This window comes from Myotis daubentonii, chromosome 11 (assembly GCF_963259705.1).
Source record: "Myotis daubentonii chromosome 11, mMyoDau2.1, whole genome shotgun sequence".
NCBI classification, from domain to species: Eukaryota; Metazoa; Chordata; class Mammalia; order Chiroptera; family Vespertilionidae; genus Myotis; species Myotis daubentonii.
Window position 1 is genome coordinate 38,841,785 of NC_081850.1, and position 72,089 is coordinate 38,913,873.

General features: G+C 45.5%; 1 protein-coding gene and 1 non-coding gene across 3 annotated transcripts; one reads left to right on the forward strand and one right to left on the reverse strand.

Moving 5' to 3' along the window:
• Positions 1-14,929: 14,929 nt before the first annotated feature.
• KLF9 (KLF transcription factor 9) lies at positions 14,930-43,963 on the reverse strand. Of its 2 annotated transcripts, none has more exons than XM_059656885.1 (2): positions 42,348-43,947; positions 14,930-18,330 (listed from the first exon to the last, which is right to left on the reverse strand). In XM_059656885.1, exons 1-2 carry the CDS (start codon positions 42,850-42,852, stop codon positions 18,101-18,103), a joined length of 735 nt encoding a protein of 244 aa, XP_059512868.1. In that variant the 5' UTR covers positions 42,853-43,947; the 3' UTR covers positions 14,930-18,100. The 2 variants fall into 2 exon arrangements, with proteins under 2 accessions (XP_059512868.1, XP_059512869.1); XM_059656886.1 differs by lacking the exon at positions 14,930-18,330 and adding an exon at positions 39,473-41,935 and having other exon boundaries at positions 42,348-43,963.
• On the forward strand, positions 20,562-20,665 carry LOC132212840 (U6 spliceosomal RNA). Its single transcript, XR_009447787.1, has one exon. It is a non-coding gene; the product is annotated as a U6 spliceosomal RNA (small nuclear RNA).
• Positions 43,964-72,089: the final 28,126 nt, after the last annotated feature.

The following is a 72,089-nucleotide window of genomic DNA, read 5'->3' on the forward strand; positions in this document are numbered from 1 at the left end:
CCGTGGAATGGAATACTACACCCATAAAACTCAATGCAATTATGCTGAGCAAGAGAAGCCAGACACCTTGCCTCCCCCCAAAATAGGACATGCCCTATGATTCCATTGATATAGAACTCTAGGAAAGGCAAGCCAATTTATAGAGACAGAAAACAGCTCAGTGGTCGCCTGAGTATGTGGCAGAAGAGGATGGGAAGGAATGTGAGGTGATTGTAAAGGGGCATGAGAAACTCCGAGGCTGATGCCTATATTCATTATTTTGATTGTGATGGTTTTATGAGTGTGTACATATGTCAAAACTTAAATTGTGCACTTTTTAAAATATGTTTTTATTGATTTCAGAGAGGAAGGGAGAGGGAGAGAGAGATAGAAACATCAATGATGAGAGAGAATCATTGATCGACTGCCTCCTGCATTCCCCACACTGGGGATCAAACCTGTAACCCAGACACATGCCCTGACCACAAATCGAACCCAGGACCCTTCAGTCTGCAGGCCAATGCTCTATCCACTGAGACAAACTGGCCAGGGCTAAATTGTGCACTCTGTATGTCAATTATAACACACCGAAGCTGTTAACATAATTAATTTGATAACATATTACTTGAGAACTTTACAAAAACAATCAATCTGATCATCCCTATGAACAGATGGCATGGCGGGGAGACTGATAATGGACTCTTATTCCAGAGCAAATCAAAGCATGAAGGCTGTTTCTTGCAAAGTTTTGCTTGCTTTTATAGCTGTTGGTTTTGCCTTCTCTTTTGTTGATAATAGTTCCTGGGAGTCCCCGTAAGACTGTTCTGATATAGAGTAAGCAAAGCCAATATCTAAAAAAAAACCTGTCCTGTCCTTTAAAATTCAAAATGAACAATTTGTCATCATCATAGAAGAGGAGGAGTTTCTCAGGTGACTGTAACCTCGAATTGTGAAGTGATAGCCAGTCTAGTTTTACAAGTCTAGCCATTTGATGAATTGGTTACTACTGTGTCTCCTACGGGACATTAGGCCTGGTTTTTTCTTCTGTCTTCTTTAATATGGAAATTTAGATCTACTCTGTATAAAACTGGATTCCTTTTTAGAAAAATAAGCAGAAAGTTTTCAAAACCCATCGAGCCCAGGTGGAGAGATTCTGTTCACTATCTGTCCTGCAGCCTCCGCGACCCCTTCCCAGTGGATGGGAAGCCTAGAGCAAGGCAGCACAGTATCCGGACTCTGGTCGGAGACCAGGGGGAGGGAGGAGGGAGACTGATGGCATCACAACAGGCAGAGGAGCCCCGTCGGAGGGCAGTTCGCCACGGGCTTGTTCTCACGGACTGCGCTAGGGATGTTCTTTCCATTTTTATGGTGCACAATGGCTGTTTTCATTGTGCGATACTCTCTTCATGCTCCTCAATTCCAATCAACTGCGCTCTTCAGAAACTAAATGTTGAGAAATTTCAAGTGAGATTACTGAAGCAACCTATGAGAGGCATGGACTTTTTATAAACTGTTGAAAACTGGGGTAGGGATTGGTGGCTATAGGCATGAGTTCTGTACAGAGTGAGGCAAATGGAGGTTTGCAGTTGGACGCACACAAAACAGTTTATTCTTGTACTGTAACTTATTAACTGGAGGCCCGGTGCACGAAATTCATGCATGGGTAGGGTCCCTAGGCCTGCCCGGCGATCAGGGCCAATCTGTGGGGCAACTGGTAGGGTGATGGTAGGGCCCCCGCTGGCACCCGCCTTGGCCAGCCTGGGGTCTGCTGGCTGGGGGCAGCTCCTGCATTGAGCGTCTGCCTCCTTGTGGTCAGTGCACATCATAGCAACGTGTCATTCTGCCATTTGGTTGATTGCATATTAGGCTTTTATTATATAGGATTATGGTATTATTCTCCATATAAGCAACTGTAAACCTACTTTTGCCCCACCTTGTATGTCTAACCCAAAGAATAATGATGTTCTTTGAGTCTGTCTTGGAACAATCATTTAGAGCAGTGGTTCTCAACCCTGGCTGCACATTAGAATCACCTGGGAACCTTTTTAAAATCCTGATTTCTGGGCCTCAGCCTCTGGAAATTCTGTTTCTTTGTTATGGGATGGGGCCACAACATTAGTAACGAAGAAACAGAATTTCTGGAGGATGAGGCCCAGAAATCAGGATTTTAAAAAGGTTCCCAGGTGATTCTAATGTGCAGCCAAGGTTGAGAACCACTGATGTAAAGAGAGGTTTAAAAAACAAATCAACAAAAAAGGGGAAATGAAGTGATTCTGTGAAGTGGGGGTATTTGGAGAAATGCATTCTTTCTATTTATTGACCACCTCTCTCTCCTTTAAAAAACTTGAAGAGATTACAGCCATAAAAACTGCCTTAGTTAAAACATTTTCAAAAACAGTTAAGGAATACCTCCTTTCTAATACTATCTTATTGGTAAAGTACTTTTTATTTTGCTGAAACAACTTATCTCCTTCTCACAGGTTTTAATTATAAAAGCCATCTTAACATTTTACACATGTACATACGATTTTCCCCATCACCTAGCCAAGAAATTTTCCACACACATTGCATATTTTTAACATGATATACATATGGCCATTATTCCCCCCCCCCCTTTTTTTTCTTTATTCTCAAATGTATTTCATATTCTGGCTCCATTCTTCTGACTCATACACATCTGTAGGCTTCCCCATATTTCCATCGTTTCTAACATCTACTGTGCTCCCTCCCTCGTCCCGCTTGAAAACGCCCATGAATGAGCAGCAAAAATACGCATCTTGGTGCAGGACAGCCCGGAGGCTCTGAAGCCGTGCAGACCTGTCCTTGGCTGCTGGCTCCAGTGCCTCCCTTGGACCAGTGACATATCACCTGTTTCTCTCAGCATCTGTCACGTGGGGACAGTAATGGTACCTGCCTTGCAGTGCTGTTGTGAGGATTGAATGAGACAGAAGATGCTCCAGAGTCTCTCCCACGCTTCCCTATTTTTGCCAGGTCGTCGAAACCTTTTTATAGGAGTATGTGAACGACAACATCGGCGGAAGTGGCAGGCCCCGTGTCCAATAGCTTAGATGCACTCTGGCACTCACCATCATCACCACCTGCCAGGCCCGGGCTCCCCAGCTTGCGGAGCAGGTACCGAAGGCTTACAGAAGCTCAGTGGCTCATGTGCTCAAAGTCACACAGTGAGGCCGTGGCCTGAAGCCCGAGCTCTGGCGTTCTGACTCCCTCTTGTGGAATTCCTGCACCTGACCTCCATTTCCTCCTTTTGGAGAGATAATGTTTTTCTTCTCGTTCTTTTTTAGATACATAGGGTGTCTCCCAAAAATGTGCACACACACACACTTTGAATAATTATAAAGGCAGCGTTTATTGAAATACATTGCATTTCCAAAATAGACGGATCAGCTGTTACATTGTGTATACATTTTTTAGAAGACATCCTATATTTTCTAACTTTGATTTTTTTAGTAATCTTATCACCTCAAATATTTTGTCAAGCAAGGTGGATATGAATAAAAACACTTTCATAGTGATATATTAAAAGCCCTTTTTTTTTGGTATAAAACCTTTCCCATGAGTTCCCACTTTTGTCTTAAAGTTAAAATCCTATAGCTACTTTCTGACATGGTAGCCACCTCGCTTGCAAATCCATTGACTCCTTAAATCACCTTTGAGATTGCCTGGCATTTTAAATTCATCCTGTCATCTTCCTCATGTCTTTTTCAGACATTTATCTTCGTCTGTTAGGCATCGTCTTCCCTCCAGAGCAGTACTCCCTCCTTACCTATCCGAAACATAGGGCCGCGGAAATTCACAATTCTGTTCATGTTTGACTTCTGGGGCTTCCACAAATGCCCCACATCCGGGCTCCTGTGAGCTTGAGCACTCCCTCCCTCCTCTGATGCAGCAGGAGGTTCAAACCTCACAAGCCCCTCCCCACCTGGCCTCGCCCCCAGCCCGCCTGGCCTCGCCCCCAGCCCGCCTGGCCTCGCCCCCAGCCCACAGTAAAACCCACAGCCACCTCCTCGCCTTGCTCTGTGAAACCACTTTGGATAAACTTGGGAGGCCTGCCTACTCCCCAGAAAGACTTATGAGTAATAAACCTCTTCATGCCTTTTGTTGGGGGAGGTGGGGGGAGGGAATCATTAGTGTTGACATCTGAACCAGATCTGGGGGGGAGGGTCCATCCTGTGTCTACAAGGCCCGGCAGGAGAGGAAGCCTTGCTCTCCTGCCTCTAATGAGTCCACTTCCCAAGTACGTTGTTTATTTTTCAATTGTGTTCTGTCTACATCATCATCATTAATATTTCATATAGTATTTTTTGGTGGGTGTGGGGGTAGGGCCAAAGCATCAGGGAAATAAAATAAATTCCAGTTTCAAAGGTAAACCTCAGGCAGCCTCATTCTGAACTGCCTTTTGGAGTCCATATAAAATCTCAGATATTTAAACTGGAGTACACTTAAAAAGCAAATATTTAAATGCCGAGACATTCCTTCATAGGATTCTGAAGAGGAAAAGTACGAATGATAAGCCCTGATAATAAAAATAAACATAACTGAAACATGCATAAAGGTTGACTCATTTAGGAAAACTCCAGTGAAGACAATTGGCATTTTCATGGGTGGCGATAACAGAAGTATTTTTGTAGGATGCCCAAAGCTGCTATCTTAAGACCAGCACAGAAATATACAGGTGATTGTAGGCTTTTAAAAAGTGACTTTGATTTCTATAGAAAAGCATTTTTTTAGCCATTGTCAGAGGTAGTTAAAAACAACAGATTGCACTTAATGCTGATCTGGACACAGAAAGATAAGTCGCTTAAAATGCATTTATCAGTGGCTCCCTTAAAAATGGGGGATGTTGGCTGGAATCTTGAAAAGCATGAACACTACATAATGAAATTACTAAACACATCCTAGAAAATAATAAAGGCTTGGAGAAGCTATAAACAACTTAGCACTTCCTCTATGGGAGACCCCTGCCTGTTATTTCTGCTTTGGTTCGGCAAGTGTGTATTTAGTGCACACAAGAGTAAGACTCTGGCCTGGAACAGCCCCCAGGGAGACAGGCATTGAGGCAGAAGGGACGGAAGGGGAGTTCCCTGCTGTTTAGGAAAATGGGAAAATTGGCAAATATTTGATGGTCCTCAGCTAGTTAAGGTGCAAAGAGGATAGAAGACCCCAAAGTTTTTCCTGGGTTAACTGAAAGCTAGCAGACTCTGCGACTGGGGAAATGTGGTTGTTTGGAGCTGGCGTCGATGTGGCATCTGCCTGAGAACATGAAGGTTCCTCTCAGACTAAGCAACACTGAGTTCACTTTGGCATGATTCTCATCATTCAAGCCAAGGGCCATGGCCCTTTCAATCCTGCTCATAGCTGTACCATTTTATTCATTATTCGTTGCATTCAAGAAAGATTTTTATGGTGTTGGGAAAATTGGACAGATACATGCAAAAAAATGAAACTAGACTACCAACTTACCTTACACAAAAACAAACTCAAAATGGATAAAGGACTTAAACGTAAAATGGGAAACCATAAAAATATTAGAGGAATCCACAGGCAGCAAAATCTCAGACATATGCCAAAGCAATATCGTCACTGATAGTGCTCCTAGGGCAATGGAAATTAAAGAGAAAATAAACAAATGGGACTATCAAAGTAAAAAGCTTTGTACAGCAAAAGAAACCAACAAAACAACAAGAAAGCCCACTGCATGGGAGAACATATTTGCCAATGTTATCACTGATAAGGGTTTAATCTCCAACATTTACAGGGAACTCATATAACCTAACAAAAGGAAGATTAACAATCCAATCAAAAAATGGGCAGCGGACCTAAATAGATACTTTTTGAAAGAGGAGATAAGGAAGGCCAAAAGACATATGAAAACATGCTCAAAGTCACTAATCATCCAAGAGATGCAAATCAAAACAACAATGTGGTACCATCTGACACCTGTTAGACTGGCTATCATCAACAAATCAACAAACGACAAGTGCTGGAGAGGATGCAGAGAAAAAGGAACCCTCGTGCACTGCTGGTGGGAATGCAGACTGGTGCAGCCACTGTGGAGAACAGTATGGAGCTTCCTCAAAAACTAAAAATGGAACTCCCATTTGACCCTTAATTCCACTTCTAGGACTATATCCCAAGAAACCAGAAACACCAATCAGAAAGGATATATGCACCCCTATGTTCATAGCAGCACAATTTACAATAGCTAAGATTTGGAAACAGCTAAGTGCCCATCAGCAGATGAGTAGATTAAAAAACTGTGATACATCTACACAATGGAATACTATGCTGCTGTAAAAAAAACCAGAATTTTTACCATTTGCAACAGCATGGATGGAACTGGAGAGTATTATGCTAAGCAAAATAAGTCAATCAGAGAAAGATGAATATCACATGATCTCACTCATTTGTGGAATATAATGAACAATATAAACTGATGAACAAAAACAGATCCAGAGACAGAGAAGCATCAATCAGACCGTCAAACCTCAGAGGGAAGGTAGGGGAGGGTAGGGGTAAGGGGGAGAGATCAACCAAAGGACTTACATGCATGTATATAAGCCTAACCAATGGACACAGAAACCAGGGGGGTGAGGACATGAGTGGGGAGCGGTGTGGGGGGAAGGGAGGATAAGGACACATACGTAATACCTTAATCAATAAGGAGGGGAAAAGTTTAAAAAAATTTACTTTTATAGGAAAAGTATAACAAAGTGAATGGTATGCAAAACTCACCCTCCAATTATTTGCTTTAAAAAATATATATTTTTATTGATTTCAGAGAGGAAGGGAGAGGGAGAGAGAAATAGAAACATCAATGAGAATCATTGACTGGCTGCCTCCTGCATGCCCCCTACTGGGGATCAAGCCCACAAGCTGGGCTTGTGCCCTTGAATGGAATTGAACCTGGGACCCTTCAGTCCACAGGCCAACGCTCTATCCACTGAGCCAAACCAGCCAGGGCTAATCCACTTTTTAAAATGTGATCCAATGAGCAATACCGCTCATTTAAAGCTTACCTTCAAGAAATACTTAGAGCCCTAACCGGTTTGGCTCAGTGGATAGAGCGTCGGCCTGCGGACTGAAGGGTCCCAGGTTCTATTCCAGTCAAGGGCATGTACCTTGGTTGCAGGCACATCCCCAGTAGGGGGTATTCAGGAGGCAGCTGATCAATGTTTTTCTCTCTCATCGATGTTTCTAACTATCCCTCTCCCTTCCTCTCTGTAAAAAATCAATAAAATATGTTATTAAAAAAAAAAAGAAATACTTAGATAAGAAACATTTTAGAACCGAGCTGGGTGCATGCTTTCTCTAAGGCAGGGGTGGGCAACCTCTTTGTGAGTGCATGCCAAAACCAGCAAAATCTCTGACTCAAAATTCTTCTGCGTGCCAACCCTAATTTTTTGAGAACATGTTATGCCTACTTTATATCTCTTAAGGTGTACGTATGTGAAGAACCTTGAAGAAATAATAAAATTCATTCGAGCAACAAAAACACGGTATATAATGATGAAAAATACATTTATTTTTTAATGTATACATGTACACTGATAGTCCAACAGAAAACTTTATGACTCCATTTGATATTATCAGTGGGACTTTTGCTGCTGCATCACTGATGACAGAGATTTTACATCGGGTTTATATTTTGTGACCTTCAGAGATATGCACAAGCTACTACTTTCATCGGTCAGGCTACTCCTATTATGAGACTTAACAAAATTCATCACTGAGAATAAAGATTCACAAGCGTATGTGGATGAAACCAAAACACTGGTCGGAATTAGGAAGGCAGGGAGAGTTAAGGCAGAGGCATAGAAATTGCTCTTCCCCTCTCTCGTCAATCCATGTCTATGATCTTTAAGATAACTTGTTATGTAAAATTATTTATTTATCTAAGATGCACCTACACTGAATTTATCTGAAAAATAAAAAAGTCGATATTAAGAAAAAAATTGTAAATGGAAGATTATAAGAGAGGGTTTCCCGTGCCAGCAAAAGTTACTGGCCTGCCATGTTTGGCACGCATGCCAGGGGTTGCCCACCCCTGCTCTAAGGGCAGGACAGAAATAAGTTAGGACTGCAGGCTGCACTCTTGGTCACAAGCCCTCAGGTCTGCCGTGTGCGACAGCCGCCACAGACAACAGGTAAATGAGCGAGCGGCTGTGTTCCAATAAAACTTCATTTGCAAATGTCAAAATCGGAATGTTATATAATTTTCATGTGTCTGGTATGTCATGCTTTTTGTTTTCTTCAACTGTTTAAAAAGGTAGAAGCCACTCTTCGCTTGTGGGCTCTACACAAACAGGCTGGGGGTATGTTTGACCAGGAGCCCCGTTGGTGCCATCAAGACACCAACATCTATGCCCCTCCACCCCGCCCCCCAACTTCAAGCTTTCCAACAAAGGCTGATGGAAGAAAACTGGACCATCCTCGAGGGAGTAGGGGGTTGTAACTCCTGTCATTAACTGAAGGTTATATTAACCCCTGGGGTGAGAGATGGCAAGAACAAATATTTGTTGAAAACCTAGTACCGTGCCAGGGACTAACCATGCTATAGTCTTACGACTTAATCCTCGGCAAACTATGGGATGGTTCACATACATACACACTTCATCCGTACACACTTTTCTTTTCATAGATAAGGAAACGGAGACAGAGAAATGGCTAAGTGCTGTGCCTAGACCTGGTTCCCCAGAAGGATTTGAACATGAGTCAGTCTTTTCAGAAAAGCTTCTAGGTGGTGTCTTGACCTGGAAAAGAACCGAGTGTGGTGGAGACGGGAGGAGCAGGACCAGCACTCGGAAGAGATGAAACTCAAGAGCAAGGGCCCCAATGCCAGGGTGCGCGGCCTCGGCTGAGCGAGGGCGCAGGGGAGAGGCACGAAACCGCCTTGCTCTGCTGGCGTGGCAGCCCCGGAGCCGCCCCAAGTCAACCCACACCGGCAGAGGGTGTGACCCTGGGTGGGCCTGTCCCGGTGAGCCGGTGAGACAGGCAGTCAAGAAGCGCATCGTTAACAAACCCATTTAACTAGAGCCAGACCAGAGAGCAAGTTAATCCTCACACAACAGCTAGAGGCTTAATGTTCTATTTTGAGATCAGGTATTTCGATTAACTTCCTGACATTTCCTTTTTTCTCCTTTGACAAATGAAATGCATATTCACTTTGTAGAAACATCAGAAAAAATATAGATAAGGACTATATTTTATTGATTCAGAGAGGAAGGGAGAGGGAGTGATAGAAACATCAATGAGAATCATTGACTGACTGCCTCCTGCACGCCCCCTACTGGGGTTAAAATTGTCAAGATAATCACGGCAAACATTTCTGTGTAATATCCTGTAAGTCCTTCCAGCCTTTTGGCACTGTGCTATTTGGACCACTTTTTGCACCAACTATATCATGAACATGTTTCTATGTCATTTTCCAAAGTGTGATTTGCCAAGTGTGCCCCCGAAACAAAGCCAAGCAATCAGAATCAAACAGGTTTATGCAATTCCGCACGGTCAGGTGTTAACAATGCCTGTTGCAAAGGCTAACAAGGGGCCCCAGGAGAGAAACCTGGCTCCCCTGGCTGGGAACCTCCATCAAACTTACCTAACCACAGGATCTCTCTAACATAATTGTTGAAAAATTAATGTCCTACAGGATATCCTTGGTGGAAAACTGCTCTTCATCGTTTGTCCTGGGTGCATAACATCCCCCTGTTATTTAAACAATCCGCCAGAACTGAAGACTGAGGTTGTTTTCAAATGTTCACTATCATAAACAAGGCCACCACGCAGATGTTTGCAACTAAATCTTTGCAGACATTCATGGTAATTCCTTGGACATGCAGCTGCTTTGTCAAAAATATGAGCATTTTTTAAGTTTTGTGGGGTTTTTTTAAAGAAATGGATATGAATTGGTACTTTGAAAACTGTTGGCAGCGCCTACCAAAGTGAATGCATGCAAACTCTGTGTGTTAGTTTTCCGTTGCTGTATAACAAATTACCACAAACTTCAAACAAAACCATTTTTACTCACAGTTCTGAAGTCCAACACGGTGCGACTGGGTTATCTGCTCCGGGTGTCACGAGGCTGAAAACAAGAAGCTGGGGGGACAGAGTCCTCATTTAGAGCTTCTGGGGAGAAACCCAGGTCCTACCTCAGTCAGGTTGTTGGCAAAATTCCGGTCCTTGGGGTCCTAGGGCGAGGGGCCCTGCTTGCTCCCTGTCAGCAGAGGCCACTCTCCAGTCCTCGCATGGGGACCCCTGTATCGTCAAGCCGGCAACGAGGCAGCAAGGAACGCTGATCTCAGACCTGGCTTCATCTTCTGCTCCCAGCCCCTTTCTCTTGCTTTTAAAGCAGTTGGTGTGATCAGAGTGGGCCCACCTGGACCTCTCCCCATCATGAAGCTCACCTGGAAAACCTCCTCTCATCAGGGTGTGGAATCTTGGAGGCAATTTCCAACATTCTGCCTATGACTGAGAGATTCCAGTCTTAGACATAAGACCAACAGAAATGTATACATATATGTTGACCAAAATAACATGCAAAAAGAATGCTAATAGAAACACTACTCATATAAGCCAAAACCTGGTGAAATTCTCAACAGTAACGGTGCTATATTCTTAGAATTGAATACAGAAACGAGAATGAACAAACTGCAAGGACTTACAACATGAATGGATCTCACACACTAATGTGGAGTAAGCAGGTAACTGTGTTTTCTGGGAGCCGATGGAGGTACCTGCCCCAGCCCAGAAAGTCGTAGAAAGCTCCTGGGGAAGGTACAGCTCTCACTACAAAGAATTATTGAATAAAACGGGAGGGAGGGAGGACAGGATTGAATTTTAAATCAAAGGATTAACGAGCAGAAGTAACATATCTGAAACAATTATAAGCAGATGGGTATTATGAATTGATGGCAAAATGGTGGGGGACAGTATGTCTAGAGAATTTGATAGGGGTCCAAACGTGGACCTTGCAAACCATGTTAAGATTGACCTTAGCCCTAGCCGGTTTGGCTCAGTGGATAGAGCGTCGGCCTATAGACTGAAGTTCTTGGTTTTGATTCAGGTCAAGGGCACATGCCCAGGTTACGGGCTCCATCCCCAGTGTGGGGCATGCAGGAGGCAACCGATCAATGACTCTCTCATCACTGATGTTTCTCTCTCTCTCTCTCCCTCTCCCTTCCTCTCTGAAATCAATAAAAATATATGCATACATATTTATATGTCGTTGTTTTTTAAAAAAAGATTGACCTTAAACCAATGGGGACATGGGAGATCCGTGCAAAATGAAGGGTATGGACATGTTTATATTTGGGTTCACTGACACTGCAACCTGGAAGATGAAATTAAACAAGGAAAATGAGGAAATGAGACTAGTGAGGAGGCTATTCAAGGAGTGCAGGTGAGAGGATGGGAGGCTGCATTAGCTGGAGTGAGGGGGAGGAGGGACAGTAGAAGCACAGGGGCCTTGTATCCACCCCCCTTCCAAAAATCTCTGAGCAAGGTCCTAAGAACATTTTCATTGTTTTTTAATCCTTATAGCCCAATTGTCTCCTAGAAAACATGTGCCAATCTAAATTCCCACTAATAATATGCCCATCTCACCCAATTCTTGACAAAATTCCATAGGCAAATATCTGTACCTCATTATTTTACATTGTGTTTCTGACAGAAAATCTGGTAAACATTTAAAAAAGTATTTTATTGACTATTTTTGTTCATTTTGTAAAGTGTGAATTCATATCATCTACCAGATTTCTCTAAATATGTGCACATTTTGACTTGTAAGAAGTTATTGTCCAGCTGGTGTAGCTCAGGGTTGAGCATCAACTAATGAACCAGGAGGTCATGGTTCAATTCCTGGTCAGGACACATGCCTGGGTTGCAGGCTCAATCCCCAGTGTGGGATGTGCTGACCAGTGATTCTCTCTCATTGTAGATATTTCTATCTCTCTCCTCTCTGAAATCAATAAAGAAATACATGCATTTTAAAAGAAGTTATTCATTAAAAATACCCTTCGAAGTACATTTTTTCCATAACTTTTAATTTTGTTTAGGCAAATTTTTCATTTATAATAGTTTCACATTATTAGTTAAATCTATTAAACTTTCTGTTTTTGGTTTCTATGTTAAATTTGTGCATTTGAGTTCTTCCCCAAGTCATGATTGATAAATCTTCACCTATATTTTAAGTGCTTTACTCATTTTAAATCTTTAATCCATATAAGATTTATGTGTATATGGTATGATGTACCTTAAATTTTTTCCAGATAATCAGTTGGCTAAATACAATGGACAATTTATGCCTTTCCCCATTGATTTGGAATGCCATTTATAAAATGTTTTGAATTTTTACAAATTCTCCTGTCCTCAAAATAGGTCTAATTCCTGATAGGGCAAATTCTCTTCCATTACTTTTCTTTTACAAAATGTTCTTGACTATGCTGGTAAGCCAGGGTTAAACTAGCTTCCCACAGTGAATTGAATTGTTTCCCATCATTTTGTACTCTCTATGTTCTAACAGTTGAAATTCTAAAGGAGATATTGGTGCCTTAAAGATTTGAAAGATTTTTGCCTTTAAAAATTATCTGGGTGCTGAAATTCTATGGTATTTTTCAACTTATTTTATAGTTTTATTTGTTTATAGATAATACAACCATATGGAGCTCTACATTTCTCTCTACATACAGCTTTTGAGTATATTTGGGACATATAGTTTTCTCTAATTTTTATTGTCTTAAACTCTGAATATAATTTATTTTCTCTCTGATCTATTAAAGACAATATTTTAATTTCTAGTATTGTATTAATTTAAAAATTATCTTTTTGTTATGAATTGTTCACCTTATTGCCTGTTGGTCAAAAAAAATGTAGTCTATAGTGTGTAACTTATAGTCTTATTATAGCCTACATTTTTGTATAGGTTTCATGGATAGTTGAAAAGCATATGCACGTTATTAAAATTCACTATCTTTTTAAGACTAGTTTTTATGAAATTCTCCTGCTGATTTTTGTATTTCTGCTTTATCTATTTTGGTGTGGTTGTAGGAGGATGTGAGTACGGCATTTACCTACACTACCTTCTTGACTGGAAGCCTCTGTCTTGTTATTTCTTGAGCTTTCTGTTTCTTCCTCCTGTTCCTTCTCTCACCTTCCCCTCTGCTCCCCCCTCCCCCTATATTCTACTTCAGCCGATATCTTCTTTGGCTTCACTTACTATCAGTTATGACTGGGACTTCCAAACCTCCAGTCCAGACCACTGTTTTGAGCTCTACACTAACATACACAATCTTGACATTTTTATGTGACACGTCCAAACTAGTCAATGACTTTTCCTTCACGTCAAGCCTCTCCTTTCTTCCACCTCACCAAACTGCATTAACAAAGACCATAACCTGAGGGTCATTGTCAGGCCTTTTCTTCTCTTATCCCTGACATCCTAACATCCCCAAATCCCAATGATTCTGCCTCCAACTTATTTTTGGAACTACTCACTTCTTTCCACCCCTACTGCTAACCACCTGGTCCGAATGACCACCGTCTCTTGCCTGGACAAATACAGCACCCTCCTCACTAGTGCCCCAGCTTCTACTCTTGCCCTTCTAAAATCTATTTTCCATGCAGCACCCAGAAAGAGCTTGCTGTCATATATATGTGATCGTCGCACTCTCTGCTTTAAACCTTCCAAAAGGTTCTTCCATCCTTTGGATCAAAAATCAAACACCACGTTATAACCTACGATACAAGGCCCTTGTGGCCTGTCCTGTACCAACCACCCAACTTCCCATCCTTTTTTGTCCTGTTTATATTCCAGCCACCAAACTCCTGCACTGGCTCTCCTCACTCCCTCCACATCTTTGCAGGCCTGACTCCTCCATGTCATCCAGGTCCCAGATCAGATGTTCAAGTCCCCTCAATCGAAAATCATCTTCCCCAACATGCAAGCCACCCGGCTCTGTGGTATTGTCATCATAATGCTTATCACTATCTAAAATTATATGGATAATGTGTTTACCTGTTTATGTGCTTCCATCCACTAACATATAAACTCGTCTGGTTCTTTTTTTCACCTTTGTGTCCTCAGAGATAACAATCCGTGGCACTAACAGGTACTCAATAAATGGGTCAAACGGAAATGATGCTCCGTTAGTCCATCGCTGCTCTGATGCAGGCATAAAGAGATGGAGGGTTGGAGTCAGCAGATCCAGATTTAATATAACACCTATTAAATGTGTCTTTTGGCAAGTTATGTGACCCTCAAATTTTTTTCATCTGAAATATGTGGATAACGGTGTCTACTGTATGACCTGTAGTGCTGTGCTGTAAGGATTAAATGACAGAAAAGACCTAACCACTTGGCATCATGATGAGACCACAATAAGACTTTAATGAGTAATAGGCAGCTGGTATATATCTATAGAAATTATACACACACACACTTTGGTGTTCACCTTCACTTGGCTTAATGGTTCCACTGCCCCAACTCCGAGACCTCAACCTGGGTGTTCTTACCGATATGTCTCAAAAGCACAGTCTGAGTCTCTCACATTCTCTGACCAGTTCCTACCACACCCCAGCCTCGTCTGAGCTTTATAACCTGTTAGTCATTTACACTGTCCTATATTACACTATAATATACATTATATTCCAGCCACCTCCTCTTCCCTTACCCCTGACGTCCTAACATCCCCTGAAAATACAAACATTCCCCTCCAGCATCATACAGTGGTTCCCAGCAGCTTCCATTCCACCCGCTGCCTCGGAGGTCTGTGAATAGCAAGTATGCACAGGCCTGTACAGATACCGCCCGTGCTGAGGCGCACAGGGCCACCGCCTCTTTGTGCTCATCATAACATCCTCTGAGCACAGGTGAAAGAAGTAACCGCTCTTGCAGCAAAATGAGCCGCCTTTAAAACACAGAAAGGCAGGAACAATGAAATCTTGATCATTTTTATTATTTTTATTTGGACAACATATATACATATGTACAAAATACCTACTGTCAGAATCCTCTATTATAATTTTGTTTGATTTACAAAAACAGGACAGCAAAATAACTTAGGTCACTAATACTGTACAAAAATAAAACTGATTAAACAGTTGTAAAGATCAGTATCTTACAGTGTTACAGATCATCTGTGTGAGAGAACATTGCAGGCTATCCAGAGTGATGAGTACTGTGCTAAATCTATCTGCAAACTTACAACTAATCAGTTTCTGTAATTATAACTACCAAATGTAATTCTCAAAAAAAGCATGATGTAGAGACAGACCTTAACGCCAGGGCATCGTTCCACAGTGGTGAAGGGCTTTCGTCTTCCCTAACCAAGGAGAGGAGTTATCTTAACTCTAAAACTATTAAATGTTTCCAGAATATGACAACTACTTACAGTATTAGGTAAAACAACTTTCCTTTCTGTTTAAACACCTGCAATAGACTTTCAAAAAATTCCGTTTGGTTAAAAAAGTAAACAAAAATTACTATCCTGCATTTGGATTTTTTAAAGTTAAATCCATGGTCTTTTTAATATAAAAAGTAATTGCTTCATATTTTAGTAAGTTCAATGAACTCTAGTAGTCCTAGTTGAACCAAATCTTCATATAGTAAATCTAATTAGAATGCTGGTTCCTGTTTTGTGACATTTTAAAACAGGATTTATCACAAAGAATAAAAAGCCTTGAGTTTATACGTTACGTTACTATAACATATAAGAGAATATCAAATGTGTGTTTGTCAACACCTTGAAAAGGCAAGGAGCAACTTTTTGGGGGAAGTAAATTGTGCATTTTTTTTTTTTTAAACAAGTTGCTGCATTTACATCCATCTAAGTGCTGGACAAAAGCCACATACAGAATTACTCCTGAAACTACAAAGATTGTCTTTCACTGACTTTGCCTGGTTTTTCTTCGTTTCTTTCTGTGAGGGAAAGATGAGTTTGTACAAGTTGGTGGGTTGCTAGGCAACCCCAAACTCCTCTCTCACCAAAAGGCCGCGTGCAGAGGGTCACAAGCAGAACCACTCCGTGAACTCTGTCAGAAGCAGGCGGCCTCCCCTATTTCGCATGGAAGAACAGATGTCCTTAAAACTTATTTTGGACACAGAAATTAAAATTTGGTTTAAAATAAGCGTTTCAAAAATCTGAAACAGAGGTAGAAAGTGTTCTTTTATTTTTCCTGACATGTTTTCCCGTGAGAAAACACTTTCCGTTTTATCCCATGGACTGCTCCCAGTCCCTAATGTTAAAAGCAGTTCTCTTTATAGAACTACTAATACAACTATGTTGGTTAAACAAAACAAAAAGGAAAAAAAAAAAGCAAAACCCACCATGCTAGTGATGGCTACTGTGTTGGAAGCAGGAGTCAGCCGTGACCCACGCCTGCGGCAGGAGCCACACGGGTTCTGAACTGGAAACGAGCATGTATCGGGGGAAATAACGCGTCCGCTGGCAGGGGGGCACCCTAGGTTTACACAACACATCTTCTAGCACATGTGTAAACGCCAGTGCACCAGGGCTCCCTGTTTGAAATACCAGATAAAATTGTCAGGAAGCGTTATTTCTGAAGAAAAAAAAAAATGTAAACATTTTCCCACCATCACTGCTGACTCCCCCATGTGAGGTTTCTTCTTCACTATGAAAACTCAGTTCGTGTTTTTGACCGTGGAAAGGCCAAAATGAAGTTTTCAGGTAAATGGCGTGTAATGGATGTAGTGGTTTAGGCCATTGTAGACACCTGGAGACAAGATACATAGTGGTGAGGCTTCGGATGTATCAGGTACAGTGATGTGTTGTCATCCGTGTGGATCCCGTGTGCCGGCGTTGCCGTCTCCTCTGATATCATCGTGGTATTTTCCCTTGGCACTCACTGCTTATGGGGTATAGTTTTCTTTTCACAGTTCAGCTCCCTTTTCGTTTTATATAACTCTTGCACCTGTTAGTGGGAGTTTTGTAGGAACATGGGAAGGAGACCAACACACCTTTCCCCCCCAAAAAACAAAGGTGTTTCCAGAACCAGCTACTGTTATGCATCCATTCAAATAAAACCCACCAGAGTCAAAGCCCTCTCCCTTCGTGGCATTATGGTACAATACGGTGGCGTGAACTAAAAGAATCGGAAAATTTGGGGAAGTTAATAGAGCCAAAATTCTGTTTGTTCTTTTTAAATGATTAAAAAACAAACAAACCTACCCTCCTTCTCCTTCCGCATCTATTGCATATATTCTGCCCTCGCATCTTCTGTGATTTCTTAGGAAAACGTGTATACTGTAAAATAAGCAGATTATAACGTGGTTCCAAAAAGAATGTCTGCTTCTATCCTTAAAGCATGAACGTAACTTATTCATCCTCTGCATTACAACTTAAAGTGCAGCTTATGTTCGGAAAGTACAATTCATACAAAGCAAGGTTTAAAAAGTTCTGTACTTAGTGTAACCTTTCCAAGGTTTGTCTTGATTAGTATAAGTTCAGACGGCTTACCCATTCATTGACTATAAGTAACGTGTTTGTTTCCAAGTCTTTAGATGACAGGTCATGCTGGAGGAGGTGTGCTCTTGCTTGCATAAAGACAGCTGTGCTATGGCGTTTTTGTCTCAAAAGTTAACGTGATTCAAGAGAGTGGTTTTGCTAAAGAAACCGAAGCACACTCGTCATTACATTAAAAGGTACGAAAACAATTCGGAGAGACAGCAAGCAGAAAGGGCCCGGAATCACTGTGATGCCACAGGTCAACTCACCCAGTCACACGTATGTACACCAGTGTTGAATCTTTAAAATTCTGCCCCAGTCTTGGCCGGACCCCCCTCTCCCCACCCACGATCACCCTCCCACTGCCCCCCACCCCCCCAAAAAAATAAAGGAGAAAAGAAAAAAACCACACACAAAAAATTTGCTTTTCCTCCCAAAGTCAGAGGCGGTTCAGAGTTCCCTTGGGCCACAATGTGCTTTTTAAAAACAATGCAGGGAGAGGGAAAATCAGAATATGGACCAAAGAACAGGGCTTCCGGTGCTGGCAGCGTGCCTCTCGGGGCCTGGTTTCTGCGTGTCCATCCGTGTGGGGGAGTAGCTGTGTCTCTCCGGCCGGGCCCTCCCTGGCTCCCGCGGGTCGCACCTCACAAAGGGCTGGCCAGGGCCTTTTTGGACCGCTTGATCATGCTGGGGTGGAACTCGGTGTGGCGCCGCGCGTGCTTGGTGAGGTGGTCGCTCCTCATGAAGCGCTTCTCGCAGAGCGGGCAGCGGAACTGCTTCTCCCCGGTGTGGGTCCGGTAGTGGCGGGTCAGCTCATCGGAGCGGGAGAACTTTTTAAGGCAGTCTGGCCACGTGCAGGGGAAGGGACGTTCACCTAAGAGGAGGGAAGCGAGACAAGAGACCGTTTCAAGAACACGTAACCGAAGTTCTGGAGGCTGGTGATGATCAACAGCCCCGATGGCCCAAAGGACAGCTCCCTTGTATGTAGGTGCGATGGAATGAATGATGTGCCCCCACACCCTCCCCCGATTCAGGGGTTGACGTCCGCACCCCCAGTTCCTGAGAAGGTGGCTGCATTTGGAGATAAGGTCTTGAAAGAAATAGTTAAGGTTGAATGAGGTCATGAGGCTGGGTCCTACGCCAATGACTGGTGTCCCTTGTAGGAAGAGAAGATGCCCTGGCCTGTGTGGCTCAGTGGGTGGGGCATCTGCCTATGCACCAAAAGGTCCCCGATTCCAGTCTGGTCAGAGTACATGCGGGCTGTCCCCAGTAGGGCGTGTGCAGGAGGCAGCTGACAAAGTTTCTCTCTCACATCAATGATTCTCTCTCTCCCTCTCCCTTCTGCTCTCAATAAAAACATTTCTTAAAAAGAAGAGGGGAAAAAAGAAGAAGAGATTAGGACACACACAGACACAGAGGAAAGACCATGCAAAGACACTGGGAGAAGACAGGCAGCTCCAAGCCAGGGAGAGAGAACCCTCGGAAGAAACCACCTCTGTCAAACACCGTCATCTTGGACGTCTAGCCCCCCAAACTGTGAGATATACAGATTTCTGTTGTTGAGGCTGCCCAGTCTGTGGTGCTGAGTTATGGCAGCCCTAGAAAACTGGTCCCAGGAAGAAATAGCTGAGAATCATCTCTAAGCAAATAAGCTTGCTGTTTTGTACCCAATGGGTCCCTAAGAGCCTTGGAAATTACTCGTTCTGGTTTATGGTACGCGGTTACTAGCTTCATGAGTTCTCCCAGAGGGGTCAAAACCTCAGGCCTTTGCTGAATTTCATGGCATCGCAGAGATGGAAGAGAACGGAGGCGTCTAGGACAACTGACCTCCCACCCGGAGCATCTCCCCGAGCTCCCGAGGGCAAGGCTGGTGACTGGGAGCCGTACGCAGAGCCAGCCTGCTGCTCCCCAGCATCTCCGTCACACACACCCGTCGATATAAAATCTGCCTCCCTGCGAAGGCCATATTTTAGTCATTTTTTCTTCAACCTAAAAATAAGTTGGTTCCCTCTGCCACATAATCATCCTTTAAATATCGAAAGGCAGCTCACATCTCTCTCTCTAATCTTCCTTGTCTAGACTAAACAATCTGAGTATCTTCCATATTTCTCATAAAAGAAGCACCAACATTACACCTAAAGGTGCAGGCACCGAGCTAAGAGAATCATCTCATTGAAACCCCACAGGACACCCCACGGAGGTGGCCCATTTTACAGATGAGGAAACAGAGGTGTAACACTCGACAGTGGCTCCAAATCCCTCCCCATCCTAGTTGCTTTCCTCAAATTCACATCACTGTCTGTGTCCCTTGAAAATGCAGCTAAACCCTGCCTTGTAGACATGGTCAGGTCCAGCATCAGGGGCCTCCTGACCCCCCAAGAATGGCAGGGGAGGGACTGTGTCCATGACTGGGGGACACACAGCAGAAAGGCAGAACGAGCTGTCTAAGAGAAGAGTCTTGCTGGCTCCTCTAGCTCCAAGCGCCAGCCTGCTCTTCACACCTTTCCCGGCGCAGCCCACAGCAGCTGTGTCATAGGCTCAGGCACACAGCTCCTGGTTTACACAGAACACTCCAAGGCACTCTCTGTAGGTGTGAGGAGTGACTCTTTTCTCACTCTGGTCCCCACCTTGCTGGAACCCAGAGACTCCAAAGGCTGGGAGCTGTCCAGCGCGGTGTGACTGAATCGCCCCAACATTGTCCTTCTTTTCCCCAGCTCCTCCTAACCTGTGCCAGAGATGCAGAAATAACGGTAATAACAACAAAGCAAAACCCCCCATCACCTCGTGACTCCTCTACATGACTAAGGTTTTATCTGCTGTCCTCTGAGCAGAGCAATGGTGATCACAACCTCTCCAACCTACCTGCTCTTGTGGGAAACCCCAAGTGGGCAAAACCAATCTGTATTCAATAGCCCCCCCCCCTCTTATCTACAGGGATATGTTACAAGACCCCCATGGGTGTCCGAATAGTAACAAACCCTATATATACTATGTCTTCCCCTCCCCCCATACATACTCTTTACAGCCTCTCTGCAGCATATCTGAATTGCCAGCATCACTATTCCTGCACTTTGGGGCCATTATTAACTAAAATAAGGGTAACTTGTGCTCGCTTTGGCAGCACATATACTAAAATTGGAACGATACAGAGATTAGCATGACCCCTGTGCAAGGATGACACGCAAATTCGTGAAGTGTTCCATATTTTAAAATAATAATAATAATAATAAAATAAAGTAAATAAGGGTAACTTGGACGCCATCACTGCCACCCTGGGACAGTCTTCAATAGCTGAGATGGTCACTGAGTGGCTAGCAGGCGTGGCGCGTAGACAGTATGGACGCGCTGGACAAAGGGATGATTCACGTCCAAGGCGGAACGATGCACACAGCAGAGTAGTCAGCACACTGCCCAGGACGTACACAATTTACAACTTATGAATTCTTTATTTCTGGAATTTTCCACTGAATACTGTCAGACCGCTATTGCCGGTGGGTAACGAAAACCAAAGAAAGGGAAACTGAGAAGGGGACTCCTATAGGCCAATTCGCTAGATGGGGGTCTAGGGATAAGCTCTCACTGAGCTCCGGGCTGCAAATCCACAGCAGCAAAAGGCGACAGCAAACCAATAAACGCTGAGGCCTGCCCACGGGGATGAGCTAGGGCTAATGGTGCCCGAGGATGCTCGGTGGCTCTGGTAGGGACAAAACCAACAAAAAAGCAGAGCGCTTCACACTGAACTCTGAAAAACTCAACCACATGGAGCTGGAAACTACATTTTGCCACTTTTGTTGGATGAAACAGCATTTTTACCCAGTTCAGCAGAACTCTGGGCAGAAGGTGAAATGCAGGTTTCACAACCCAACAAGGTTGAGCTTCCTAGGGCAAAGACAATGTCACGTCTGACTGTTGTGCTACTTGTGCTGCCAAACATTTAGTAAATGCTTCAACTCTGTGTGTGTGTGTGTGTGTGTGTGTGTGTGTGTTGAGTGTGTGTGTGTGTTGAGTGTGTTCATCCTCCAGGATGCTCACATGACCGAAGCCTGCTCAGAAGTTTCCGGATCCCTGGGCAAGACTCTGCGCTACTCCAGATTTGGACAGCAGCCAAGTCCTCTCTAAGCCCAATGATGTGTCTATGGGAGAGATGTTCTTTTAAACATGTTATGTTAAAAATATATATAATAAAGGATCAGCATTCAGAGAGTGATGAGTTGTGAAAACCAAAACAAACAAGCGAAAACCCCCTCTCCACTGCTTCACGGCTTGGAGGAGAGGAAGGTGCAGTGCGTTCTCAATGCGTGTCAGGACAAAACCCACCGGCCGTGGTTTCCTTGGAGCCGAGGTAAGGTGGTTTAGCTTACTCACTGGCACATGCTTCTTTCAGGTGAGTCATGAGAGGAGGTTAATTCATTGGAATGGATCTGTCTCTATGTGGAGAAAAATGGACCAGAAGCCCCCCCTGCCGTGTGCTAGGATCGTGAAAGAAATAGGGCGCACCCTCTGTAGGAGGGTGGTGTTGTGGAAGTGACAGCGAGGGGAAAACTGTCAGGAAGCCCGAGTCAGCCGCGTGCACAGGAGACCTATTAAGTACAAGATGCTCACAAGTTACGTACATTTCAACCGTGATCAGGGTCCATTCCCATCGAATTCACTTTCCATGGACCTTCTGGCTACAATCTATTCACTGCCCCTCACAGCTGTCTTCCTGTGACAGCTCTCCCTGCTTCTAACCCAGATGCGGCCACTGGCCTGGCATCCTTATCCCTGAGTGTTCCCGAGAAAAGAGGGCCACCCACAGAGCCCAGTGCAAACCAATCAGCAGCAGCCTTTGTTCGACTCCTGTAACTCGTATAATTCAAGTTTACAGTTTCCAAGCATTTAAAAAAGCATCTCCTTGGAAGTGAGCTGCTGGTGTAAAAGCTCTGGGATCACTGTGGTTCTTGGATCCTGTGGAAAAGCACTAGAAGCTTCTGAACCACGCTCTTCATCAGGGGCTGCAAACTGCGGCCCGCAGGCCCAAAGTGACGGCCCATGTGGTTTTGTCAAGTCCACCAGCTAAGAACGGTCTAAACACCATTCTTAGATTTGCTTTTTACCAAATGGTTGGGGGGAGGGGGGAGAGAATCAGAAGAATAATATTGTGTCACAGGAGAGAGTTATATGCAGTTCACATCCACATACAAAGCTGAACTGGGACCCAGCCAGGCTCGTGTGTGTATCATCCACAGCTGCGTCTCCACGACAACGCAGGGTTGAGGATTTGCAACAGAGATCGTGTGGCTCACAGAGCAGAGAATATTTACTGCCGGGTCCTTTACAGGAAGCTGGCTGACCCCTCATCTCCATCTGAAGATGTGAACTTGCACCTGGTGTAAATCCAAATGTCTTCAGGAGCCAGACACACAATAAAAACGGGCGAAATGCCAGGCGTGTGAGATCAAGGGTCAGGGTGGGATCCAGGGCCAACTGGAAAGGGCTTTTCCCTACGAAAGGCATTCAGTTCAACCCTCTATGACGCATTGTGCTGGCCAAGCAGGGTCTGTACAAGGGACCCTGGGTCCTTCCTGGGACTTAGAGCTTGGAGCCCTTTAACATCACCCAGCTCTTTGACCCCCCCCCCCCCCCCCCCCCAGAGTTTGCATGCAACCTACTATGGGATACATTTCAGCATGCTCGTCAATGACAGACACTAACAAGGTATCATCTGGGAAATGATACACGCTTCAGACCTAAACAAGTATGGAATGGGGAAATCATCTTTAGAGAAGGAACAGAATCTCGGACGGAACAGGACCAGAGATGATGTGCACAGAGGAGGCCTGAGTGGCAATGGGGTGACCTGCATCCTGCAGCCAGAGGGAGACCAAGTCCGGTCCTTTCTTTCAGCTCAGTGCTGAGGCCCCCAAAAGAATGGTCGCAGCCTTCTTTATGCCGAAGAAATCACACCGGGGAATCAACTACCAATTAAAGAATATTTAAGCTTGTCTTTGGTATTAATGAGAGCGTTACCATCCCCCTGGGAGGAAGGAAGAGGAACAGACATGTACTAGTGCTTTATTTCTGGCCTTCGCAGGAAAACACACCCAGAGGCAGTGACACGATCAACTCTGCGCGTTACTGGAGCAGAGCTGTTAACAGCCCAGGTTTCTCCACACTTTCATTATTTATATGACACTCCCCTCCCCTTTCAGCAACAAGCTAAGCACCTCTCACTGACAGACTCGGCTCAGAGTATAAAATAAACCTGATCAAACCCGCTCCTGAACCCTGCAGCAAATGGGTAAAAGGCTCTCTTAGCAGAGGCAGGCCAGGCCTCCAGACGTCTCCTGGGCCTGCAGTGGGCTCAGGAGAAGTGGAGGGGAGCCTGCCGGCTATGTGCTTGCCTCGTTGGCACAATGATGGCTCACTGCTTTGAAGGAGGAGCCTGCACTCCACCAGGTGACTAGGATGCCTGTACCAAGTGAAGCTTATTCTTCTCAGTCAGGTCTTGAAATGAACAGTGCTGAGTCCTCCAACTGAAGGGGGAAAGAGCACAAGTACGGGGATGGCTCACTGGATACACCCAGCCCTATCCAGGCTCCCCTGGGCTGCGACAGGCTGCCACTGAGGTCCTGGCCTGGGGTCAGGGCGGCCTACGCTCTCAATAATACTCCTTTCCCGGCCCTAACCGGTTTGGCTCAGCAGATAGAGCGTCGGCCTGCAGATTCAAGGGTCACTGGTTCGATTCCGGTCAAGGGCATGGTTTCAGGCACATCCCCAGTGGGGGGTGTGCAGGAGGCAGCTGATCGATGTTTCTAACTCTCTATCCCTCTCCCTTCCTCTCTGTAAAAAATCAATAAAATATATTTTTTAAAAAATACTCCTCCTTTCCCACCTGGTTCTTCTCACCTTTCCGTTCACAGTTCCACAGAAGGTGCCTAAAATGGGCTAACCTTAACAGAGGCAAGAAGGTTAAATACACAAACTCTAGCCCTGTTCAGGTAGCTCAGTTGGCTAGAGTGTCATCCCAATGCACCAAGGTTGTGGATTTGGTCCCCAGTCATGACACATACGAGAATCAACCAATGTGTGCATCAATAAGTGAAACAACACACTGATGTGTGTGTGTGTGTCTCTCTCCCTCTCTCCTTCTCTCTCCCCAATCCAATAAATAAAAAAATTTAAAAATACAAACTCTGAAGCTTCCATTGCCTCTAGCAAAAGTAACCCAATCTTGTAAAACAAATCTAAGGGAACTAGACCTCCTTTTCAGAACAGAACTCTAAAAATGCCAATTAAGGATGATAGCTACGCACAGATGTACAAAATCAAGGCCGCCTCTTGAAAAAGAGCCGTTTTTTTTATTGCAAAAAAAGCAAATAGGATTCCAGAGATAAAGGGATAATTTGATATTAGGAAATCATATTGGTATCATTCCCCATCTTACCAGCTAATACACCCGCAAACCCCCCCCCCCCCCACCACACACACACATCTCTTGCCTTAACAAATACAAAATAGTATTTAACTTTCAGGAGAATAAAAAAATAGTTCCTTAACAGGATAAAAAAAAAAAAAAAAAAGACCTGAAACCTTTCCCCAGCTAGGTCAATTGTAAAATGAAGTCAAACTCTAAGCAGGGTGGACACCCGCCCCATCATCACTGCCATTTAATGTTGTTCAGAAAATGTTAGTGCAGTGATGGCGAACCTTTTGAGCTCAGCGTGTCAGCATTTTGAAAAACCCTAACTTAACTCTGGTGCCATGTCACATATAGAAATTTTTTGATATTTGCAATCATAGTAAAACAAAGATTTATATTTTTGATATTTATTTTATATATTTAAATGCCATTTAACAAAGAAAAATCAACCCCAAAAATGAGTTCGTGTGTCACCTCTGACACGCGTGTCATAGGTTTGCCATCACTGTGTTCGTGAGTGCAGCTAGATAACAGAATAAGAAGCAACTTGTGAAAGGAGGAAGTGAAATAGGAATTGTTCAGTCGATACAACTTTCTATTTGGAAACCCCAAAATAAATAACTGAAAAACTGATATAAATTAAAAATGCAACCATAGGAGTAAGGATACAAAAGAGCAATGGTTTTCTTATATGCTAACCAAAGCTAGTCAGGATAAGCTTAACAACAAAAATTCAGGACCTGCGTGAAGAAAACCCTAACTTTAAAAGAAATCAAACAAACGGAACATTTCCCTGCTCTTGGCCGCTAATGGTGAGAATATGGCAATTCTGTACAAATTCATCTATGAAATTAACACACCCCATTGAAATCCTTTGTTCTTGAACCTGACAAAATTATTCTAAAGTTATTTGCAAGAATAAGTATGCTCAACTTGCCAAGGAACTTTTGCATTAGAATAATAATAAGTGAGCACTTGCAACACCAGTTATTAAAATGTATGATTAAAGCTGCAATAATTAAGACAGTGTGATGCTAGCACAGGAAAAGGCAACTCAGTGGAGCAGACTCGAGTCTGAAAATAAACTCAGACTCTACAGGGTTGGGACATTTCTCGGCGAATAAAAGGATGTTTAATTTGATAAATGGCATAGACATCAGGTTTTTAAAAATTAGATCTGGATCCCTACCTTCTACCTTTGACTTAAATAAATTCCCAATGGGCCATATATGTAAATGTAAAAAGAATTAAACTATAAGGGTAAAAGAAAATATAGGTGCACATTTTTAGAATGCTGGAATGGAGAGAGACTTTCGAAACTTGAAACCAAAGGCAAAATCCTATTTAATGGATAATTTTGAAATACATAAAAAACGTATTTCAAAGAAATTTCAAGAACAAGAGAGTGAACTAGTAAAGGAAATTGCAACATATAACAAAAGGTTAAAATCTGTAATATAAAAAGGACACTTGCAAATCAAAATGAGTAGCCCAATTTAATGAAATTGAGCAAATTTTAGGATGCAAATAAGTTATACACTAACGGCTAATAAATATATAAAAATATATTCAATCTCACAAGTAATCAAAACATACTAATTAAAACGCCAATGAAATGTTTATCAGGCTGGTAAAAATGCTACAGTATGTTCATATACCTATCATTGATGGAGGCATGAGGAAATTGGCCCTCTATTGCACAGATGGGTCTTATAATTGATCCAGGGCCCGATGGCAATATATTTGTCTAGGAATTGTTTTTGGTAATAAGTACATGGGAACACAAAAATATATAGGGATAAGATAGACCTTGATAATTTAAATGTGTAACAGTAGCCCTAACTGGTTTGGCTCAGTGGATAGAGCGTCGGCCCTCGGACTGAAGGGTCCTGGGTTTGATTCTGGTCAAGGGCATGTACCTTGGTTGCAGACTTGATCCCCAGTAGGGGTTGTGCAGGAGGCAGCTAATCGATGTTTCTCTCTCATCGATGTTTCTAACTCTCTATCCCTCTCCCTTCCCCTCTGTAAAAAAAAAAAAAAAAAAAAAAAAAAATCAATAAAAATAAAAAAAATGTGTAACAATAAAGAACTGGTTTAGTAGATATAAGTATAACCAAACAGTGGAATAATATGTACCTGTTAGAAAGGTACTAGGTTGTGACAATGAAATGGAAAGATGTTAGCAGTACATTGCTGAGTGAAAAGAGTACGATCTGCCGTGTACATGTGTGGACATGTATGGAGAGAGAAAATCCTGGGGAAAAATATACAAATTGTGAACAGCAGTTATCTACAGGTAAGGGGACAAAGAGTAACTTCTTTCTGTAATTTACCCCTATATTTTCTAATTTTTTAAAACAGTAAGTACAAATTTATAATGAGAAAAAGTCAGGAAAAAAGTCTTACAGAAAACAAAGGAAACAATGGCGTGCCTGAGTTTAAATTTTCCCATGAATGGCTTATGTAATTGTGGGGAATGGAGAGGATTTACTTTCTATTGAGAAATTACTGGGACTCTCCAGTGTTCAAGACCAAAGAAAGGATCAACCAAAGGACTTGTATGCACACAGATAAGCCTAACCAAGGGACACAGACACCAGTGGGGGTGAGGGCATGAGTGTGTGTGTGGGGGGGGGGGGCTGAGGGGAGCGGTGGAGGGGCCATGGGGGGATAAGCACACATATGTAATACCTTAATCAATAAAGAGAGAAAAAATATATTAAAAAATAAAGAGAGAAAAAAAGACCACAGAAAGGAGAGGCATCATTCTGTGTCTTTCTCAAATAAATTGTTAGAAAGTGAGAAACTTTCAGAACAAGCTACATCTGTTTTCTCACTCCTCCTCCACCTCCCCCGCTCCCCCTTTTTCTATATGTGAAAGGAAAATGGCCCAGAGAACAGACAGGAATCTCCCTTCAGATCCGGAGTCACACAGACAGTAACAGCAGGGCTGCCCCACCTAGGAGTGTCCCCATTAGGAAGCTGGGGACAAGAGCGTGCAGATGCAGAAAGCCAAACCAACACAGCATTCCTCACGGATGAGGATGAGGAGGCCCATGTCCCCCCCCCACACACACACACACACTGCCCCGACCCCAGGCCTTCGCGGCCCCTTGTCCATTACCTTCTGTCCTCTTTACCTACAGGAAAGCGACGTTGACTTGCAGGAACAAAATGTGAGCCTTTGCTTTACTTTTCAATCCCATTACTCTCAAGCGCAGACGCACCCACACACTCGATTGAGGAGGAATGTAGGCCATCTATGGGTACAGGCAATTCTGCATTTCCCTACGTAAATCACTCCAATTCCTACTGGACTAAAAATACCGAGAAATCAAAGCCTTCCTGTTTGCCCAAAATATTACCACCTACACATGGAGATGTTCTGGAAAAATGAAAACACTTGATAAGCTTTGGAAGAGTAATCCTGTCTGAATGCCATCCCATCGTAATCCCATTTGCTCACGGCCCCCCTCTGACCCCCTTCTGTGATCTGGCTTCCCTTTATATGGTATGTGTTGATACAACAGAGTCACTATAGGGTTTGGATGTGTGATTTTCCTTCCCGGCCGTGTTTATCTGTGGAAGGCAGCTGGCCCATACTTCAGGTTCTGCACCGGGAAGTGGGTGTGTGTCTGTAACCTGTCACCCAGCACTTCCTCACTGGAGCATGCTGTCCAGGAAGCAAGCCTGTCCGAGTACTGCTAGTACCCCCCACCCCCCAACCCACCCCCACCAACCTCTACTGATCCGTGAGGCAGCTGCTGGGCTGGGACCTCAGAGAAAGATGGCAGACAATAGATTCTTGACTCTTTAGGCTCTCAACCCGGCTAGAGGTATGTCTTGGTGTCTCAGTTACATGGCCCCCATCTCAGCGACTCGGAACCAGCAAAGAGGTGAAGTGACCTCCTCACAGCCACACGGCCAGGCCCAGGACCAGATTAGCTGATTCCCATGCCCACCTTCTTCCTGCCATCCCAGACTACGGACGATGCTTCTTCCCAGTTATTTGTGGAAAAGAGAAATAATAAACAAACCTACCAGGCACTAAGCAATGAACGGATATACGTGTTTGATGGCAAAACTATCCTGAGGACACAGATAGTTAGGATCTTTGCATTTTGGGTGATTTTTATGACCATCGAATTCAAACCTGTCCTGTTTCAGATAAAGCCGACTCAAAGGGCAGGTGATGTCCCCAAGGACACCCTCAGATTGGAACCGGTTGTCAAATCCTCCTTCAGTTTGAGCAAAAACAAAAGTAGAAGTGAAAGGAGCGAAAAGGCCCTAACTGGGTGTAGAGAGAGCCTTTTAGGGCATGTTTTCCTGATTCTCTTACTTCCCAGACGCACGGCCTTGGGGCGGGCAGAGACAGTTTGTAACAAATAAGTTGCTGCTGAGCTTTAAATTTCAAAATAGAGTTTTAAAAATGTAAAGCAGACCCGGAAGTGCTGAAGCTCTCTTGATTGGCCGGAGTTTCCTGCCAAGACCTGGGCTGTAGGGAAAGAGAGATTAGAGGGGCTGTGTGTAGAGAACAGATGCAAAGGTCTCTAAGAGGAGCCTGGCATTTTCTCTCTCCTTTATAAACAGGCTTGGGCAGTCCCAGAGGAGTGGCCACTGCCACCTGCCCACAGCATGTCCAGAGCCAGTACAGCCCCTCCAGGGGAGTCCCCACAATGACTCAGTGAGAGGAGTTGGGTTGCCCCGCTTAGAGAAGCGTCCCAGTGCAGGCCTCGCAGCTCCGCACCCTTCCAAATGTCTTTTTTTTAAAAAAAAAAATATATCCTTATTGATTTCAGAGAGGAGGGGAGAGGGAGAGAGAGATAGAAACATCAACAATGGGAGAGAATGACTGATCAGCTGCCTCCTGCACGCCCCACACTAGGGACAGAGCCCCACAACCGGGGTATGTGCCCCGATGGGGACTCAAACTGTAACCTCCTGGTTTATAGGTCAACACTCAACCACTGAGCCACGCTGGCCGGGCCAAATGTCTGTTTTTGTGTGTTCCTGAGCCCAAGACCAAGCACTTGGGAAAAGGCCACAGGAGGACTGAGTCACAGAGGACAAGGATCTGACACCTGGAGCCACTGTGCAGAGGCCCTCTCCAGGAGGGGAGGTCAGCATGTCAGAACCCGGGCCCCCGCTGGTGCATGGCGCCCCAGGGGAGACCACCATGTCGAAGGATGGCATGCAACACGGACAACCCTCCCATGATGCCAGAATCAGAGGTGAGCCTCTTGCCTAACAAATAATAGATTGCTACCCAGGGAAAAGAAAGGCAAAGGGGGAGGGAGAGAGAACTCTGATTTTGCAAACGGCACCCAAAAGAGGACCGAGAGACCCTGAATCGCCAAGGAAAAGTTCTTGCATTCACAGCAGAAATGGGGGAGGGTGAAGGGGCTTGAAAACTCAGTCTGGTTACGTGCAGCTTACTCTTTGCACACCCAGGCTCGTGACCGGGGAGTTCTTACGCAACAGGCATAGCAGCTTTGCAAGGGCCACGGAGACTTTTGGCATCTTTAGTGAACACAAGGTTAACCTCTCCATTTGTGCACTTGGGTAAAATTATGTGTAGCGTCCACAGCTTCCAGTCTGGGGACAGCTGCTCTCCAGAAAGCCGAAGCCTTTGGCTCAGAAAAGACAGTGGGCAAAAGAGGCAAGTACCGGAGAGGAAACTGGTGCCTGGTTAACGAATGCCCACTCCACCTGCCGGCCGGGCTGCGGCACTCCATCACTAGTGATGCTCCACCAGCGTGTGTTTCTAGCTTTCCCTCTCTGGGCTTACCCTCTGTATACAGCTGGCACCAGAGGAGGGCTGTGATGACCATAGGTCTTCCTCACAGAGGCCACAGAGGCCACTGTCAAACAGTGTGTCAAGCCTTAATGAAGCGAGCCACTAATTAGTATTGCCTGGCGCCTGTCACTGTTGACCACAAAGAACGGCAGGTCTGAGTATCCAACCATCACCAAACTGCCCCCTGCCTGACGGCCCAGCTCTCCCTGAGCAGGCATTCCTGGGCAGTGTTTCGACATTTCTCGGCAAGCAGGACACTGAGAAAAAATGACTCAGGTTGGAGGGGCACATCCCGTGTTTCTTCCATGCTGGGAAGCTCCGCCTCAGTGGGATAATGCTCACCAGACAGGCATTTTGTGCCTGGCCATGGGCGTGATTTGCAACACGAGAGAGGGGAAGCCAGCTGTCTGGTGGTCACGCTGCTTGTTTTCGTTGAAACGGCAATGGTACAAAACTGCTGTGGAATTACGGCAGCACGGGGATTTCAGTCATTTTGATGTGTTTTTGAAGATCTAATTTGTGCCCCTTATGATTTATCACGGTGTTTTTGTTGGGCATTACGCACAACTAAATAGACTTCTGAATCCCAGTGGGCTTTGCCAAATAAACAGCTCATCTTTATAAAGATGAGGCCTTTATCTATTAGCACAGAGGGTGACAGCCGTTCTGGGCATTAAAATGGACAGACGATCGGAATTAAGGCCAAGTGAATGGCACCACTGATCACACGGCGGCTGTTACACTTGTTCCCGGTGAGGCTCTGGGTACTGCCTTCCAGAACACCCCCTGAAGTAGGTCTATAGTGATGAGCCTGAGCACAAGACATACATGTTGAAATCCTCTATGTTTACTAAGACGATTCAGCCCAGCACTGGTGGCCAAACTTTAGGCTGAACTCCAGAGACAGGTCAGAGCCCTTTCTCGTCAAAGGGAAGAAAAATATGGAGAGACAATGTCATACTCATCTGTCTCTCATTTGGTCAAAATCTGCTCTTTGGAACATCCTGCTTGCAATTCTAAATGGGCAGATAGAGTGATTGGCTGTCGGTTTTGTCTGGCATCCACTGCCTCTTTAGGGTAATAAACAACACACCTCAAATTTCCTTTTAGAAACCACACCTTCCTCACTCTGAGTCGGCGCAACTCCAGAGGTGACCCCACAACCCCAGACGTTGCATGTGACCCATCCGTGCCACGGTGACTGAGTTCAGAGAAAGGCACAACATTCTAACTCAGGAATGGAGCATGAAGCCCGGGACTTTGCTGGGATCGTTAGGAAAGGGGAACTGTCTGCACTGAGAGGATGGGAGTCTGGAACTGCCGTCAGCCATCTTACTGCCGTTCGGAGACAGCCTGCCCCTGAATGAAGCCAAAGCAAAAACCAGCAAAGCTGAGCCGGGGAGAGAGGCAGACACTGAGTACCTGTATCTAGAGATACCTACAACTAGAGCTACTCCAGATGTGTTGGCAATCCGAACCAATAAAGTTCTATTTTTATTAAGCCAGTCCAAGATTGGTTTCTGTTGCTTACAACCAAGGGTCCTGACTAAGACAGCTATGTGCCCAGAACTAGGGTCTTTTTCAACGGGAAGGAAGTAGATTCTGGATAACTATTGGAAAAGACAGGACAGGTTTGATCCAAGTCCAAGATTTCTACAGATATTCCTAACTAAGGTTCATAAAAACTAACCACAAACCAGAGTTAGAACACAAGAGTAGAGAGCTAAAGAATGGTAGCTTTAGAGCCCAATCCAAGAGAGCCATGCAAAACGCAGGGTCTTTTCCCACTGGCAGAAACCCAAGACGTCCAGGTCAACCACCATACATACACGACTCCAACCACCTAGAAACAAACTAGGAAAGTTCCAGAGTAACCTTGGGCTAAGTTAACTAACTCCAAGTCTAACTCCTCCTATAAAATGAGAATAAGAGTACCTTCCTATCTCACAGGACTTCTGTGAGTTTAAATGTGACAAAGTATGTCAACTATTTGGCTTGGAACTTGACATATAATAAATGGTAGATGTTACTGTTCTTAGTACTATTATTACTATTAATATTACTAATATTAATAATTTACCTTATTACTGTTATTGTTATTACTACTATTATTCACTCACAACATTCACAGTGCCTGCTATCAATATCTAACACAGCTCTTTATATGTAATAGTCACTCAATAAATAAATATTATTTAAATGAATGAGCTGCTGCTGGATTAATCTGGAATTTTAAACAAAAATTCTAGAAACAAGGGCTTTCTGAGCAACACGTTAATTTTTAAAAAATTATAATATTCATAAATATTATAAATATAATTTATAAATTATAATATATGGGGACACTGTTCTAAATGCTTTAAATAACTCATTTGAATTAAGTCTTATAACAAACCCAAGTATAAAATGAACTGAACTCCATTTTACAGATGGAAAAACTGAGGCTCAAAAAGTTCTCATCATTAGAGTGGCAGAGGCAGGATTTGAACACAAGGTTCTTGGAGGGACCTTTGGAAAGCCCATGCTCTAACCCAGTGGTTCCCAACGTGGGGCACAGGCCCCACAGGAGGGCAATTTGATTTTTAGGGGGGGGGGCAATTCAAGAATGATTGATTAACAGTGATTTTTTTGCATTTCTTATGGTTCTAGGGGCCTCAAATACAGTATATAAATATATATTGTGACATATTTATATATTTCAGTTCTCTAGTATATGTTTTTGAAACTTTATTTGCTATTTTCTCCCATCACTTCATATTATTTTTTTAATAATTTCTTGGTGATTTCTTCCTCGGTACTTCAACTGTCCTTTTGTTCTTTTATTTTTCTCTTTCATGGATGCCACGTTCTTTGGAAGCTTGTTTAGAACAAGTTAATGGCCTTTTAGGCTTCCTCCACGCGAATAGGAGTTCACTTTTTGAATAACAAGAATTATATGTCACGGGGGAGGGGGGGCACCAGGATTTCAGAGGTGCTTAGGTGGGGCGTGGCCAAAGAAAGGTTGGGGACCACTGCTCTAACCACTCCTACTGCAGGTGAAGGCCTCGCCTCACGTTCCTCCAAGGGGCCTGGTCTCTTCATCACAGGCTTCACTCCTCCTTTCTGCCTGCCTCTCTCTCAGCAAAGCTGGATTCTTGGAAGGAAGAGATGTAAGTTCTTTTTTCCCCTCTTTCTTTTTGAACAAAGTATGGTTTCTTCCAGGTCTGAAATGTCTATAATTCTCAGGCAAGATTTTTGTTCCTCTGTCTGCCCCTTTGGTTCCCACTTTGGTTCAAGTCAGCTGCTCCAGGAGGTACTTACTCACTTCCAAAACCACAGAGACTCGCTTTGTGGTTTTCAAACATTGAAAAATGTTCAAAGTTTGTTTAATTCAAATACTACTAATGCCTGCATTTCAGATCCTTGTCATTAATTTTGTATGGCTTAAGCTCCCATCTCTTTATTTTAATCTATTTCAATAATGTCCTCAATTTTTATTTTATTTTTGTTAATCCTCATCTTTCCATTGATTCTTAGAGAGAGTGGAAGGTAGGGAAAGAGACACATTGATGTCAGAGAGACACATCAATTGGTTGCCTCCCACATGTGCCCTGGGATGGAGCCTGCAACCACATGCCCTTGACCAGAATGGAACCTGGACCCTTCAGTCCGCTGATCATTGCTGCATCCACTGAGCCAAACTATCTGAAGCTGTCCTCACTTTTTTAAAAAGGATCCATCATGGATGAATTCCATTCTCCTGTTCAAATTTGTGATCATTCTCAATTTCATTAAAAGAAAAACATTCAAAGGCCCTGGGCTTAGATGGAGAGCGAACTGGTTCTTGCAGCTCTAGAACCTTTAGATTCCAGATCCAGATAATCAATTCTCACCTCAGGATTCCATACGCTAACACAGGTCATGACAGACGGAGATTGAAAGGGAAGCCTGCGGGCACACCGTCATAAACAAGGGCTGTAAGCACGAAGGGAAATAAATGCCTCAGAATATCCCACGAATAAAAAATGGATGCACCTGACTCCTTCCGTGGGGAAGGCCTTCTCCATGAATAATGTGAGTCCTATTATTTGCTGAAGGGACGGCTTGAGGCCTGGCTAAAACAAATGTTTACTCTGGTCCTTAAGGCACCAAAAAGGTATTAAAGTTTCAGGAGGGCTCCAGGAAGGGAGGAGTAGGAAATCTCCCAGGCACTGGGCTGTGGGCGGTTTCACAGAATATATAATACATAATAATAGGGCAGAGGTCCAGCGCTGACTCCACGGCTGCCCTTTTACTCAGTTAATTTGGTTAATTCAAAGCAGATCTTTAAACCAAGGTTAAATTAAACAACAACAACAAGTTTACCACAAATTGAAATCCTCAGGAGACCATGCTGGAAAAGCATTCAAATCAAAGAACTGTAAGAATTCACTACCAAGGGCCGTCTCCACATGGGCCTGACTCTGGGCCTTTAGCTCCGCCCTCTGGAGTGCCTGGGGCCCTCACTGAGCGGCTGAGGACACTGGGGCTCAGGGCAGTCAGTGCTATGTCCAAAGTCACATGCTGGTCAAGGCAGAGTCAGCTTCTGAACCCTGGGGGTGCACTACCAAACTAGCCAGGGCCCTTGAAATGATTAACCGGAACAATGCCCATCTATCTGAGAGGGTGGCATCTGCTTTTCTAGAGACAAGATGATGGATGCGATGACCTCTCAAGGTCAGTTCCAACCTCCAAATTCTATTCTTTTGATACCAACTGCTGCCGCCAAGTGCTCTCCGTCAGGCCCAGGCCTGTGACTAACTTGCCATCAGCTGTGGGGAGGAGCGAGAGGCAGGATTGAGCAGGGACCACAGCAGAGGATCCCATTCCTTTTCCTTTTTCACTGTCTGTGGGGTGTTTTTCTTCTTCTGCCTGTTGCCCCTCCTTTTTGCGTGTGTTGCATAGAAACAGAAAGTGCCTTTGTACCATTACTAGGCACTAATTTACGCTCTTCAGTGGGAGCTGGGCCTGCTGGAGAAACATTAGGAAAAGGTGGGAGGGTCGGATGTGGGGGAGGATTTAAGCAGCAAAGGCCTGGAATGCTGCAAGCTTTTTCTCCAAGCCTGAGAACAGCCAAGGGGGGCGGAGGGACCCAGAAAATTTGGAAGTCAAGGCTAATTAAAATGATGATGCTGTGGTGTTTTGGGCTGTTTTTTTTTTTAATCAAGAATGCTAATGATCCACCAGGCTTTCAAAAATCACATAGGTGGGTTGGAAAGCCTACTCTAACCAGGGCTTGTCAAGTTGTTTGAGGGGCTACTGAAAGTAAGTGCTGGGAAATCGTCCACCCACTTTTCTTCTCAATGAACTTATTAAGGAAGACCATTGCCAGCCACTTTCCCAGTATGTCCTCTAATGTTTCTCCCTGGGAAGTTCAGTCTGGGAATTTCTCACAGATGTTCGCTGGATAAGCGTCAACAATGGAGACGGGAACGTAAATCTGACCCTCATGTTCAGAGTCTAAGAATTCATTTCCCTCAGGTGACATCTTTGCCTCTGAAAGTAATGGGGTGTTACCATCAAAACATATTTACTCTGGTATCTCCCTCCCCAACCTGGGCCCCACTTTCACCCCTTCCTTCTCTCTTCTCCCCACTACTCACAGAAGATTTTCGAGGAAAATCAAGGAAAACGATGTTTTTTCTCTGTAATTCTACTCCACTTGTATTTTCTGTTGTGAAACAGCAATCCTGCCAGCAGCTGAAGCTCTTCTAGGCAACCCCATTTTCTCTTTGCTGGGGCAGCTAGATGGCAGATGATGGACAGGGGGAGTGAGGCCGAGCAGCTGGTCCCTCCCACCTCTGTCCTTCCCCAGCAGTCCTTCATCCGCTGGGTGAGATTCCAACAATGGGCTGGGCCATCTTTCCTTGGAATCAAGGGAATTTTAACCTCTTGTTGGAAAACCAAGAGCAATCCCCTTAGGGCAGTGGTTCTCAACCTTCCTAATGCCGTGACCCTTTAATACAGTTCCTCATGTTGTGGTGACCCCCAACCATAAAATCATTTTCGTTGCTACTTCATAACTGTAATTTTGCTACTGTTATGAATCGTCATGTAAATATCTGACATGCAGGATGTATTTTCATTGTTACAAATTGAACATAACTAAAGCATAGTGATTAATCCCCAAAACAATATGTAATTATATATGTGTTTTCCGATGGCCTTAGGCAACCCCTGCCTTAGGACATCCTTGCAGTCCTTAGAAACCATCATCCTCTGCAGCTAGAGACCAAGTGCAACCCTTTGCTCTCTTCTCGAATGTAGATTTTTATTTTTTCCTACTGGAAAAAATATATGGATACATGAGACTGTCTGTGTGTGGGGGGGAGAGGGTGTCGGGGGTGTTATTGCCCCTAAGGGGCCAAAAATTAGATCTTGGGCTGGTGAAACAATTCTCATCTATTACAGTGGTTTGTGGCCTTCTACAGGGGCACAGCATATTGACGGCTCTACAATAGACTAAAATGGAATGGGGGAGAACGTTTATGGGGAAAAGTGTCTAACGTCTCCTTAAGGGAGAGAAAATAGAAAAGAAAAAAAAGGTAGAAAGACTATCTGTAGCCCTGGCCGGTTTTGCTCAGTGGGTAGAACATCGAGCCACAGACTGAAGGGTCTTGGGTTCGATTCCGGCCACATACCTCGGTTGCAGGCTCGAACCCAGCCCTGGTCAGGGCAGGTGAGGGAGGCAACCAATTAATGCATCTCCCTCACATCGATGTTTCTCTCTCTCTCTCTCTCTCTCTCTCTCTCTCTCTCTCTCTCTCTCTCTCTCTCGTCTCTCCCCCTACCTTCCAATCTCTCTAAAAATCAATGGAAAAACATCCTCGGGTGAGGATTAACAAACAAACAGACAAACAAAAACCTATCTGTATAAGCCCCACCCAGGCTTAGCTGTAAATCTATCTTGGGTGAAGGATGTCAGGCTATGAAATACCATTCCAGGTCACTTTAGGAAGTCCTCTGTAAAGAGGGATGGGACAGAGAGAATGTGTCTACTCATGAGGAGAGGAGAGAAGGTGGTAAAGACTGGGCAGGGGCTAGTTAATGGGCTGCCTGTAGCCCACTTCTGAGATAGGGCTCCTGGCCTAGGGCTGTGGCCACAGTTAAGACCTTGCCCTGTTCCTGAACCCCTGCCTCCCGGGCAGTGTTAAGTGGGTCCTTCTCACACCTTTGATGGCACTAGATTCTCCTGAACCAAACCCTTGACTCTAAAGGTTCTAGCAGTAATTAAGGGAGAAGAGTACAGGAGGTAGAGCAAGCCTGGCACAGAGAAGCAAAATCTACAAACTTTAGTCTCAGGGAAGGAACATCCCAGCAGAGTTTGAGTTGGACATTCCTAGAGAGGCCAGAAAATCTATTTCCCATATTGGCAGAGACCTGCCACGGTGGGGGGGTACTCAGGTCCCTTCAGCCAGATAGTCTAAATATTGCAGTGTTAAGGAGAAACAGAAGCAGCCACTCTTGGGGTGTTTACAGCTCTTGTCTCTCCTTGTTGCACATAAACTTCCTTCTGCCCTACTTAAAAAAAAAAAAGTTAAAAAATTTTTTTTTCTGCAGAACTGGAGTGTGATGGCTGGGATTTGGGGCTTTCCAATTTTCAGAATCCTGTAAACAGTGTTATCAAGCTCAACCTGTTGTCACCAAGAGAGGACAGATGACTTAAGTCCCACCAAAGAGAGTAAAATTGCACCTGGCATGGAAATAAGGCCTAAGGTTTCTATCATTGAGATGTCAACCTAGTGTGACTCCACATCAGGCAGTTCTAATGACTTCTGACCTGGAATTTTGTAGTTTTCTTTCCCCCAAAGACACTCCCCACCCCCAACATGTGTATATTCTATGTACAGGGTGACCACAATGTCAGGATAACATTTTCTTAAAATCCTCACCTGAGGATATTTTTCCATTGATTTTTAAAGAGAGTGGAAGGGAGAGGAAGAGACAAGAGAGATGGTGAAACATCAATGAGAGAGGCAAGCTGGGGATTGACCTGCAACCCAGGTACTTCCCTTGACCAGGAATCGAACCCACGACCTTTCAGTGTGCCTGCCTGCACACTAACCACTGAACGAACACACTGCCCAGGGCTGGGTGGTGGTGTTGTTTTTATTGATTTTAGAGAGAGGAATAAGAGAGAGAAATATTGATGTGAGAGAGAAACATGGATCAGTTGCCTCCCATAAACACCCAGATCAGGGATCAAACCCGAAACTTAGGCATTTGCCCTGAGCAGGAATCAAACCGCCAGCTTTGGTGTATGGAATGACACTCCAATGAACTGAGCCACTTAGCCAGGATGGGGTAAACTTTTTATAAGTGCCCGAGGGAGGGTTGAAGGGACACAGGTACAAGGAGTAGGTATGGGGGGTAAGTGGGTTTGAGTGGATGTTTGTGGAGGCTAGTTTGAGGGATATGCTGGGAGGTTGGGGAGTATGTTGTGTGTGGATGTGGGGACTGTGGGGGGGGGGGGGGCAGTGACCTGGGTGTGGATCTGTGGTGGTGTGCCAAGATCAACTGAACACTGGTTGCATTTTCAGATAATATGCTCGATATGTTTTCAGGCCAAGTACTCCAACATGTCTAATTGTTCATATGAAACATTACAAAGTGTCTGAAATGTCTGGAAAAGGGGTGTATTTGTTGTACTTTTTTTCAGATTAACCATGGATCCACTGCTTAACCTTTAGAGATACATCACCTGAGAAGATAACTGATCTGGAGGCTGAAGAAAAGCAAATTGAGCATAGTATCAGAAAATGTAAGCTAACATACAATTTTTAAAAACTTTATCCTGTTTCCTAATTTTGAAGACCCAGCATTTCTTGCGGGACTGCTATGTGTGGAATCCCATTAAGTGCTTTATCGATATTATCTTATCTTTGTACAAGAACCTTTTCGTTCAGTGACATTACCGTTTTGTGGAATAAGAAACTGAGGCTCTCGAATGAAGCAGAGCTTGTAAACTTAAATGCCAACAGAGAAGATGTAAATGATTAAAACAAGGGGTACTGCCCCATAAAAAGATCAGCTCAAGCCAATTGTTGCTAAGCAGGAATTCGGGCCCAGTACTGCCAGATCGTTCGATTTTTCCAGAGAAGCCAGAAATCTGGATTCGTGCCGAAATCCTCTGATTTTTAGATACTGGTAACTAATTAAGTTTCTTAAACCATGAGCTGGCCAAGGCAAACAGATATGCAAAGCAAATTCAGCCGCAGGCCTTGCAAACTCTGAAATCCAGTAACTTGCTTAAGGTCTCCCAACTGGGGAACCATAGGACAAATCAGAGCGCAGCTCAGCTACCTCAAAAGCATCTCTTCTCTTAGGACGGTAGACCTGTACTGAATTAAATGCAATTTTATTTAAATGACTCAACTTGTAAGCCTGTGGTTCTATGGAAGTGGCAGCAGTAGGAGGCTCTATAGGAAGCGGAAGCGAGCAAGCAGCCTAAGGGATTGTTGCTGGGCCACAGGGAGCAGGGGGTGTGGCTGGAATTTTAGCTCTTACAACCTTCACAGAATGCAGACATTCCAACCCTATCTCCCATCCACCTTCTGGACTTACCAGTAATACCAGCAGAAGGACCATCAGGGAGCTCCTTACCCACCCCACTGACAATCTAACTAGAAGCTGCATCTGAAACTTGGGAATGCAGGAAACTCCTACAAGTCTCTTATTTTAAAGTAGCCTATATATATATGTTTTTTTGAGCAGGAGTACCCTCTGACCATATTTAGATGCTGAGGTTTTGTTCTACCGTGTCCTAGTATTACAGAGCTCCAGAACATAAACAAGACACCTGCAATCACCATATCACTAGTTTCAGAAGACTGGCTGTAGCATTTAAAACAGGACTAACATTTCACTCCGTTTTCCACTCTTGACTGTGTGAAAGGTTCTCCTGAAACAGCTGAGCTGACTTGTCGCATGGAGAATTAAAGAGCACCACACATGCATGCACACATAAGCAGCCATTTCTATACATGCCTGAGAAAAATCACTCAGCCGAACGGTCCAGAATGTTGGAAATCTTTTTTCCCCCGGGTCGGGTAGACTCAGGTAGCTCCCACAGAAGCACTGCGGGCCTCCCCAACTGGGAGCTCCCTGAAGGAGAGCGTGCCTTTGCTCAAGGTGGCAGTGGGTGTCCATGTGAACAACCGAACTCCGGGAACATGGCTGACACAGCCAGGCCCGCCTAACAGCTGTCGGTGAGCAACACCCTCGGTTAATACACCCCACTTTCACCCCTGGCAAGCCACGTTAAAGGTCACATCCCCCAATTCAGGCACGTGTCTGTCAACAGCCATATAGATGCGAACTTTAAAATGTGCTGTTTTAAGGCAGCCTAGATGACAACTCCAAAACAGGACCTGATTTTGCATGAACCACGAAGGAAACTGTTTTACTCCTGTGCCAGCAGCCACCTCCACAAGAAGCATTTTGCAAAGGAAGTAAAATACGAGATGCAGATATGTAGCCTTTCTTTTAAAAAGCAAAATAAAACAAAATCAACCAATAATCACTTTAAAAACCACAGGCCCCGGGGCCTGATCTTAAAAGTGCCAAAAAATTACATAGAAACGACAACCTTCTAAAAGTGGTGTCAGGACAGAGGGGAAAGGCGCTCCCTGGGAAGACCAAGCCCCGTGCTTCCTTGTCAGAACAGCAGCTGTAAAGGAACCTCCCTACAGATGGTGAGGCAGCATGGCCAAGTGTCGGCGCTTCCCCACTTTCTCAGGACGTTCCGCAGAACCAACAGAACTGGCTGACCCCAGCCTCCCAAGCCCATTTTTATCCCGCAAGATGTCTTTTTAGCCACATTCACCCGGCCGGCCCTGCCCTTTGCTCTCCCTCGGAGAGACCATTCCTTGGGGCCTCCAGAACGTTTCAACAGTCATTATCCAGCCATGACCTCCAGCAAGGACCACACCTCCTCCTCCCGAACTGCTCAGTTCAGGGTGGAGGGTGAACCCTAAGTCACGTGGGGGGGAGGGAGGGGGGAGGAAATCAGCTCTGAAACCTCCCTCATCAAAGAGGCTAACCAGTCATGAAGTTAACCCACCAACCATTCCTTGATCAACCTCCTCTTGCTGCCTGAAGCAGTGTTCTTTTAACCCTCTCTGGGGACTCTTGGCCAAATTTAAAACCACCTTGGCAATCCCTGAAAAGTAGCAGGCATACAGCTAAACGAGTCCTTAGTCATCCTTAAAGGGTTCCATCCACGTAAAGAGTGCCGCTTCTCCCAGGTTTGGGGCCACTTCCCTGCAATCCCACAAGAGAATCAAATAAAAGGTACGCCATTCGGCTCTCCCCTCACCCCCACCCCCGCCCCCACCAGCCTCTGCTCAGGGAGGGTGGCCCCAACATCGCCGGGTGCGGGAGTCCTGGAGGCGGGGCAGCACCACTTCCCGCGAAGCCGGGCGCCGGGGCTCGCACCCAGCACTCACTCCGCCCGCCAGCTGCACGCTCTCCGAGGCTCCCCGAGGCGGGGGGCAATTAAGGGGAGTGAGCTGCCCATGTCGACACGGCCCAACTATTTAAAGAGTTAAACAGCATCTCATCCAAAATGTTTGCACCCTCCGGGCTCAGTGTGGTGTCCTCGCCGCCCGGGAACGCTACCAGGCCAAAGGTTAACCAGCCCCAGAGGTCGGTGGGAGAGGGAGGCGCCGCTAACCTGTATGCACTCTGTAATGGGCTTTGAGATGGGAGGATTTTCCATAGACTTTCCCACAGCCACTGTAGGGGCACTTGTGCCTCTTTTCGGAGGCGTGTTTCCCCTTCGCAGCCACTCCGGGGTGGAGGAGGGAGAGCGGGCTGGGCGCGCCGCCAGGATCCTGTCTCTCCTCCGGGCTGTGGGAAGGACTCGACCCAGATTCGGTGGTCACGTCGCTATCGGATCCCATATCCTCATCCGGACTCTCCAGACTGTCGCTACACACCGAGGGGGTCTGGATGGGTCGGTACTTGTTCAGGTCCAACAAGCTCTTGGCGATGGTGACCAGGGTGCAGTAATCCTTCCAGGTGTCCCCCGGGTCGCCGTGCTCCTTGGTCACCTCGCGCTCCGGGAGTCGCAGTCGCTCGGCGTCGGGAGCGCCCCCCTGCTCCGGCACCGCAGCGCGGTTCGAAATGGAAACCAGACACTGGGCAGCCACGAAGTCCATGTAGGCGGCCGCGGACATGGTGCGGGCGGCGGCGGCGGCAGCCCGGGCGGCGCGGTCAAACTTGGCGGTGGCGGCAGAGGTTCGGCTCACCCTGCCCTGGCCTCGGACGACGAACGCGGCGCGGCGGCCAAGGGGGCGGGGGCGCAGGGCGCTTCCGACTCGCAGGAGCGCCGAGGCGACCTCAGCCCCTCATCTTTACGTAACCGGCAGCGCCTCCGCACGCCGCCGCCACGGTCCCGAGCGCCGCCGCGCCGCCGCCTCTGGCTGCCGCGCTGTCCTGCGCCCGCGCGATCCCCCCCGACGGGCGCGCCCACCGCTCCGAGCCGGCTTCCTTGGAAAGATGCCACACGTGGCGGCCGCAAGTTTAGTCGACTGAATACGCCCCCGAGGCGCCGGGAGAGGAAACTGCAAGAGAGGTACACGCCCTCCTCCGCCTCTCCCTGGAGTCAGAGACCCAGGACCGTCACCCGACCACCCCGACGCGGGTGGCGAGGGTCGAACCGCGCGCCACGTCTACGAGACACTTTTCCACCCCCGGTCCCCTGACGGTTTCTGAGCCCCTGCTCTGGCCGGTCCGCACCGTTTCGGCATTCTCTTGCACAGTAACAATTTCGCAGAATCCCATCACGTCACAATCCAAACCCCCTGCAATTGGCCAGTGGGGAGGGTGATTCAACTCTGTTTACTTTCTCCCCCTGCCAGTGAGGAGGGCCTTTTGGTGGAGAGGTGCGTCTAGAGCTGAGGCGTGCGGCCAATCCGACAGTTCTGTTTCGGTGCCTCGTGCTACCCCGACAGCCACGAACGCTGACATTTAAAAGGGTAACAGCCCGGGGGCTGGAAAGGAGCCGGCACTCATCTTCTGGAGCGCCCCTGGGTCTGGGGGCCGGCCCAGGCCTCCTGGCTCCGTCCCAGCTTGCGGAGCCGTGGGACTCACGTTCCCTAGGCTCGCTGGTCGGTTGCGCCCCTTCTTGCGGCAAAAGAGAACTTCTGGTGCGGCTCTTCCAGCTTGCAAACAGTTAAGTGACTTCCTGCAAACGCGACAGTCCCAGCAACCAGCCTTCCAATGAAAAGTAAGTTGGTTGATGTCACTGACATTGGCTCAGCCAATCAGAAGGGCGTTCCGAAAGCAAGCGCTCAACACTTGTAAATGCTTAGAGCTGTAGTGAAACTGGACACATCCTTGTATTTTGTGTTGTTGGTGGTAAAATTGAGAAATGTTTGGAAAGGGATGGGTGATGAATAAGTGCAATCTCAGTCTATAAACACAATCGAGGAAGCAGCAATTCTTTTCTTTTTTTTTTTCAGTTTTGGTATGCAATACACTTTTGGAAAGAATTTTAGTAGTCCTTCCATCCAATACATGAACTATGACCAATTAATTTTTTTAAAATGCCAAGCTAACGAAGTTCTGTTTTAAAGTACAATCTTCATCTTGTTTGACTATTCTTACATGGAAGCACCCCATCATTGCTTTTGTGATACCTCCAAATTCCTCTCCTTCCCCAGTGCAATTTATTCTAAATAAGTTTTTTTTGTTGAAGTTGTAACCCACCTTCAAATAAATGGAGACAATATCCCTCATTTATGTAACTTTAAAAAACAACAACACACCATTCTTAGTTCATTTTCTTTCCCCAGATCCCTGCATGATTGTTAAGGCATGTTTTCTTCCCTCCACCTTAACATATGTGGAGACTGGGGACACAGAGAAGTGGCTTGTCTACCTTATCTGGTAGATAGTGACAGAACTCAATTGAAATCATAGATCTCCTGATTTCTAGCTCTTTGAGCTAACAATAACTGAACTCTTTGGTTTGGTGAAATATTAACTATGTTAAACAGATTCTTAACTGTAACCAGCCAGAGATCCTTAGCCATTTCATATTGTGGCATTACTTGATCAACAATTAGTATGGGTCTTAGAGTCTGATTAACTCAGTTTGCCTCTCCCTCTTAATGAATGATGGGGTTGTTTTCCATCTTGATAGCTAAGAAAAGAGTCTAGGGCTAATGTCTCTTGTAGAAGGCTTTCTGTCAGCACAATTGATTAAAAATGCATTCACTTTCCTAAGTGGGTGTGAGAGGTACCTGCCTTTATGTGATGCAGATCCAGTGAGATCCAACCATGACTCCCACTGGCCGTTAGCCTTTGTTAAGAAAGTAACACCAGGTTCTTGCTCTCTAAAGGTAGGATCTCAAATTAATTGTCCCAGTCAGAAGGCTAGTGTAGTTTATTTTGCTTTTGCTTTTGAAGTCATAGAGGAAGATACTGCAGTAGGTGACTACAGGGGAAAGGGAAGTATAGAAACATGGTGCTGGTCAACCAAGAATATCATCACCATCATAGTAAGATAGGTACATACATCATAGCATGTAAAAGTGAAGCCATCTCAGGTTTCTGGTATTCCAATCCCCTTAATTTTAGGGGGGAAAAAAATCCCTAAAGCCCAGGAGAATTTGCCTACTTCATGATTTTTCTGGGACAAATTCTGTCCCCAAGGATACATGACCACTTAGCAATTGCACCTCTGCGTGCCTCTTTAAGGTCCTGCACAAATACCAGAGGGATCTCTCCACAGTCCGACTAGCACTGCAACTGGCATTGCACCGGGCATCTTCAGACAGCCCTAGAGTTAATTCTGGGGATATTCTAGAAAAGAAGGAAAATCTGTATCTTTCCTTGGTGATTGCAATCCAGGAACTTGAATTAATCAGTCACCACAGTTTTTTAAAAATAAACTTTCCCTTCCCTACTTCTTGTCCTCTTTAATTCATTTTCATGTAATTTTGTTCAAATGGAACATAAACCCTGCGCTCTTCCAACTCATTTATTTCAGAATTATAAAAGGAATAAAAAGAAAACTGAGATTTCATACACGTGAATTTCTTACACACATTTGCAAACATAACTGCTGCTTGACTTGATTTATAATACCTTTTTAAACCCAACAATTCGAAAATTATAGACAACTCTCTTCCTCCTTTTCCCCTCATTCACTCCCCAGATATTTATGTTTCTGTCAATGAGCTAGGCATGGGGAAGTACAGAAATTAAAAGGCACCCTGTTATCAATTAGGCTTATGAGTTAAAAACATATGTAATATATATATATGAAACTGGACATCACATGGTTCCGGGCTGCCTGTCACTACTTGAGCCACTTAAGCAGAGACAGGGTTGAATTGAATATGAGCGTTTTATTTTCCAATATTGCAGGCAACAAGGGAGAGCAGCAGGTCGTGCACAAAAATCTGCTCTGTCTCCCTCCACTCCCCACAAACCAGCTGCTTATATTAGGTAGGAGGACAAGGATTACATGGGGAAGTAGGCAAAAGGAATAAGAATGGGTATAATGGTTACAGATTACAAGCAATGGGGGCTGGGAGCTGCAAAGGGCACCTCTGGGACTCCATTGTTAATCTTTCCTTGATGATGGGCGGTTCTCAGGTAAGGAGAATGGACTGCATTTCCCGGTTAACTCTCCCTCCCACCGCTAACATCACAAGTAATAATTCCTACACTGGGATTTATTTTTCTTGTATTTTCAACAACAGGTTTTCTTACTGTTTTGGGATGCATATTATAAGTTTTATTATTAACACCAACTTATGCTGTTTTGCCAGCATGTGATTGTCCTAATTAAAATTCTGGCAGAATAAATTATCCCAAATTAATATGAATCATTCCTAATTACAATGAATAATTTACCAGTAAAATATATATTACACCACATAAATATGAAGTCTGTTTTCCTCCCAAGTTAATCTTTATAAATATACATTTCAAATCCACACAAACCAACTGGGAGGAGTAGGAGAATTCAAAGACTATAACAGTGTTTCTAGTTTGTAAATGTGCATTTTCCTCTCTAAATTCTTCCTAAACCTTGGTTTTATTATCCAAGTTCTCAAGAACAATGGCCTCCTGGGCCTGAGATGAGCTGTGTTACTTTAGGCAACCTCTTAGAGCTATTTCCCTTTTTGTTAATTAATTGATGGGATTAAATTGATGCACCTCCATAGTTCCTTCCAAACTCCAAATATTCCAGGGGTCCCCTTCCCCCCAAAAAAAAACCCTACGGAAAAAAACTGGGCAAGACTTGAGTTTTTTCAACACCAATTCATTTGCTGTGCATCTATACAAACAGCTCTTCATGGCAGTGAAGGTCAGAATACTTTACATCAATATTTGATGGGATAGCAGGCACAAATATAAATTTGTTCCAAATCCCTTAACTTTCTTCTTTCATTTCATGGTCTTTCTTTCTCCAGGCTAGTTTGTGGGAAGTGGCCTAGAGAATCCCCTCGTTTTTCCTAGATAAAGTTTTCCACCCACGCCCAACGTGAGGTAGGTATTTCTAGGCTGAATGCAACCCATTCCCGGGCCCCTTCCCTGGAGACTTTTATTCAATATGAGCTCAACGCAGAGTTTCCCCAACTAGCCAGGGTAGAACTAATCCCCCGAGTTTAATTTAAAATACTTATTGCCAGATCTCATCCCTATCCAAAGCCCTGGGAGGTTTAGGTTAAAATCACACTCTGGAGGCACTGGGTTCCGCCAACTCTTGGCGTTTCTCATTCTTTCCTACTGGGAGGCGTGGACGGTGCCGGGCAGAGCAGCCAGCCTCCAGGCGGGAAGGAAAGAGAACAGATGGCTCGCTGGGGGTAGGGGATCACGTGTCAGACCTGCCTCTGGGCTGGATCCAGACTTCTTTCTGGACCCTGGCCCTTCGTGTACTGCAGCCTCGCCTAGGCTCTCAGGGCAAATTTGGGGGAAAGCCGTGTTCATTCTAGTGTAAACCGGGGAATTAGAAAAAAGGTGAGTTTGGGGAGGAGGGAGGAGGGAGGCGGGCTTCAGGGATCGGGCTTGCAACAATGGCGGAGTGCCTGGATTTGAAATACAATCAGGTAAAGCCCTATCTGGTGATACATCCCTGGCCATAGCGACAGTGAACACCCCAGGGGCTGGAGAGGGAGGGGGCTCCGGCCAGTGCGAAAACTTGCACGACGCCCTACTTTGCTCTCGCCCCACTTAGCAGCCTTCCGCACAGCTCCAGGCCTCTCCTTCGCCAAGCAGAAAGGCCACCCGTTCATGCATATGCAGGAGGATAAGTTTAGCTCGCAGCCCCCCGCGCTGGGAGAAGCCCCACGCCGAGCTCGGTGAATCACCCACGCTCGGGGGCGGGCGCAAGGCTCCACCGAGACTGGCGGGCCGCTCAGCCACTGGCGAGACGCGCGCCCCGGCCTGGCATCGCCCTTTTAAAAGTCTTCCGCAGGCGGCCACCGCAGCAGCAGCCCGAGGAGGCGAGTTCATCTGAGGACAGTCCCAGTTCTCAGAAATCCCTTCCCTGCTGGAACATCAAGCTCCCTTTACTGCAGTTGAACAAACTGCCCTAGATTGGGGGATGAGGAACCCGCCCCAAACTCGTGCAAGGAGCTCCGGGCGCCCGCGCCCACGTGAGCTAACCTTGAAGTTAGACCCCGCACTCTGGCGGGAGGCGGAGGGGGGCGGGGTGGGCGGGGCAGGTGGTGGGTCCCTCCCGATCCAGGCCCTGGGGTTTGCACCCTCCGCGTGAGCGGACCGCCCCCACCATCCTGTTTCATAACTGGCGAGCTGCATTTTTTTTTTTTTTTAACTCTCTGGGGTAAGATAGGTGTGGGGAAGGTTGTGTGTTGGCGAGTGGGGGCGGGTAGGGAGGCATCTTCCGGGTCCACCACGCCCACGAGGAAGAGGAAAACCTGCCCTGCGCTCCCCCCACGGGAACACGGCGGAGTAGGGTGTCTGGATGACATCAGCTTCTAAACATAGCCCGCACCCCCCAACTCTGGGCGCCGGGAGCAGGTTGGGGCGGCGGTGGAGGGGGAGGCGGGTGCCGCTGCCCGCGGGCGGGGCGGCCCGGCCCGCCTGGCTGTGCGGGAGATGACTTTGCAGGAATCGTGCTCGCAGAGTTTGCAGGCACCTTGCCCCCGCGATGGTCGGGCCACGGGCGTAGGAAACATTCCTACCCCTCCGTGCTGTCCCCTGCCTCGCAAAAGGCAAACACACACACACACACACACACACACCCTGGCAACCCTGGGCGCGAAGGTGCTTTTCTCTCTGTAAGTCAGTCTACCCCTCAGCCTAGTGCCCAGGTCAGGTCCGTCCGCGAGCATCCGCGCCCTCCAGCCCCGCGTCGGTCTCCAGGCTGAGACCGCGAGGGGGTCGGCGCGGCCCTCCCCGTGAGTCAGATGGGCTGTTTCCTGTGGTTGTTGTGGAACAGTGTGTCCTTTTTCACCCGCCCCCCTCGCTCCCCACCCCCTTGGTAAATATAGCGCTCACGTTTCATCATCTCTTTGTCCAACGAGCGCCAGACACCGCGGCCCGCTGCCCCCGCCGCCTCCCCCCGCCTCCCCGCTCACGGTTACCTCGCATAACCCCGCGCGGAGAGGCGGCGGGTAGTGGCCTGCCCCGCGGTCCCCGCCAGCGCTGCACCCCATTGTTTTCCCGCCGCAGTACACTCCCACCCCCTTACCCCTCCCTTGCTACCACTTGCTCCTGAAGTTATGCCCCCATGCCCTCGCCGCCTCCCCCTTCCCCCACCCGGGTGTCCTGGGGACGGGGTCGAGGTGTGTGTAGGTATTCGAAGGTAGACACCCCTTCTTTCCAGCCCAGCTGTCACCCCGCACTCAAGATCCACACTGCCAGTCCTGGATCTACATGCACCCCCTCCCCCTCCCAAGTCCCGAGGCCGCCCCCTGCTCCCCTCTGGAGCTCAGGTGACAAGCTGCTGAGACAGTCTGATTCACCGACAGCTGAACCAGCTCCGTGTACTTGGAGGTGGGCGCCACGCGCACCGGCTTCCTCCCACCCCCACCCCCCACCACCCCTGAGGGGGGTAGGCTGGAGGGTCGGGAAAGGAGAAGTGGGTGGATAGCAGCCTAGAAGTGCGTGCTTACTCTTCCCTCTCCCCCTTCCCCTCCCAGTTTCATTTCCACACATACAGCCACCCACCCGGGACCGGAGGCGGCTGGTGTTCTCTGAACGCAGGGAACTGGCTCTCTCTTTGGTCTCCTGTTTACTTCCCTCCTCCTCCCCTCCCTCCTTTTCGCCCCCACCGCCCTGCCTCCCTCCACGAGCAGCTGGGAAACCTGCAGCAAAACACTGCAGTCATGAGCCTTCCCAGGACCGAGCTGTGGCCGGGTTTGCCCTGCCTCGCCCTGCCTCGCCCCGCCTCGCCTCGCCTCGCCAGGCCTCCACTTGGGGTACTTTGTCCTGGAAAGAAAGGCTCTTAGGGCTCCTCGTCCAGAAACGTGGGAGAGGAGACTGCCTCCCTCCCTCTTCGCCCACCTTGGCACCAGATTCTGTCCTGGAGGGGCCTTGCCTGGCTGACTTGGCCGGGGCTCCGGGCCACCCCCATGAGCGGCCACCTGTCTAGGGAGGGGTAGCGAGAGCATGGACAGTGTGTAAGCACGCGGGACTCAGGGTGCCGCGGAGCTGGCTGACGTGCGATCACAGGCTGTCCTGTTCATGACGGGGTGCCCAGAGCTCCCTGCCGACCCCGGTTTTCAGGCCGAGCTGGGAAACCTGCTCCCAGGGACAGGCACACCCTCTCCTTATGGAGTCTGGCAAAAGCTTTCCCTTTCAAAGCTTGTTTCCCAGCCCGGAAGAATTCAGCTTCTCTCCCGCAGTAAGCTGAATGAACAAAGAACGCCCGAGGAGGCCGCGAGGGTTGAACTGTGGGTACCGCCTGTAGGAAACTCACCCCATTTAAAAACCACCTCTTCACCACCTCTCTCTGCCCCACTCCCATGGTTACCGGCTCCCTGTCCTTCAGCAGCAACAAACAAGGGCATTTTAAGTGTGCTTTTAAATATCCAAAACACTGCCCTGGACTTTCTGTAGCAGGAAGGGGTGTGTTGTGAAAGTCCCCACTGTTCCCTGGTTTCCTTCTGACCCAGGACCCTGAATGAATCCCTCACCCTGGATGGCCTCCCAGCTGCCAAAGGAGGGAAGGCAACTTATTGAGGTAGGAGAGAGTGGGATTCAGAACAGCAGCAGGTCCACCCTCTCCAGTCTTCACCTCCCACCCCCCACCCCCCAGCTGCTCTGAAGTACCTGCCTTGAGACTATAGCACCCCCCCCCTTGTTGTTATCTTCGGTAGGCTCTTGTGCACTCCCCCTCTTCCCCAGAAGATTCTACTTCCTGGTCAGGCCCTGATTCTGTCCAGCTCAACATGGCTACAGTGCTAACCATTGTCACTAAATTTATGATCATAAATCTCAAGTGGGCTCTCCACACTGCCCTGCTAGCATTTCCCTAGTCGGTTTACTTTCCACACTCTGAAATGACTATATTGCACCTTCTATCCTCAAACATCCAACACCCCTTCCCTTCCTCACTCTGAAAACCTTGCTTCTTATTTCACTGAGAAAATAAAAGCAATTTGACAAGAACTGCCTCATTTTTCCACCACCATAGCTTCTATCCTACCTGCCTCTCTGCCAGGACTCTGCCTTCCCTCTCTCCACATGGATGTAGTGTCCCTGTCCCTCCACTTAGCACCATGGTTCCTTCCCTTCTTGATTTTTAATTTCTTAAAGCAATGTATTTCAGCCTTACAAATCACAATTAAAAAGGAACCACCCTAGCTGGTTTGGCTCAGTAGAGTGTCGGCATGCAGACTAAAGGGTCCTGGGTTCGATTCCCGTCAGGGGCACATGCCCAGGTTGCGGGCTCAATCCCCAGTAGGGAGCATGCAGGAGGCAGCTGATCAATGATTCTCTCTCATCATTGATGTTTCTATCTCTTCCTTTCTGAAATCAATACAAATATCCTATATAACAAAAGGCCAGCCACTATAAGCATAAGGACTGGAACAACTAGAGACCAGAACTACCACAGCCCCTCACCTGGGCTGGCCCTGCCCCCAAGCAAGTGGTTAGGTGCAATCAGGCAGGCAGGCAGAGTGGTTAGGGGTGATCAGGTAGGCAGACCAGTGGTTAGAGGCGATCAGGTAGGCAGGCAAGTGGTTAGGGCGATCAGGTAGGCAGGCCAGTGGTTAGGGCGATTAGGTAGGCAGATGGCCTCTTGCTGGGCTGGCCCTGGCGGGGCAGTGCTGCACAGATGGCAAGCAGAGACAGCGGCAGGGGTGTGGCCAGTTGCCTGCAGCCGGGGGAAGGAAAGCCCCAATAGGCCCTGATCTCAGGCCAGGCCTAGGGACCCTACCTGAGGGATCCTGGATTGTGAGAAGGTACAGGCCAGGCTGAGGGACACCCCTGAGTGCACGAATTTCATACACCAGGCCTCTAGTGTCCTATATAATAAAGAAGTAATATGCAAATTGACCATCGCTCCAATACAAGATGGCTGCCCCTATGTGGTCAAAGATGGCTGCCCCCATGTGGACACAAGATAGCCACCACAAGATGGCTGGCAGGGGAGGGCAGTTGGGAGTGACCAGGCCTACAGGGGAGGACAGTTAGGGGTGACCAGACTGGCAGGGGAGGGCAGTTAGGGGCAATCGGGCCAGCAGGGGAGCAGTTAGGCGTCGATCAGGCTGGCAGGCAGAAATGGTTAGGGGCAATCAGGCAGGCAGGCAAGCGGTTGGGAGCCAGCAGTCCTGGATTTTGAGAGAGATGTCCAACTGCCCTCGAGGGGTCCCAGATTGAAGAGGGTGCAGGCTGGGCTGAGGGACATCCCCCCCCCCCCCACACACGAATTTCGTGCACTGGGCCTCTAGTGTGTGTGTGTGTGTATATGTGTGTGTGTGTATGTGTGTGTGTATGTATGTGTGTGTGTGTGTGTGTGCATATATATATATATATATATATATATATATATATATATATATATTCTACACTAATAAAAGACAAAGATGCTAATTGGCCGCACTTTAGCTATGCCCCAAGCCACGCCCACCAGCCAATCAGAGTGCCTATATGCAAATTAACCCAACAAAGATGGCGGCCGGCAGCCACGGAGCTGGAGCAAGCAGGAGGCTTGGTTGCCCGGGCGATGGAGGAAGCCAAGCTTCCAACCTGCCCTGAGCCAGCTGTGGCCTCCGCTCATGGCAACAAAGTTTCAATTATAGAAGACAAATAAATCTCAGATACCTGCTTCCAGCCAGCCTCCACTGGGAGCTTGGGTGACTGGGGGCCGTGGCCAGCCTGCAAACAGCCATCAGCCCCTCACCCAGGCTGGCCATACCCTCATGGGGTGAGGGTCCCCACTGGAGGGCTTAGCCAGCCTGAAAACGGCCCTCAGCCCCTCACCCAGACTGGCCAGGCACCCTAGCAGGATCCCCCACCCTGAAGGGGCTGTGGCCAGCCTGCAAACGGCCCTCAGCCCCTCACCCAGGCTGGCCAGGCACCCCAGGGGGGACCCCTACCCTGAAGGGGCTGTGGCCAGCCTGCAAACAGCCATCAATCCCTCACCCAGACTGGCCAGGCACTCCAGCAGGGACCCCCACCCTGAAGGGGCTGTGGCCAGCCTGCAAACAGCCATCAGCCCTTCACCCAGGCTTTCCAGGCACTCCTATATAATAAAAGGGTAATATGCAAATTGACCCTAACAGCAGAATGACTGGTCACTATGACACACACTGACCACCAGGGGGCAGATGCTCAATGCAGGAGCTGCCCCTTGGTGGTCAGTGCGCTCCCACAGGGGGAGCTCTGCTCAGCCACAAGCCAGGCTGATGGCTGCCAGTACAGCGGTGGTGGTGGGAGCCTCTCCTGTCTCCTCAGCAGCACTAAGGATGTTCAACTGCAGCTTATGCCTGCTCCCTGCTGGCAAGTGAACATCCCTTGAGGGCTCCCAGGCTGCCAGGGGGATGTCTGACTGCCAGCTTAGGCCCAATCCCTCCAGGGAGCAGGCCTAAGCCAGCAGGTGGTCATCCCCCGAGGGGTCCCAGACTGCGAGAGGGCACAGGCTGGGTTGAGGGACCCCCTCGAATGCACAAATTTTTGTGCACTGGGCCTCTAGTATATATATAAAAGAACCATCACAACCTTTTATAGGCAGCAGACCACACAAAACTACAGCATAGTGTTTCTGTTCCTTTAAAAAGCAAGTCACTCTGGACCCATAGAGAATGCTGGGAATAATGTTCAGTAGCAGAGGACCTGGGAAAAACTAGGGGCCCAGGTGATATCTGCAAGGTGGGTACCAGGTATTAGCCCAGGAGAAAAGAGAGAAATTCACTTTACATTAGTAGTCATCTTTGGCCAAGGGGGCAGAAGTTTGGGCCTCTCTTGACTATTTAATGACTGCTCCTGAAGTTATCGCCCATCTCCTGCTCATCAATTGTATCGCTTTCATAAAGAATTCACATTAGCAGAAAAATATGGTGTACTCCTTCCTGTCTTTATATGTTTACGTGTGTATATCCCCTTGACCCTTTATTCCCCTCCAATATTACTCTACCTGCTTTTTTTTTACTGCAAACATCACAAAGTTGCTTGTATTCACTGCATGTCTGTTCACACCTCCCATTCTCTCTTGATCTCACACCAATCACACTTCATCCAATTGCTCTACCAAAGCCACTCTTGTCAAGTCCACAAAGGACCTCCATCCTCCAAATCTATTAGATACTTATTTCATCCACCTTGAAGCAAAGAAGAATAAGGAGTGGGCAGTAAAGTAAGAGGAAAATCGGAGAATATGGTGTCAGAGAAGCCAAGAGAAGAAATTGTTTCAAGCAAGAGAATTTAATTCCTTCTTCACTGGTTCTTCTCTTGGCTCTCCAAATATTGAGGTGCCCCATGGCCCTGTCCTTGGCCCTTTTCTACATCTTTGGTGACTTAATCCTGTCTCAAGGCTTTAATACCTTCTATATGCCAATGTCTCCCAAATTTTTATCCAGGCCCCTCTCTTGAACTCCACATTTGACTATTCACCCATCTGTTCATCATCTCCACTTGAGTATCTAGAGGCATCTCAAACTTAACGTATTAAAATTGAACTGCCTGGCCAGCATGGCTCCGTGGTTGAGCATTGACCTATGAACCAGGAGGTCATGGTTCAGTCCGGGTCAGGGCACATGCCTGGGGTTGTGGGCTCAATCCCCAGTCAGTGTGGGGTGTGCAGGAGGCAGCCGATCAATGATTCTCTGCCATCACTGATGTTTCCATCTCTCCTCCCTTTCTTTCTAAAATCAAATATATATTTAAAACAATAAATAAACAAGGATTACCTGGGGTCTTTATTAATTCAGGACCCAGATTCATGGAATAGCTACCATTTGGAATATTCAAGTCATAATTTCTACTTACATCTCATATGTCACCATCCCATCCATAAGGGGAACAGAAACCACAATCCTTCCATGTGCCCTGAGGGCAGAGAGCTAAAAATGTTTGTTGGGTTCATGTCCAATGTGACTGGTAAGCTCTTGTTGAACAAACCCTTTCATAGATAACTCTAAACTCTCGGTAACATGTAAAAAAATTATCTGAGACTCCTGGAGAGTGACCAAAAGCTGGCAGATAGTGGAAGGGAGTTGGCATTTGGAAGATGAGAATGATGTGAGGAGAATTTGTTTATTATGGTGTTTATTATGCGGGTAGGTCCTGATTTATACCATTTACAATTATTAAAATACAGATAGAGAGCCAACAGTCTCATTGGCTCGAAGAGCCAGAGGGTAAGTTTTGGGGTACCCACAAGTGCTAGAAAGTAAGGGAATAAATTCAGAAAAAGAAAGAGCTAGAAAGGAGGAGCCAAACTTAAGCCTTGAGGCAGGCTTAAGTCACCAAAGATGTAGAAAAGGGCCAACGACAGGGCCCTGGGGCACCTCAGTTTTTGGAAAAAATTTTGGGTATAAACTCTGCCCAAAGCTCTGGGAGATTGCTGAATCGCACATGCATGTAGCAGACTCTAAACAGTCCAGGTAAGTCTACACAAGTGAACCAGAACTTGAGCAGCTGATCAATGTACAGAAAATGGAGTTTTGCAGTGTGAGTCCAGACAAGTTCACTCTTTAAAGTGAACTCTTTGAATTAATACTCTTTGAAGGAATATAACAGAACCCGCAGTTTCTACCACCGTTATTCATGATATTCAGGATATATCCCAAACTTACTTGACATATGAAGAAACAGAAAAAAAATGACCCATTCACATTAGAAAAGACAGTCATTGGAGATAAACCTCTAGATGACTCAGATGTTTGATATTCCAGATTTGAATTTAAAAGCAGCTATTATAATTATGCTCATGGATGGAAAGGAAAATATGCTTGCAATGAATGAATAGGAAACCTCAGTAGAGAAATAAAAACAAAAAAAAGTCAAATGGACATTTATAGAATTTAAAAACATCTGAAATAAAGTATTCCTTAGATAGGCTTTAACAGAGATGGAAATGAAAAGGATGAGATCTTTAAAGTACTGAAAGAAAACTGTCAAACCAGATTTCTATATCTAGTGGAAATATCCTTCAAGAATGAAAGCAAAATAAAAATAATTTCAAATGAAAGAAAACCAAGGCAATTTCACACCAGCAGATCTGCACTACAAGAAATGGTAAAGCCTAGCTGATTTGGCTCCGTGGATACAGTGCCAGCCTGTGGATCGAAAGGTCCCAGGTTCAATTCCTGAGTATCCGGGTTGTGGGCTCGATCCCCAATCAATGATTCTTCGTCATCATTTATGTTTCTATCTCTCTCCTTTTATCTCTGAAATCAATAAAAATATTTAAAAACATAAATGGTAAAGGAAGTTCTTCAGGATGAAGGAACATGAAATTTGATGGAGATTCACATCTTTAGGAAGGAATGGGGAGAATCAGAAATGACAAATAAGTGGTTAACAATAAAAAATTTTCTTTAAAGTACATATTAACTGTGTAAGGCAAAAATTATAACATTGTCTCAGGCAACTCATAATAATGTACATGTACTACATGTGATAACTAGAAGATAACAGATATGGGGAGAGTAAATAGTGCTATACTGTGGGAAGTTTTCTAAATTTTATGTGAAGCAGTATAAATGGACTTTTATTAAATATATTTGATGTGCAGCAAATTAATGACTACTATGCCATACCTTCCCAAAGAATTCACAGAATGGTGGAAGAGGACATATGTTTAAACAATTACAACACTGTGGGGTGTACAAACAATGAAAGTTGTAAAAAGAGCTCTGGGATTCTAGGCAATCAGTAATTAGCTCTCCTTGGGGCAGATGAGTGAAGGCTTGTAGTAGAAGGCGTATTTGAGCTGGGTTGTGAAAGATGAAGATGAGAAGGAGAAGAAAGGCATCCCACATAGGACAAAGATTATGAGCACCGATGTGAGGGCAAGAATATGTTTAGGGCACCAACAGTCATCTGATTCTATCACTGGGAGTGGCAGGAACTCTGAACCTGTCAAGAAGGGCCTCATATAAAAAAGTCACTGTGGGATAAAATATGGAAGGTAAACTGAGGCAGAGTGAACATGGAGGCAAGAAAGTAATTGGGAGGTGATTACAGAAATCCTCATAAAAGATGATGAGGGCCTGAATAAAGGCTATGGCAACAGGAATGGAATGAGGGAATCTACGTATATAAAACCCTAATATGCAAATAGACCAGACAGCGGAACAACCAAACAACTGGTTGCTATGATGTGCGCTGAGCACCAGGGGGCACATGTGGAACATGGCGGGCGTTGGCTGTAGTGGGATGGTGGAGCAGTGGGGGCCTGGAGCCAAAGCTACCTTCGTGGGATGGGGCAGCCAGGCAGGTCCAGGCTGGGATAACCATCTCTCAGTGTTCCCTTTCGGGTTCTGCCCTGCCCTGCCCGGGGTTTCCAGTTGTGGGTTCTGTTTCATCAGAACACTCTCCACGGGCATTGAGATGCTGCAGCATGTCCGAAGCCAGCCGCTGATGGAGATTGACTGGCAGCCATCAGCTGCACCCCATAGCCCTGACGTTGCCGGTCAGGATGAGAAAGTCATCCTACGCTTTCTCAGGCTTCCCCTTACCATTTGGTTGGTCCTTCTGGATTCCATTAGGTTTCACTCTGTCAGTAATAAAAGACTGATCTGCCCAGCGCAGTTGAGATGTCATGAGGATTGGATTTTAAAATTAAGAGGTGACTGGAGAGCTTGGTGGCTTAAACACTTTATTTTTTACACTAAAGCTACCCCCCTTCCTTTCTGGAAGAGATCCCTTGATCTCAGAACAAGTAGGTCTATCTGTACTCCGGAGGTGGCCACAGGACTCAGTTCTAACCAATGGGTGTAAGGGTAAGTTTGCTGAGGGGCATCACAGAAAGCTTTCCTCCGTGATGAGAGGCAGGCACAGGAGGAGGAATTCTGTTCAGGTCCCTTCATACAGTCGTGGGAGGCTATGATGTTTAGATCTGTTATGACCATGAGAAGAAGGTCAAGAGGATTTCTGAGAAACCGACCCAGAGCCCTGTCATCAATTAAATATTGAATTGCTAGCAGTGACCTACTTCTGGGCTTGTTTATGAGGAAGAACGTTGCAATGGCTTAAACCCACAGCCATAAGCAATCCTAACAAACACCTTTAGGAAGAAAAGTTTCAGGACATTAGTGGGACGTTAATGTCAAATGAACTGAGGTGTGAACTATAGGTAAACATACCATCAGAGATTTTTCAAGTTGGGAGGTTAAGGGGAAAAGCAGATGTAGGGGTATATTGAGGGAAGGAAAGATGATTGGAACATTTTTTTTCTAGATTGCAAATACTGGAATATGTTTCAGTTGAGGAGAAGGAGGCAGTGGTTAGTAAGAAATTAAAAATACCTGAAGGAGGAGCTCGGTGATAAACAAGGTGGCATCTGTTTCCTTGTGAAGTAGAATTGCGGTAGGCAGTTAGACAGACATAAGCCGAGCGAGGGTGACGGGCCAGATACAGAAGGTCACAAAGATGGAAAAGTCCTGGGTGCCCAGCAAAGGACAACTGTAGGGTGGGACCTGGTCCCCAGGGTGACTTTTCCTCCCCTAGCATATCGCTGTTCATGAGGTTTGGACCCCCTGACCTTTCCTGCCTAGAGATAACCTCTAGGCCTCAGTTGTATTTCAGCTCCAGGTCCAGAAAAGCAGCAAAGCCAGACCAGTGGCCCCATGGCTGACCTCAGGACCAGCTTCATTGAATAAAGACCTCCTTCCCTGGTGCCAGCCAATCAATCAGTGGGGACCACAACCCTGAGAGGACACACCTGCAAAACTGCTGAATATTCTATTGAGATCTGCTGGGACCTCCCCTAAAATCTCCACCCTTAAAACCGTTAGGATGGAGGACCCAGTGCGCTCTTCCTCCCGGAGCATGCCTGCCCATGCCTTTCCCTTTTCCCTTTTCCCTTTTCCCCTCTTCTCTCGCCCTTGCTGCCCCAGGCAGGTTACCATTAGCTTCCTCACTCCCAAACTCCTAGGGCCCTTTCTTTACCTCTATAACTTGTTTCCTAAACTCATCTGCCAGGAATTACTTTGTATACCTCTGTGATTAACCAAATAAACGTTCTCTTATAGTTTGGGTCTTGTGTCTGGATTCTTTCCTAGCCAGAACCCAAGTACTGAGGTTGCTGAACACAGGTTGGATCTGACTCCACTGGTCAGATACCTGGTGAGGTTCCTGCTGCTTACAACAGAAACAGTTTGTGCAAGAGAGGTGATGGGGAATGTGACAGGGGCCATGGGGAGAGTGGCAGGGGTTTGGAATGCCTATCATTTTGATAAGCTGCCTTATTTATATCTCCTTTCACTGTGCCTGACACCTGGCAGGGTCTGTCTGTTGGATGAATGAGTTGACTCAATATGAGTTCAGGCATACCTCAAAGGTATTGCAAGCTCAGTTCTAGACCACCACAATAAAGTGAGTCTTGAAATAAAGCAAGTCTTAATCCTTTTGCTGGTGGAGGGTCTTGCTTTAATTTGCAAAAAACACATCTGTGAAGGCAGTACATCAAAGCACAATAAAGCAAGGCACACCTGAAATAGAAGCATTAAGTGGCAACAACTGCCTAGTTGAGGTGGGAAACCATGCATTTGTGATGTTTAATAACTTATTTCATATTACAAAAGGAATCTATATTTATAAAACCCTAATATGCAAATAGACCGAATGATGGAACAAACGAACAACCAAACAACTGGTCGCTATGACGTGCGCTGACCACCAGGGGGCACGAGTGGAACATGGCGGGCATCGGCAGCAGGTGGCAGAGCGCAGAACATGGTGGGTGTTGATCGCGGAAGGATGGTGGAGCAGGTGAGCGGGGGCACCAGAACAAGGCAGGGTGCCGGTCGCTGTCATTGGGGCGAGCTGCGGTCCCGCCTGGTGCTTGCACCTGCTGCCGGCGCCAGAGCCATCGCTCACACCCACAGCTGGTGCCAGAGCCACTGCTCACACCCGCTGCCGGTGCCCAGCGCAGGTCCTGATTGCTCAGTGCTGTTAGCGCTCTGGGAGCGGCGGCGAGAGCGAGGCTGCCAGCAGATGGGACCAGGGGCCATGGCAGGAGGGGCTGGGGGGGGGGCACAGAGGATGGACCGAGACCCACCCCTGTGCCCACCACAGCCTCATAGCCCACAGTTCCTCTCAAGGTGCATGAATTCGTGCACTGGGCCCCGAGAAAGAGAGAGAGAGAGAGAGAGAGAGAGAGAGAGAGAGAGAGTGAGTATACATATATATATTTAAGATTTTATTTATTTTTTAGAGAGAGAGGAAGGGATAGATAGAACATTGATGAGAGAGAAACAACATCTATAGATTACTTCCTGCATGCACCCTGCTGGGGGCAAAATATCTTACCAGGAATCAAACCGTTGACCTCTCAGTGCATGGGTCAAAGCTCAACCATTGAGCACACCGGCTGGGCTATTTTCATTGTAGAAGAATTTTAAAAATACAGATAAACAAAAAGAAAATATATTAAAATCAGTCATATCTCACAAACCAAGAGGTAACCATGTTTAATACTGTTGTCCCCCCTTATGCCTGGGCAATATGTTCCAAGCCCCACCAGTGGGTGCCTGAAACTATGGATAGTACAGACCCTTTATACACTATTTTTTCCTATACATACATACATACATTCCTATGATAGTTTAATTTATAAATTAGGTACAGTGAGATAACAAAAACTACTAATAAAATAATATAACAATGTACTGTAATCCTATATAATAAAAGCGTAATATGCAAATTGACCAAACGGCGGCATGACCAGCGGAACGACGGGTCACTATGATGCGCACTGACTACCAGGGGGCAGACACTCAACACAGGAGCTGCTCCCAGCGCACAGGCTCCAGGCCAGCCATACAACCCTGCCGGTTGCCTTGCAGAAGGAGGCGACCGGTGGCGGCAGCGGTGGGAGGTAGGGCCGGTGAGCAGGCGGTGCCAGGCTGCCAAGGTGGTTGCCAGCGGGGGGGCCCCCCATTGCCCCGTTGATAGCCTCACAGATTGGCCCTAATTGCCAGCCAGGCCTAGGGACCCTATCCATGCACAAATTTTGTGCATCAGGCCTCTAATATATTATAATAAAAGTTCTGTGAATGTGGTCTCAAAATATCTTACTATATGTATGTACTCACCTTTCTTCTTGTGATGATGTGAGATGATAAAGTGCGTTATTAAGTTGAGAACTTTCACCTTATCACTTAAAGGAGGCACTTTACAGCTTCTCTTTGGCGTATTTGAATTGCCAGCATTACTATTCTTGCACTTCAGAGCCATTATGAAGTACAATAAGGGTTATTTGAACACAAGCACTGTGTTGATGTGAGAAACATTCAAGCCTGTAGAGAATTTTTGAGTTTATTTGAGCCAAACTAATGACATTTGCTGGGGAGCAAGATCTCAAAGACTCTGAAGAATAAGTTTGGTGCCCAGCGGGTGTGCTTCAGTGGTTGAGTGTCGACCTATGAATCAGGAGGTCGTGGTTGCTTTTGATTCCTGGTCAGGGCACCTGCCTGGGTTGGGAGCTCCATCCCCAATGGGGGGTGTGCAGGAGGCAGTTGATCAATGAGTCTCATCATTGATGTTTCTATCTCTCTCTCTCCCTTACTTTCTGAAATCAATAAAAAAATATTTTTTAAAACAATAACTTTTGCAATTCATTTTATGCATTAGAAATTAAGGAGGGAACATACGGAAGATTACATGGAGGTGGGAGAAAGCAACTCTGGGATTGGATTACAGGAAAATTGACAGTTAACAAGTTTATGTGCTCTTTGAGGGTTAACACCTCCTACAAGGGGTATTATACTTCTGGTATTTGAAAGGTGTGTCAACCTAGATGCATGAGAACAATGGCCAAGGCTGGCTTAAAACCTTTCACTAAAGAAATTATAGGCCTGGGGGCAGAAGGTGGGGCATGCCTACCCACAGTGACCTAAGGAGTTAGAAATTTATGGTCAGATCACCCTGTGAGGTGACTTTCCATAGCCTCCGCTCCCCTTTTATAAAATATATTTTTATTGATTAGAGAGAGAGAGAGAAAGAAACATCAATGATGAGAGAGAATCATTGATCTGCTGCCTCCTGCAAGCCCCCTATTAGGGATCCAGCCCGCAACCCAGGCATGTGCCCTGACAGAGAATTGAACCATGACCTCCTGGTTCATAGGTCAGTGCTAAGTCATGCCAGCCGGGCTAGAGCCCGTTTTTGTCATACATAAGTGCAGTACCATTATCTGATAACCAAGATGGTAGCTACTGAGTGACTAAAGGGCAGGGAGCACATGTAGTGTGGGAACACAGGACAAAGGAAGGTTCATATCCTGGGACGGGGGAGGAGCGGGACATTCAAATTTCATCACTACTCAGAATGGCTCACAATTTAAAAATTCTGAATGAGCCCTAGTCAGTTTGGCTCAGTGGATAGAGTGTCGGCCTGTGGACTGAAGGGTCCTGGGTTCTATTCTGGTCAAGGGCACATGCCCGGGTTGCGGGCTCGATTCTCAGGAGGAGGCATGCAGGAGGCAGCCAATCAATGATTTGCTCTCATCTTTGATGTTTCTATCTCTCTCTCCCTCTCCCTTCCTCTCTGAAATAAATAAAAATATGTAAATAAGTAAATAAGTTCATATTTAAAAAAATGAACAAAACTTTTGAATGATTTATGTATGGAATTTTCCCTATAGTATTTTTGTATAGTGGTTGACTGAGGATAACTGAAACCACAGAAAGTGAAAATGCAGATGGGGGTGGGGTTTACTGCATTTTAGTATATTGGTTTTGTCCTTTTTATGCATACCTAAACATTTTTTAAAAAACGAAAGTGAGATCAAGCTGCATGTATTTTTTAATAATCTCTTTCTCAGCTAACAATTCTCTATGAATGTATCCCACATTATTTTACATTTTTCTGCCTTGTTTAAAAAATAATTTGTCTTTGAGTAAGTAAACATTCATATGGTTCGATTCAAAAGTATAAAAGACATGTAAGGACAAATTTCCTTCACAATCTTGTTCTTCAGCTATCTAGTTACTCTTTCCAGAGCAACTAAATATTATCTTTTATTTTGTAATGCCTTCTATTTCATGTATATCCAAGCAAATACATATATCTTGCCCACCTTTAAAAAAATATTTTTATTGATTTCAGAGAGAGAGAGAGAAACATCCATGATGAGAGAGAATCATCGCTCAGCTGCCTCCTACACACTCCCTACTGGGGATCAAGCCTGGGACCTGGACATGTGCTCTGACAGGGATCAAACCGTGACCTCCTGGTTCGTAGGTTGACGCTCAGCCACTGAGCCACGCTGGCTGGGCTTGCCCACCTTTTTATACAAATGGTTAATATCACTGTTCTGTACTTTACTAACTTAACTACAGGCCCGGTGCAGGCCATCTCGCAGTCTGGGCTTGCCCACCTTTTTATACAAATGGTTAATATCACTGTTCTGTACTTTACTAACTTAACTACAGGCCCGGTGCAGGCCATCTCGCAGTCTGGGAGCCCTTGGGGGATGTCTGACTGATGGCTTTAAGCCAGCAGTCAGACATTCTTAGCGTAGCTGCGGAGGCAAGAGAGGCTCCTGCCACTATTGCTCCACAAGCCAGCCATGAGCCTGGCTTTTGGCTGAGCAGCGCTCCCCCTGTGGGAGTGCACTGACCACCAGAGGGCAGCTCCAGCGTTGAGCGTCTGCTCCCTGGTGGTCAGTGCACATCACAGTGACTGGTTGTTCCACCGTTGGGCTGAAACCGACTCTCCAACATCCCCCGAGGGGTTCTGGATTGCAAGAGGGTGCAGACCAGGCCGAAGGATCCCACCAATGCACGATCAGGGCCGGGGAGGGATGTGGGAGGTTGGCCAGCTGGGGAGGGACCATGGGAGGGCTCCAGGCTGTGTCCAGCCCATCTCACTCAGTCCTGATTGGCTGGACCCCAGCAGCAAGCTAACCTACCAGTCAGAGAGTCTGACCCATGATGGTCAGTGCACATCATAGCTAGCAGTTGAGCAGCCTTAGCATATCATTAGCATATTATACTTTGATTGGTTGAACGGCTGACTGGACAACCTGACACTTAAAATATTAGGCTTTTATTATATAGGATAATGCATCTTTTTTTGTTGTTCGTGTTAATCCTCATCCAAGGATATTTTTTCCATTGATTGTTTTAGAGCGAGTGGAAGGGAGGGAGGAGGAGGGAGAGAGGGAGGGAGAGGGAGAGGGAGAGGGAGAGAGGGAGAAAGAGAGAGAGAGAGAGAGATTGGTTGCCCTGCAACCTGGCATGTGTCTGATCAGGAATCAAACTGGGACCTCTTGGTTCATGGGTTGATGCTCAACCACTGAGCAACACCGCCCGGCGGCCCTGAAAATTCTGTAGTTAGTCCTGTGGAGCAGAGCATGGAAGGGCAAAAATGGAGCTGAAAGCAAAGAGAAAAATGCCAGGGTTGCTATGTGTTGCCAAATTGATCTCCCTAAATTTTATATCAACTTGAACTACTTAGAAATGTAGGGAGTTTCCTGGGAAACCATAAATTAGTGTCACACTGATGGGCAAGTTCTTAAATTTTCCCTAGGCCAGGGGTGGGAAACCATTTTTCTGCCAAGGGCCATTTGGATATTTATAACATCATTCGCGGGCCGTACAGAATTATCACCTTAAAAATGAGCCTGCTATATTTGGTCAAACATTTAATTAACTCGCCCCTAATGCCTTGGCCGGGCCAGACCTGCCGGGAGCCAGTCCATCCTTGCTGTTTCAAGGGACCTGGCATATATAGCATACGGTTCTTAATATGTTTGCTCCCCTTAGCGCTGTGTGTTTTAACCAAGGTCACCTCTCCGAGAAAGGTTGTTTCCCCAGGTAGGAATTTTTCCCTGAAGTCAGGGAGGGGATGAAACTCCTTAACTAAGTGCCAGGCGGGTAGTTAATCACTACAAACAATCATGCTTAAGCTACATAATCTTTACTCCCTGGAATGGAGATAAGAAACGCCCTAACCTTTGTAATAGAGATTGATAGGATTGAATCAACTGGTATAAATACAGATGTAACAAGACAGCAAGAAACAGAACTTAGAACACAGAACTTAGAAGTCAGAACTCAGAAGACCGGACCAAGAGAGACAGAACCTACAGGGAACCAGGAGATGGAGGAGCTTCGCTGGAGAGAACATGGAAAGGGATCCTGGACTGAACCTGACTGCAGAGGTTGGCAAGAGAGCCTGACTAGAACCTGGTGACTGAACCTGGCTGGAGAACCTAGCAAGAGAACATGGACACAGAACCTCTCTGGAGATCCAGACCAGAACTTGGCTGGAGATCCGGGCTAGAGATCCTGGCTAGGCTGCTGATCAACTGAACACTGTCTCCGTGTCCTTCCTTCTTCGCCGACTTCGTCTACGCCTTTGGGGACCCCTGGACCTGCTGGGGTTGGACCCCGGCACAGACCAAATGTGCCCCACCCCTGTTCTAGGCAGTTCCAAAAGCAAGAGCAGAGAAGTCAGAGAACAGCTTCTCTGGGCTCTCAACCCTTAGAGGCAGACTAGAGACCCTCCCTGAGCTTTGATGTGAAAACAGATCTGACTGGGGAAGGTCTTCATTATCCTAAAATTAAAATGTAATTGCTTTGTTTTTGTACATCTGGTCTATTATTAAAATCATCTTTTATTGTTTTTTGATTATTTTATTGGTACCATGAAAATGGTACGTCAGACACTTAGAAGAACTGGGGGTTTTCGAATCAGGAGCTTAGATATGCTTCTGCAGCTAGACACCAGTCCTTTTTTAAAACTTGTTTTTGAGAGAGAGGGATAGGGATAGAGAGATAGAAACATTGATTGGCTGCTTTCTTCACGTCCCACACTGGGGGTGGAGCCTGAAACCATGACCTCCTGGTTCATGGGTCAACACTCAACCAATGTGTCACACCAGGCAGTAGACACCATCCCTCACCCTGGCTCTGAATATGGGAATATTCAGCAACAGTAGTGGTAGGGTGGTTACATTATAGTAAGCACCAGAGTGTAGCCATGTCATTGAAGGAGGTAGGCAGGTGATGTGGAGAGGAAGTAGAGCAGTGATGGCGAACCTATGACACGCGTGTCAGAGGTGACACGCGAACTCATTTTTTTGGTTGATTTTTCTTTGTTAAATGGCATTTAAATATATAAAATAAATATCAAAAATAGAAGTCTTTGTTTTACTATGGTTGCAAATATCAAAAAATTTCTATATGTGACACGGCACCAGAGTTAAGTTAGGGTTTTTCAAAATGCTGACACGCCGAGCTCAAAAGGTTTGCCATCACTGCTTTAGGGACTGAAAAGAGCCAACTTTGGGACAAGGCACTTACAGATATACTTCCTTCTTAACAATCCATTTCCTGAGTTAAATAAAGCATGGAGTACATAGGTAATATTCTAGTTACTCATAAAGGAAGTAATTTATTCATTCTTCTTTTTAAAATATGTATCTATATTATTTAAGAGAGGAAGGGAGAGGGACAGAGAGATAGAAACCTCAATGATGAGAGAGAATCATAGATTGGCTGTCTCCTGCACGACCACACTGGGGATTGAGCCTGCAACCTGGGCATGTGCCCTGACCGGGAATTGAACTGTGACCTCCTGGTTCATAGGTCAATGCTCAACCACTGAGCCATGCCAACCAGACCATTCATTCTTTAATAGATCTGGCCTCCACTATATGCCAGCATTAGGCTTGGCACTAGTGATATAATGTGAACAGAACACACATGACCCCCATTTTCCCAATCCTGCAGTGTAAAAGGGAGGAAATACAGTGTGATTAGTGCTGCGCTAAGAATTAAAGGGTACTAAAAAGAAACTACACTAGGGATCGCTTACCTTTTCCGAACATCAGGGAAGGACTGAGAGCTAAGCTGAGTAGGAGTTAGGCAAGTAAGGAAGGAAAATGGTAGGATTTCTAGGAAGTCGGAATAGCAAGTCAGAGGTGCCGAGGTGAGAGATCAGGCTGCACAGAAGGACTGAAAGCAGTGCGGCACAGGAAGGCAGCTGTGGAGAAAGGTGAGGCTGGGAAGGAAGGCATGGATCAGATCTCAAAGGACAGTGAAGACCCAGATGGCCTTTATCCTAAGGACAATGGCCAGGAAGTATAGTATTTACTCAATGGCTTTAAGTGTAGCTCCCACCTCCATCTCAGCCACATTACCACATATACCTAATTAGGATTTATATCCTTCTGAGTTCAAGGGTAAATCGATCTTTGGAGCTTTGTTTTAATATTTTAAACATGTATTTACTTATCAAAAGTACACAAACCCTTTCTTTGACTGTAAACCTTAGGGAGGATGATACAATTGGACAAGGGTATTATTAAGCAGTGGGTCACCTGGGGTGAACCCTGTGATGGGGACTGGCCAGTACCACTGCCATTGGTCAGGCACATAAATAGTGGCAAAGCTAAACAGATTCATCAGCACCCCTACCCCCACCCAATTTAGGGAATACATGTGGGCCAACACTAAAAGTTGCAGGCTTACAAACACAGATTTTATTTATTTTTATTTTTTAAATAATTTTTATTTATTTCAGAGGGGAAGGGAGAGGGAGAGAAACATCAATGATGAGAATCATCTGTCAGCTGCCTTCTGCATGCCCCCTACTGGGGATCATCCAGGAATCAAACTATGACTTCCTGGTTCATGGGTCAACACTCAACCACTGAGCCATGCCGGCCTGGTACAAACACAGATTTTAAATCAACATTTGGAACATCTTTGCCCCTTCCATGAGTGTTACATTTTTCCATGCAGACAGACTTCTGCATTTTGAGGCTTGAATAAGAACTAGCGGGAGACTTCTGTCAAGATCATTTTGTACATTTATACTTTAATCGCCATTTTTGCTCTAATGATACCAATAATAGACAAAATATAAAATAAGAAAATAAACACATAGCTATGCTCAAAGATAAGATAAACATTTGTTGATCAGATGTGGATTAGAGAGACAAGTAGTGCGTAGGCCTGGAGCAGCAGGCTGGGTCCAGGATTAGGTAGAAGCAGTAAGTTTTTTTAAAAAATTTTTTTTTCTTGAAAGTAGCACATTCAACATATTTGGGTTTTTTTCCAACATATTTGTTAAATATGAAGAAAGATTAAAAATAAATTTTTTAAGCATTAAATTTAAGAAGGTAAAGAGAAAACAGGGTAAATCCAAGAAAGAATATACTAATAATAAAACTAAAATTAAGTAAAATAGAAAACTAGGAAATAATAGAGTCTCAACAAAGCCCAGAACTGATTTTTTAAAAAATTTAATAAAATAGGCAAATTTCTGTCAAGATTAATCAAGGTATAGTATAAAGTAACAATATTGGGATTATAACTATAGATACGAGGAGATTTAAAAAACTCTCAAGTGAATATGAACAAGTTTATAATTATAAATTTTAAAATGTCAATGAAATGGACAATATTCTGGGAAAATATAAGGCATCAAGCGAAAAGAGAACCAAGAAGAATGATCAGTAACTATTTAAAATATTGGCTGGGTAATTTTTAAAATCTTCCCTTTAATGACACCAAACCCAGATAATTTTTCAAATAAGTTTTACTGAATCTTTAAGAAACAGATCATTTTCCCTGTACAAACTGTTTATAGAACAGCACAAGACAGGAAACTAATTCATTTTATAAAACTAGAAAAATCTTTTAAAATCTAATCTCAGAGGTTACATACCATCTTATCTGCCACTAGGTCCAACCCACACGAATGGGAGGTGATTATACAAAGGTGTGAATACCGGGAGGTGGGGACAGAATAAAGGAGAAAAATATGTGATTATCCTCAATGATAAAGAGAAACATTAATTAAAAATTTAAATTTATTCAGGATAAAAAGTTGAAACTAGGAACAGAAGTAAAAGTTTTTACATCAATATATAATACATTCCAAATTGTATAAGAAACATGATACTTAATGGTGAAATCTAGAAGCTTTCCCATTAAAATCAGAAACAAGACAGTATGATGCCCCCTTCATCACGACTAGTCAAGACTATAGAGGAAGTTCAAGTGAATTCAGTAAGATAAAGAGAAGAAACAAAAGGCATAGATTTGGGAAGAAAGAGGCAAAGGTTTCACATTTGTATTTTATAGAGTTGTCTAAATAAAAATTTCTAAGCACACTAATTATTAGAACTAATATAGTTCAGAATAGTAGCAGGTATACTTTCAACAGACTTATAAAAATCAAAACCTTTGCTAAAATCATTAGCAATCGATTAAAATATGTAATTTTAAAAGATTTCATTCAAAATAAACAAAAATAATAAGGTACTTAAGGTTCAAAATATGTGCAAGACTGTTCTGGAGAAGTTTTAAAAACATTTCAAGGGACATAAAGGAAGATTGAATAAAAGAAAAGATAAACTAGTTTCATGGGTGGAATGATTCAATATTTTAAAGATATCAATTAGTATAAATAAATCTATAATTTTAAGCCATTCCAAATAAAATTTCTAAGGTATCTATGAACAGTGTCAATTTAGCTAGGTATAAACTTTGTTACCCAGACTTTCCTTCACTGAATTAGGATGAGTCATAAGAAAAATTTCTTTTCTTTTTCTTTTTTTTTTTTTTTTTAGCTTACAAGCAACAGAAATTTATTTGTCACAGTTCTGGAAGCTGGAAGTCCAAGATCAGAGTGACAGCATGGCCGGGTGAGGGCCCCTCCTGGTCACAGGCTTCTCACTCTGTGCTGACGTAGCCAAAGGAACTGGGGAGCTCTCGGGGCCTCTACTAAACATGTAAGGAAACAACAATACCAATTCTACAGAAACTCCAGAATTTTTTAAGTGAAAGAAGTGCTTACTTCATGAGGTCAGTATTAATTACCTTGATAACAAAATCAGACAGAGACATTATGAATAGGGAAAACTATAGACCAGTATTCTTCATGACTATATGTACACAAATGCTTAACAAAATGTTAGCAAATTGAATCTAGCAATGTAAAAAAATAAAAAAATTCAACTGTCTTTATTCACAGGTGACATCATTTAGGTAGAAAATTCAGTAAAACTTACTAGAAAAAGCTACTAGAACTAATAAATGAGTGGAGCAAGGTTGCAAAATGTAAGATCAATACCCAATATAATGGTATTTTAATTTTAGCAGCAGTCTGAAATTGAGTACCATTTACAAAGCATCAAAAAAAAATATGAAATGCTTAGGGGTAAAAAATATATAAGAGATCTACAAAAGTTATGGCAGACTTACATAGTGAAAACTACAAATCATTATAGTGAGAATTATAGAAAACCAAATAAATGGGGAGAAATACCTTGTTCATGAATGGGAAATTAATGTTAAGATAGCAATTCTACTCCAAATTGATCTATAGAGTCAAACAATGCCAATCAAACCCAGCAGGCTTTTCTTTTTTTTGGTACAAATTAACAAGCAGATTCTAAAATGCATATGGAAATGCAAACCACCTAGGATAGCAAAGGAAACTTTGAAAAACCCCCACAAATTTTGAGAGCTAATCCTATGTGATTTCAAGGCTTATAACCTATAATAATAAAAGTGTAATATGCTAATTAGACCAGATGTTCTTCCGGAGGAAGCCGGGGCTGCGAGGGAAGCCTGGGTCCCAGGTGCCTGCCAGCTGCTGGAGGAAAGCCCAGGTCCCCAGTGAAGAAAAATTTCTTGACTGACAGCTGTCAGAGGGGAGGGAAAGTTGGAGGGCTGGGTGAAATAGGTGAAGGGATTAAGCAAAACAAAAAACAAAACAAAACAAAACAAAAAACCCCCCAAAAACCTCATGTACAAGGACAATAGTGTGCTGATAACCAGAGGGAAAGGAGGGTGAGGGTACGTAGAAGAGGGTAGAGTGATGGAAGAAGACTTGACTTTGGGTGGTTAGCATACAATACAATATTATACAGATGATGTATTATATAATTGTATACTTGAAACATATAATTTTATTAACTAATGTAACCCCAGTAAATTCAATATATATATATGTAAAAAAAAGAACCATCTGTTTAAGGGTTGGAAGGTGAAGATGAAGCAGTACTCATTTTTTATGCTGAGAAGGTGAGTCTAGGGACCAGGCCCTGTGGCAACTCATGGAGTGGCAGGTAGACCAGCGTTGTGTGACAGTTTGAGGAAGGGTGCCAGCTTGTCCTGATAGTCATCTGCATCACTGAAGTTGGGGACAGTGAGAGAAAGACGGGGGTTGCCCTTGTGGGTTCCTAATTGCCCCTGCTCTGCCCCATTCTTCTTCTTTCCCTTCTGCTAGCCTCGCTGACTTCAGGTCCAACATGAGACGCAGAACCAACTGCCTTATGTAAAATGCTTACTAGTAGCTGCCACAAATGTGTAGGGTTTAAGCCCTGTAACCAATCCCTATCTATCTATATAAAAGGCTAATATGCTAAGTGTCTCTCTGTCTGTCAGACCGGTCGCTAGGACTCACACTGACCACCAAGGGGCAGATGCTCAATACAGGAGCTGCCGAGCTGCAGTGACTTGGCAGCAGCAGTTCTCGGGTGAAGTACCCTGAAACCAGAGAGGAGGGAGCCCGATTCCTCATGGGACCGTGAGATTCCACTGTGGGTTATGTTGTTGCTGGAGCACTGTGGGCCCTGAATCTGGTTTACTGCACATTGCATTTGCATTCCCCACCCTGAACGACAGCAACTTTGCAGAGTGCCCTCTTGCACTCCAGGACCCCTCAGGGGATGTCAAAGAGCCCATTTCGGCCTGATCCCCTCAGGCCAGGCCAAGGGACCCCACCTGCCGGAGAGACCCTGCTCACTACACAGACACTGGGGAGGGACCACGGGAGGTCGGCTCCAGGG

Coding starts and splice junctions, on each gene's coding strand:
- KLF9 (XM_059656885.1), bottom strand. CDS start 42,852: ATGTCCGCGGCCGCCTACATGGACTTCGTGGCTGCCCAGTGTCTGGTT. Junction 18,331..42,347: donor CCATTACAGAGTGCATACAG/GTTAGCGGCGCC, acceptor CCCTCCTCTTAG/GTGAACGTCCCTTCCCCTGC.